The sequence below is a fragment of the Solanum lycopersicum genome, chromosome 3, assembly GCF_036512215.1.
Source record: "Solanum lycopersicum chromosome 3, SLM_r2.1".
Taxonomy (NCBI): Eukaryota; Viridiplantae; Streptophyta; class Magnoliopsida; order Solanales; family Solanaceae; genus Solanum; species Solanum lycopersicum.
In genome coordinates, this window is record NC_090802.1 from 9,048,220 (window position 1) to 9,120,308 (window position 72,089).

The window sequence follows — 72,089 nt, forward strand, 5'->3', positions numbered from 1 at the left end:
GATTGTTATCTCTCTCTTTTGGGACTCTGTGTCACTATAATATTGTAACATTTTTAAACTAAAAGTTTTAAAAAATTATAGCCATACAAATGTTATTTCCAAAATTATGCAACCTAGAATATTGTATTATGTTATATATATTTCAATATAAAATATAACAATACATTATTATATCAGAGGGATTACTAGTTACTCCCTCCATTTTCTTATAAATAATATAGTTAATTTGTTTAAAAAATTACACACAATGTTCTTTTCAGGTCCTAATTTGAAGAGTATTTTTTGTTATCATTCCAAAATCTTATTTATTAAGAAGAATCATATTTTCAAATGTATATTTTTGATTTATTTAAATAATTTACTCTCTTTGTTTAAAAAAGAGTGAACCCTATTTATTTTTTTGTTTATTTAAAAAAGAATGACCCATTTCATTTTTTGGTAACAATTTAACTTTAATTTTCCATATGACATGTTTAAGACAACAAGATTAAAGGACATTTTGGTACTCTCGACATAACTTTAATTTAGAACCACAAGATTAAAAAATCTTCTTTCTTAAACTCCGTTCTAAGTCAAATTAAGTTATCCTTTTTTAAACAAAGGAAGTATATGATTAATGTTATTGAGTTATATTTAATATGTTGAATTTTGTAAAATCGTTTAATGGCTGATTAGACTTATCAATGTACATTAGGTAAGATATAATTATTTTTATTTTTTTCTCCTATAAAATGATATATATATATATATATATATATATATTAATTCATAATTTATACCTATTTAATTTATGTAAAATTGTAAAATAATAATCAAACATCATTTGATATACTAAATTTTATATAAAGTGATTAAATAAACACACATGTTTGAATTTTATATAAAATAACTAAAAAACTATCAAATTTAATATTTAATTATGTTAATGTTTTTAATATATAAACAACAACCTCCATTCTTTACCTCCTTGAAACAGAGGTAATATATCAATACTTCACCAACATTATTTGTGGAAGTACATTATCTTGTTTGTTCTTCTATGTGCCCATTTGACCCTGCAATATAAAATTATAATTTAAAACCATAAAATAAAATTATAATACAAAACTATGAAATAAAAATTAAAATTTTGTTTGGAGAAAAAAATCCCACCTAAACATTATTTAAAAATGGAATGGAGGGAGTATTTTTCTTTTAGTATCCAAGAACTTCGGTACTGCATTTCAAGCACAGATTCCAAACAGAGCTAAAAGACAATTAGCGAAAGGACAAAATACTGTCAAACTTGTACCTCTCAGCAGATACTTCCTCTCACTACTATAAATATTTTTTTTATGACAATAAATATTTATATTAACAAAACTATTAGTAATTTTTTTCGTAATATTAATTAATTGTTATTAAATTTAAAATTTCTACAAATTTATGAAACATTTCAAAGAGTGCTAATTGACTTAAAAAATAATTAAACTATTGTAATTGTTGTTGAGATTTATTTTTATAATTTGAAAAATGAAGATAATTTATTGTTAAACAGACACTACATCATAATTTATCTTTACAAATGATAAAACAAAATCACTATTTTATTTATTGCATTGATGAGGAACCAGTACCTTGCTTTACAACCCCTTCACACCTTTTTTGCCTCTTCAGCTTTTTTACACAAAAATCAAGTAAATGCACTCTCAAAATATCATCTAAATTCTAACACAATAACCTAACCTCATTTCCCTCATCCTCCTCTTCAAAACAAAATGTTCAAACCCTGGTGTTTTTCCCATCTTTTCTTTATTTATTTTGCTCTAAATGGTAAGTTAATCTTGGTTTTTTACATGTTTGTTTCTTTATGGAATTGTTTTGAGTTTTTAAGTTTCTATTAAAAAAATTATAATTTTGCAGCTGCAGTTGGTCATGAATCAGTAGAACTCTCAACTCTTGTGACTTTTCCAAGAACTGACATTACTACTAGAGCAGTTTCTTTGCCTATTCAAGATCTTTATGGAGTGTCCACTAGTGTTGTTGAAGCTGAAAATTGGTTAAGAAGCAATGTTTTAGCTCACTATCCAGCTACAAATATCACTACTATTCTTGTTGGTCATACTCTTTTGTGCAAAAAATATCAAGAAAACAGAATGAGGTTAATCTTGCCATCAGCTAAAAACATTTACTATTCACTTACAAGATGGGGTTTGCATACTGAAATCAAAGTGTCCACTTCTTTTTCTTCCAACTGTTTGGACCAAGATTCTGGTTTGTACAATCTTGATTTAGCTCAAGAGTATATTAAACCTCTTCTTGATTTCTTTCAACATGTCAATGCACCCTATGTAGTGAACTTGGGATATTTGGATGTAAAGATTGAATCTTTGATGAATAGTCATATAGGGTCTATGAAAAAGTTGGGAAATTTTAGCCTAGATAAGATTTTCTTGATTAGTGAGAAACCTAAACAGGGAAGATTCTTAAGTAGAAAGCTCTCAACTTTTGACTCAAAATACAGTAATTTTCCTACAAGACCAACCCCATTAGCCCCAAATCCAAATCTGCCATCACCAGCATTTGCTGCTAACAGTCCACTTCCTCCATTAATTGGAAACATTTCACCTCCTGAAATGGCTCCTCCATTGTTCAATCCTATTAGCCCTTCTTATGGACCTCATTTGCCACCTTGTATGCCATCTCATGGAGGGGGGTGGGGTGAGGGTCCAGTAGGTGCACCCGTAACAGGAGGTCATGGTAGTACTGGACTGTGGTGTGTAGCTAAGCCTAGTGTACCACCAGAGACATTGCAAGAGGCATTAGATTATGCATGTGGTGAAGGAGATGCTGATTGTGAAGCTATAAGTCCTAGTGGAAGTTGTTTTTACCCTGACACTGTTGTGGCTCATGCTTCTTATGCTTTCAATAGTTACTGGCAGAAAACAAAAGGCAACGGTGGTACTTGTGGATTTGGAGGCACAGCTATGCTAATTAACTCTGATCCAAGTAAGCACTTTCTAGAATTTGAAAGTTGCTCCCCCCTCCGTTTCAATTTGTTTGTTTGGTTTTTGAATCTTGATGTCTTCAATTATGGACTCTGATGAAGTGAATAGTAGCATTAAGAAAAATTATATAAGCAGTGTTGTAATGAACTTGAAATGAGCTATAATAACATTTTTGGTATGTTATTGCAGGCTATCTCCATTGCCGATTCATTCTTGCATGATGACAAGCAGAGAATGGAACTTTGGAATGCAAATTGAATGGAATGAAGATGCTGTCATGAAGAGAATTGGAATCAAAATGTTGAAAATTTGTTTTGGTGTTACCTCTAGTATAGATTTGTAGGAATTAGGAGTTTAAATGAGCCAATGGGCACTAGAAACTCTTTGATTAGTGACTTCCATTTTCATGTTGCACAATATTTTGTACTTGTAGTTTACCTCTCTACTTTGCCCTTTCTCATCTCTTTGAATAGTAGCTAAACGCCATGTGCTAATGAAGATGTGAGAATGAATTCTTACAAATGCACTACTTTGGAGGATCTGACACACTTCCGAGTATTGCTAAAGAGTGCAAGCAACATGGTAAAAAACCATGGTCTCAAGACTACCAAGTTCACTTTGATCTATTGATTCCATTCTTTGTGATCATTCAATTCTAGGATGAACTTTTGCAACCTACTTAGGCATGGCAATAGGGCGGTGAGAGTTGAGCTTAACCTCCAAAAATTTTAATCCGCATAGCAACACATTTCATATTCAACCCGCCCCACATAATTTTTTAATATTTTCTTTTTCTAGTTATGTTTGATATTAAATTTAAAATTCATAAAAATAAATTCATTTTTCATTAAGTTATATTAATTTAATAAGATAGTGACTTGACTTTACTTTTTATAGGACATTTTAAAAACATGCAAGAAATTGTATTATTTTTTGTTGAACCATTTTATTTACTATTTTGAATATTTTAGTAGCTTTATGAAATTATCTTAACAAATAATGTTCTATCACTTTATAACATGTAAAAAGTTAAAATTAAATTAGAATCCACGTGAAATAACATCTACTCGCCCGCCCCTCATTAATTTTTAAAAAATCCACTTCAACCCACCCGCCCCACAGAGCCTTAACCCTGCATCCGCCCTACCCCATTGCCATCTCTAAACCTACTGGTTAATTCATAAGTTCTTTGATATATAGTATACAAGGGTTTCACTTCCTTTTTCTAGTTCCTCCAATATCATTCAATTAAACTATAGTCAATCTCATGTGGTGGTCGAGTTGGTTGAGTAGAGAATCTGAGAATGGAAGTCTTGAATTTGATACCACCTCCATGGGTTTCTCGGTTGGACTTACCATACAGAACTTATCTAGTGCAGTTTACATATCCTGATCCCCTTTTAAAAGGAAAGGACACAACTTGTGATGAACCAACAATTTATTGGCTTTGGTTCTCTTCTTTTCAATCCCAAACAGAACAGACCCGCAGTACCTAACTAGGTAAATATGCAAGTGCTTGCAACTTGCACAGGAAGCCACGAGTGTGCATTCACAGGGACTCGGAACAAGTTTTTTGTTTTTACAAATGATCTTTTTAAACAAAGGCCTTACAACCTTCACTTCTAATGCATGGATAGATTTGTAAACACAGAAGGAGCCAAATTCCAGAAAAAATCTAAGCAAGTTCTCACTTATTTTTTTGGAGGGTCGGAGGTTTGACGTCTGAAAATCCTTCAGCTTAACAGTTCAAATTTCATCCTGTCACAAACACACCAACCCTCAACCACAAAAGTTCGTGGAGTGAAGGGTTGCCCAAACATCCCTTGTGTCAGATGCAGGACTGGATGTTGCAAAATATAGCTCTGTTGATTAAATTACTAAGCAAGAATAAATCTGGACAGACATGAGAAACAGCTTGCATCATCTATACTATCAAGACATATGTATCACTTTCTACGTAGCTGAGAGATCTATGTGAGAAGCAATCTAAAAGCATCGGCAATGTGAGACCAAAAATGGCATACTTAAAGTGTAAGGCTAACAATGGATACAGATAGCCTAGGGATCGGATATCTATCTCACTTATACATTAGTGATCACCTTTAGTCATGTCAATGGCAGCTCCTTCCAGGTCATTCTGCCTTTCATCAGCACCATTAGTCATGTCGACCGGTGCTCCTTCCTGGTCATTCTGCCTTTTCTCAGCATTATCATTTAAGCCTTTCTGCAAAAGATGAGGGTAAGTTGGTGTGTTAGAACCTCAGACTAAAGCGATGAGAGAAAAGAGCAGCTGGATATTAAGGTAAAAACTAATCTGTGAATCGCAGAACAGCTGCAAGGTTTCAAATGCATAGTTCTCTTTTCAGCTATTACTCTTTTATCAAGAATATCCATCTATAATCTTCTCAGCACAGATTGTCTTAACTACAGGTTCTTCAATGTTTTGACATAGTGTTAGAGATCTCTATGCCCGTCGGTAGAACATTTTTGCAAATAACTTTTTGGTTTCCAATTTTTAGCTTGGTTTGAAATCAGCACAGTAATGAACGTTTGGTAGCCGGTTGGAGTTGTGCAAGTATTAGTAATGTAGGGATTGGTTACGAGTAAATTTCTGTATTATTTTGTGCAGGAATAGCTATTTCACCTTTCTATCCTGCATAAAATAATACACAGATTCCTCATAACTTATGCGGGGTTCCTAAATTGTCAACCAAACATCGTATTAATTTTATACATGAATTAATTATCTCCTATTTACCTACCAAACATCGTATAAGTTATACAGAAATTAATACATAGATAATTTATTTCTTATTCCAGCTACCAAATGGCTCCACTCAATTTTCCACCATGCCTCTTTCCTTTTGGGTTCTAAATGAAAACTACCAAATACCATTTCGATATACACTAAATATTTAACTCACGCGTCTAAAATTTTCCAAAGCATTGAACCAGGATTCGAGTAACAGATAATGTGTGACAAAGGAGAAGGGGAAAAAAAGGATAGGAGGCTCTGTCCATTGTAAGTCAAAGTTGTACTACCCAATAACTGCACTGAGTTTCAGAAAATAATCTTACCAGTTGTGTCATTCCTTCAGATGGCGTGTTCCGTAAAGAAGACACAAAAGGAAGAGAACAGCAGAATTTTGAACACAATGGAAAGGAAGAGCCAGGAATACAAAATATAAAAGTATTTCATTTATTGAAAAAGCTCAAAGACCCAAATACTTGGGGTTGAGACGGTCCTCACATTGAAACAACTTTAGCAAGTCCGCATGAGCAGTTATAGGAACTAAGATAACAAGTACTTGATCACAAAGCTATATTCTAAAAGTGTGAATATACCTTTTTACTTAGATTGTGAGCTGAAATAAGTTCATGTAACTTGCGCATCATCATTTCTTCCTCAACCTACAAGTAGAAAATACAGAACTGATTTTTTACATTGAAAGGCAAATGGAAGAAATCAAAACTAAGAAAAATTTACAAGCAGCTAATAATAATGAGTTCGTCTCAAAGTAGTCACAATATCAGCAGCCATAATGTCAGTTTGAATGCTGATGCAACATTGGTCTACCCTGATGTTCTACTACATACACGATAGTCATCTTGCAGGACCTCCAATATCAGTGGCATTCTAGATAAAGCTTTGTTTTCTACTTAATTAAGTACATCTAAATACAAAGAGTAAATGGCTAAAAACATCCCTCAACTATACCTCAAACTCAAACTACATCCTTGTGCCATTACATTGGACAAAAAACATCCTTCAACTATCCAAAAAGTTGCAAGTTACATCCTTCCGTTAACTTTCTGTCAAGAAACTAACCACTTTAACTAGAAGCACATGACTTCCTGATAAATACAACAATTTTGCCCACTCACTGATCTCCTCTACCAAGTAGTAAACTAGTTATTACATTAAAGGGTATTCCATGGCTAGAATTATTGTAGGGATACTAATTAAGGCCTAAAGATTTATAACTTGGGACTTGTTCAGCTTTATTTTGTCCCCCCCCCCCCCTTTTTATTTTTTTTTTACTGAGATTGTTAATTATGTTGTTAGCTTTCCTATCAAGAATCATATTGATCCAATGCTACTCCCAGATTACTTTATTTTCTCATTTTCTAATTGGTAGGTTACTTCTCCAACATCTTTCACCAAATTTCCTTTACTCCCAGCTATTTAAATGGGAATTTTGAACACAAAATTCAGATGCAAGCCTTGCACATATGTCTTTTGGACATAAAAAAAATTATGTGATACTTAAAAGATATGAACTCCTAGTGTATTTGCCAAAATTTTTGAAAGATATTTTATCTAAGAAAACAAGTTCTTAAAATATGAAGAAAATGACTTCTCTAATAGACGTAGGAAAAAAAAAGCTCCACAAATGACATTTCAAATTCATTCACAAATCCTTCTAGCAAAGAAAATGTTTCCTCTATGTTTACGAAGACGGTGAGAGGACAAAATCTCTTATCAGCGATGTTTTTTGTTCACAATAATAATATAAGGATGTAATTTAAGTTAAAGGTATAGTTAAAGGATGTTTTTGGCCATTTACTACTCAAATACAAACCAAATTCACCGTAAACAAAACAATCTGTTGTTTGCTTTTCATTTGAAAATCAAAATATCTCATCACACAAATGCCATCTCAAGAGCAAGTTAAACAATTATTCGATGACTAATGGATCGGTCTCCCAATGGCCTAGTCAAAATGTTGTTATCCTAATCTCCACAAGCTGGTTTCCCGAACTATGATTCATGTAAATGCAAGAGTATCTTAAAGATCGAGCCTAAACCACAATTTTGTTAGACATAAACCAGCCTTTATATGGCCCACTTTCACTCGTCTTGATGAAAAGATCAAATGGGCTTCACAACATGCATAGAGTGAATCTAAGATTCAGAACTAGAAGGTTATGTATTAGTTTTCAATATCATTCTTATATAGGTACAAACTTATCTAAAAAGTACTAATTATTATTCTTTATTTTGTTTGGATGACCATGCTCGACTAGTTCCACGGGATACCTTCCACCTCCCACAAGCAAGGCACTAGGTAACCCTGTTAACCAAGGCTAGGACAGATGGAAAGAATCACCTAGTGTTTTTGTCTTCGCTGGGATTCCAACATGAGACCTCATAGCTCTCACCCACTTTATTGACCACTAGGCTACACCCTTGGATGCCAAAAGTAATCTATCCCATTTTATGTGGGGTAGTTTGACTCGGCACAAACTTTAAGAAAGAAATGAAGACTTTTACAACTAGTGGTCCAAAATGAGTGATAGAAATTTGTGTGGCGGTAAATCATTTCATTAAGAGTAAAATAGACATTTTATAGTTAAATTGTAACTTAAAGTAGAAGCTCTAATACTTGCTTACTTGCTCCTGCTGTAATTCCCATCCAGAAGATACCACATTTTTCTACCATTGTAGAGTTAATAGGGCCTCTGAAACCAGCTAACATAAGCTGCCCTGACCGTAGTGTAGAGTGAACAGAAAAAATAACCATTTCTATAGCAAAAAGAACCCTATGGTCTTTAAGAGCATCTTCCTATGGGCAGCGGAATTCTTCAACTTAACTAAACCCACAGTATCACCAATAACACCACTATAGTAACAACCATTCTACAGCGAATAACATGGTGCACATGAATCACACAAACCACTTTTATCTCCATTCTATACATCTAAATGCAACCTAGGATATGTAACTATAGTCTCATATCTCGATGTCTTAACAATTTTACTTGGAAATACCTAAGAGATTCTATTGTCTTGCAACCTAGGTGATACTCTTTCTTGCAAGATTGTACAGTAATTGCTTATGGGCTGTGCAAATTTGTTGCCAAGTCAGCAGATTGAAGCGTGAACTGAATGTTGTCTATCACCAGTATATTTCCGTTCAATTACATACCAACTAATGAAACTTAATGATTCAGGGAGCAAGTCCCATCTGTCTGATAAACAAGCGTAAAGAGCTAAATACCTGAAGCCTGTGCAATTCATCTGACATTGCTTTATGGGCATTCAAGAGTAGTTCACTTTCTTTCTCTAGATGCCTACACCAGAAATATAAAAAGAAAAATTAAAACTCACATACAAAACTTTTAAAAAAAAACATACTGCACAGAAACAGAACAATACAAAGAAGTTGAAAAAAACTCAAAAGAGCAATTACTTCAAAGTTTCTCCTGCATATTTGGGATCCATTGAAAAGAAAAATTGATCTTCTTCCACAAACCCTTCCGTGGGTCATAAAACTTCACTTCAGTTCCAACAGGAGAATCAAAACTTCAAACTGATTAAGAAAATTGCAAGGAATCCTAACAATGGAGAAACAATAAAATTATTTTTAGGAGGAGGAAGAAGAAAATTGCTATTCGGATATGTTGGTCCTTTGTTGCTTGACCTACTATGAGATCCCCAAATAAGGATCGGTTTGGACCAAATTGGGCTATCCCAAAACTACAATTTGCACAAATACCCTATTTTGACATCATCTTTCTTAATCTTTATCTTTAGCACTTTAAGTAATAAATATAAGAGAAACTATTAAATTACTTGCTAATTCTCCCTATAGTTTCACATAATTACATTTAATCTCACTATTTAATATTTCATATCAGATTGCAAGTCAAATACATGCAAATTACAATAGATACACACTTTATACATGTAATCCGCATATAACTGAAAATCCAGATATACGAGCAAGATATGAATAGCGAGCGAGATAGGAGAAAGGCGGGGGAGGAGAGTGAAATTTGTGTATGTATCCCGGATACATTCGAGCCCACTTGAACACACTGTATCTAGAACAAATTACAAGTAATTTTGACTCATGTATCTCGAGATACACGTATCTGGATGTTTTTGGATGCACCAAAATCTAGTAAGATTCTCAATATTGCAAACTAGCATGATCTAAGTAAATAGTTCCTTACCTAACGATTTTTCTCTAAGTAACCCTAAAACCAAAAATATCCTTGGCAAAAGAAAAAGAAAATTTGCAAGATATAAATTATGCTTTATGGAACAAAAAATTGACAAGGCAAATTCGCAAGACACAAATTATGCCTTGTAAGACATAGATTTAATTTCAGAACATTATGCCTTAAAGTTCATTATCCACAAATTATGCTTTAGTTAGTTCCTAGACAACTTATATTTTGTAAGGCATAAGTTCAATTTCAGAATATTATAATTTAAGAAGTTCATAGCCCACGAGACATAACTTAGTTCCTGTATAACTTATGTCTTATAAAGCACAAGTTTAGTTTTAGAACTCACAAAATTAAGCCTTAAGGAGCATAACTTATTCCTACAAAATGTTTGTTGGACAAAACAAATGTTATCTAAACTTATGCCTTGCGAATTGGATGTTATACAACGTATGTTAGAAAAGGCTATTCTCTGAACTTATATTTTGCAAATTAAATACTACACAATTTATGTTGAACAAGGCAAAAGTTCTCTAAGCCTTTATCTTGTGAAGAAACTAGGTCATAATTATGAATACTTTAATCCATAAATTTTCATTAAATAAAAAATGAAATAAAAATTAAACACCATTAAAATTTAAAGACCGGTGGAGTACTGTACTAGTATTCATCATATTTAGCTAATAAATTCTTTGCATCGATTGGCAAGGCAAATCTTTGGTTGTACTTCTTTAAAGGACTTCTTCAGATTGTGTCTTAGTTCACCAGAAAGTTTGTAACAATCCCTGTTATTATTTTTTGCAGAAAGGAAGTCGAAATAGAGATTCGACTTGATTCATAAATATTTTGAAACCTTTTTTTTCTACGAAGCTAAAAGGTAATTCATCCACAATTATCATCTTAAGTTCCCAACTAAAACCCTATTAACTATTTCTTGATAAAATTTCCAACATTGAGCTCCTTAAATGGGAAATTTATCTTATGTTGAGAAGCACTTCCAATGATAGGTTTATACATGTGGCACCTTGTTAAATGTTAATTCAATCATGTTGTTCCATTAGAGGAAGTATAAGCGAAAGATTGAAGACAATACTTGCACTTCGCCTTACCAATTTTCAACGAGCTTATCAAAATAATTTCAAATTTTACATATTGATGGTATTTCTTTTCAAAATAATACTAAGTAGAGTGTATTAGTAGTGTTTGCATTAGTCATATATACATTATTTTTTGAAAAAATTACGCAACAAAGCAAACTTATACTATTTAATACTCATCATAACTATAGTTTGTCTAATTACCACTCGCGACTAATATTATACATTAATTACGTGGATTGACTTCAAGAGCTTGTATAATTAGTCACGTTTCTATATGTATAATTTACCAAAATATACAAATACATATGGATAAATATGCAATTATTTATCCTATACATATAAAATCCATCTCTCTCACACTCTCTGCCCTCTCTCGCTCGCTTCTCTCCTCCCTCTCTCAATCTTTCTCGCCTCTCTCCTCCCTCTCCTAATCTCGCTTGCCATTTATACAAATGCATATGTATAAACACAATTATATAAAATTCACCTCTCTCCCACTCTCTGCCCTCTCTCGCCCGCCTCTCTCCTCCCTCTCTCAATCTTGCTTGCCTCTTCTCCTCCCTCTCCCAGTCTCACTCGCCTCTCTTCTCTCTCTCCTAGTCTCGCTCGCCTCTCTCCTTCCTCTCCCAATCTCTCTTGACATATGTACGGATATATATGTATAATATACAATTACCTCTGTCAGTCTCACTCGCCTCTCTCCTCTCTCTTTCAGTCTCGCTCGCCTCTCTCCTCCCTCTCCCAATCTCTCTTGTCATATATACAAATATATATGTATAATATACAATTATCTAACCAATATATATATATATATAATATAATTCACCTTTCTCCCACTCTTTCCCCCTCTCTCCCAGTCTCGTTCGCCTCTCTCCTCCCTCTCCCAACCTCTCTTGCCACATATACAAATACATATGTATAATATACTTTTCCCCCTCTCTCCTCTCTCTCCCAGTCTCGCTCACGTCTCTCCTCCCTCTCCCAATCTCTCTTGCCATACATACAAATACATATGTATAATATAGAATTATCTAACCAATATACATATACAATTCATCTTTCTCCCCTCTTTTCCCTTCTCTCCTCTCTCTCCCAGTCTCGCTCGCCTCTCTCCTCCATATAACATGTAGCTACAAATTGAAATTATCAAACTATAGTTATGGAGAGTAATTAATTATTTTTAAGTGACTCTATGTGAAATTTCCCCCTTTTTTATACATTATTTGGTTCGATGTATTAAAAAAGCATGGATTGCATAAAAATATTTATTTATAAAAATATACTCCATAATTATGGTGGAAAAGATGTAAAAGGAATTTTGAGGGGTAATTGGATCCTTAACCATATATTAAATCTCTTTGCATTATTAATACCTAGAAATTCTTAGTAACACACAATAGGCTGTATATATGGCATGAAAAAGTATACCAAAAAAGACACGACTAATTCACAAACTTAATGCATGCATTATTTTTTATAATACATTCTACGAAACGACTCTAAATGAATATTTTACATAGGAGGGAGAAACACACACCAAAAGAAAGGACAACCTTACCATGTTTAATTCGAGCATATAAGGACAAATGATAGTTGGAACTTGCTAATTTTCACATAATTTATCCTTTATGCAGATGTTTAGAAATTTATAGCAGTCTATGAAATCACAAACGGAAGGAAAACAGAGACAGTAAAGAGTGCTTGCTGGTTTGGTATCGGTAGAGAAGAGAGAGCGAGAGACTGAAAAATACATGCTAAAAATCAATAATCGAAGCAAAAGCATGAACACCTTATCATAGGGAAATTAGAATCAAGTTTTTTAAAACCAAAAATATAAAACAAAGAATGCTTACAGTCTTCCCGCTGAGAGACTGAGAAACGTCGGACGAGAGTCTTGCTGCTCCGTTCGCACTGCGCCACTGTCGCTGAGACGCTGTTAGTGAACAGAGAAGAGAGGGGCTGGAGGTTGTGGCCGGTGAGGGCTTTAATTTTTGAGTGTTGATTTGGGAATTGCTTCCAATGCAAATAAGGTTAACAGGGTCAAAATTTAAAATGGATTGGGTCAAACAAACAAAAAAAATTAAAATCTTAGTTTAATAAGGTTTGTAGCATCAAAATATTATGATTTTTATTTGAATATCAAATATCAAATTAAATTTCAAAATTTAAGTAATTATAATTTTATTATTTAATTGTCAAAAAAATTTAAAAAATAATTATAAAAATTTTAGTTGTGCAATTTAAATCATTATATATTATTATACAATTTCCTTTGTTGTAACATAAAAAAAAAATTAGCTATACTATTCTACGTTTTTAATTTTACGATACATTTTGTTGAAATTTTACTAAGGAAAATGTTTATTTTTTATTATTATACCTTTGATAAAATTCGAATAGACTATTTTTTTCAACTTAGTTGTTCTACTTACTTTTTAGTTCATCTCTTTTAGAAAAATATTATAATTCATTTTTAACATCTTAATTCCATTTTTTTTACATAGAATGTATAAGACACAAAATTAAAAGAAATACATAATATTTGAAATATGTCTGTTCAAAAGTCTTCTTTATTATAACTCTGTGCAAAACAAATAAGATCAATCAATTAAAATGAAAAATTAATTTTAAAAAATTATATATACTCATATAAACAATTTTCATTTTTTTGAAAGTATAAATTTTTTTTTTGCATAAGTCATAGCCACTTAAAGTTGTTCTCATATTTCACTTAAATATCTCAACTAAGGAATGTACTTATTGAATATTCAAACCTTAAAAAATTTATACCTATTTGACACAAACTGACAATCAATTGAAAAATAAAAATGCGTGTATCTCAAACGCGAATTCATATTAATTTTACCAATAATATGATGTCATGTGGCATTACATTTAATTTTTTTTTAAAACCTCTATATAATTAATTCATAAAGTATTTTTAAAAATTAAAAAAATATATATTTTTAATCAAAGCCTCCACCCTCCCCACTTTTTTCCTCCTTCTTCACAAATACCCATTTCTGATTTCCCATGGAGTTGATGTCGCTCCATCTCTTTCTTCTCTTCCATGGAGCTACAATGACACACCATTGTTGTCTATTCAAGCTAAATATGCATTCTCTTTCATTTCGATAACATTAAAATTTTTCATTCATTATCTTCATCTTTTATACATTAGAAATTATTTATTAGAATTGAAAAAAATTAACAGACTTTTGCCCAAAAAAATCTATTCATATTTTTTTTATCATTGTAAATGAAACTCTTTCGAGATATTTCAGATGAAAATCGATATAAGAAAATAGAGGAAAACAGGAAAGAACAATGAGGGTGAGAGAAAGTTGTGTAAAAAAAAGAGATAAAAATGGTGAAAGAATAATATGATAGAAAGAGGGAAGAAGACAACTATCCTTCTTCTTTTTTGTTAATTAACTTTTTTAAAAATTAACTTAGGGGATAAATTAAGAAAAAAAAAGGAAAAATATTATTTTTAATAAATTAACGCGCTCAAGGAAATTGAATTACACGTTTTTTTTCGTATCAACATTTTGTGTCTAATAGGAATGACTTTTGAACAAATAAAGTGTTCAATTGGCACAAGGATTAGTTGAGGTGTCTAAATGAATTGTGCGGACAACTTTGAGTGGCTGCAGATGACTTAATCCTTTTTTTTTTAATTCCAAAGGCCAACAGGCCACTTTATTAAAAAAAAAAGAATAGCCTTAAGTCATGTCCAGCCACTCAAAGTTGTCCGCGTAATTCATTTAGACTCCTGAACTAATCTTTGTGCCAAGTGAAGACTTTATTTGTTCAAAAGTCAATCCTATTACACACAAAATGTTGACATGGCAAAAAACGTGTAATTCACTTTCCTTGAGCGTGTTAATTTATTAAAAATAATATTTTCCTTTTTTTTTCTTAATTTATACCCCTAAGTTAATTTTAAAAAAAATAATTAACAAAAAAGAAGAAGAAAGTTGTCTTCTTCTTCCCTATTTCTATCAACCCCACCCCACCCACCCCAACCTCAATACCCATGCACTAGTGGTTATCTTCTTCCCCCACTATTCTAATGATTTCAAAATTCTTAGCATCAGTAGTTATCTTCTTCCACCACTATTCTAATGGTTCCAAAATTCTTAGCATTTTGTTTCATTCTTTTTTTTTTTCATTTTTTGTAAAAAAAATCTGCTAATTTAATATGTGAGAAGAAGAAAAATTCGAACATTAGAGTTAAAAATTGATCGATATTCGTCTATCTCTATTTTGATCACTCCGATTGAACAAACATCACCACTCATTAATTTATTAAAGATGATAAAAAATTCAACATACTTTCAATTTTTCTTGGTCATGAATCTTAAAAATAATTTATTGACGTTTATTTATTTTCACAAAAATCTCAAAACGAATGGAGAATAACAGATGATAGGAAAATAAATTTGAATGGGAGATTTTTATTTTTGTTATCTCCGTTATCAATGGTGGCTGCCGGGATTCACTGGGTAGAGGAAGAAGAAAGGTCAAAGGGTTAGGTGGGGGTGGGGGAGATTTTCTATTTAAATATTTTTGTGATTAATAAATAAAGGGAAACTATTTTTCATTTTTTCAAATTAAAAAATTATATTTTATTGCTAGATTGGCCCATGTGCCAAGTCTCATAATTTTATTCGTCATTTTTTTAAGTTAATGCGCGTGAATTACGCGCAAAATATTTTTAAAAAAAGTTTTCGTTTTATGTTCAATAGATACATATTCTTTAATATTAAAATGTCTAATAGGTAATAGTCCTAGTTGAGATGTCTAAGTGAATTATGCAAACAACTTTAAGGACCGCATATGACTTAAGCCAAAAGATTATGTTATGGTTCGCATAATCAAGCATGTATATGTATGTGGAAAGCCACAACCCAATTTAAGTCAAAAGAAAGAAAAGAACTAAAAAAAAAATTGATACTATAATTTTTTAAACTAAACCTCCGACCAAATAACATCTTAAAAATATTCAATCATAATATAAAAAAATTTAATTTTAATGAAAACTCCTATTAATGAGAAAAAAAAGGTACTTCTGTATCTCAAATTAATTTTTTGGAAAAGGGCCTAAAATACCCTTGAAGTATTGAAAATGGTACACAATTACCCCCATCCACCTATTAGCCCCCAAATACCCTTCACATCCACCTTTGGGTCCAAATTTACCCCTTCATTAACGGACCAAAATTAAAAAAAAAATTATAATTTTTAATTACGTGACACTCAACCATTCGTTGTAATTTAATTATTTAAAATAATTAAAACCCACCCATTACCCACCCAAACCCGCCTAAACCCGCCCCACTTACCCAATTTTAAAAAACCCATCTAACTAAAAAACCCTAAAACTTTATTCATCCAATTTTCACAAACCCAAGCTCAAGGTTGTCTTCTTCTTCATTTTGCAACTTGAAGAAAATTCGTTCACAATCTCGACTTGAACTCAAGTAAGAACTTTTGTGCACTTCGAAATTTCAGTTAGGATTTAGGTTTTAATCGATGCTACTTGTTTTGAGAATCAATTTCTATTTATGTTAATTTTTCGCGTATTCTATGCTTTTTTGACAATTACTTATGGTGATACTACAATGTTGTTTAGTGTTGTCTATTTATGTTAGTGTTGTGTGTTATTATGTTGATTTTGAGTAGGATTTTTTTATTGTTGTCTCAAGTTTGTTCTTTTCTGCCTTTACTCATCGTTTCTCCCTGTATTTCATAATAATTTTCAATTTGTGTTAGTCAGATATGTCTTTACTATTGTTAGGTATGAATTATTTTATTATTAAATGGTCCATTTTTTTAGATTTTAGGTATTATATTATATATTTTTGCGTATGTAAAGTTTTACTTTGAAGCATGTGGTCCCTATTCTTTTACTCTTGGTAGATTCCTCTGTTTTTTAAAATATTTTGTTGTTGTCTAATATGGCCCTTTTCTCTTTTTTTTTTGTTGTCTATAATGTCCTTTTCTTGAATAATGGTTGACAAGGTGGACCTATTATTCTATTATGGGGGCAAGTGGGTACTGACACCTAATGTTATTTACATTAAAAAATTCACTCATGTTTGGAAGGAGTATGATCCAGATTTATTGTCATATATAGACATATGTGAAAAGTTCCATGAAAAGTTAGGTTTTAGTAAGGTCCAACAACTTCTACTCAAAGGACCTTCTGGGAGGTATTATTTGATTGAGGGGGATTCTGGCATAAGAACAATACAGACAGCAATGTCTATTAAGTCTGGTGTACTTGAATTATTTGTTGTAGATGAGGGGGATGATGTTGTTCCAGCTATTGACATCAGCCACAATGATGAACCATACCTAGTCACAGTAGATGTTGCTACTGAAGGTGAATCAAGTCAGGAAGAAGATGATGAAAATGAACCTAATCTAGTCACATTGAATGAACCTAATCTAGTCACAGTAAATGATGGAATAGATGTTGCAACTGAAGGTGAATCAAGTGAGGAAGAAAATGATGAAAATGAACCTTATCCAAGTGACTACAATAGTGAAGAATTGGAATCCTTTAGGTTGGAAAAGAAAAGAGAAATTAATGATCAACTTGACAACTTTAAAGTGTTGGAAAAAGGTATGAGTTTTAAGAACCTTGATGAAGCTAAGAGGGTTGTAAGTTACTACTCAATTGCTAGGAAGGTTGCCCTTAGAGTTGACAAGAGTGACTCTGTTAGAGTTAGATATAAATGTATTGTTGGTTGTCCTTTTGTGTGTCTTATTTCTGAAGTTAAGAAAGGGCAAGGATTTGAAATTAAGACTTTGCAAACAAAACATACATGTCCAGAAGCATTCAAGAATAGAAGAGCTACTCAACAAGCTCTAGCACACTACTTTAAGAATAGGGTCCAAAATGATCCTAACTGCAAAGTGACTGAAATGAGAAAGATTGTAGATGATAACTTTAACCTTAATATTAGTTATTCAAAAATGAAGAGGGTTAAAAGACTTGTACTGGAAAAACTAGATGGTAGCTATGTTGATGATTTCAATAAATTGGAGGGTTATGCTCAAGAGTTAAGGGACAGTAATCCTGGTACTGATGTAATTATAAACATATCCAAAGAGGCTTTGTTGGAACATGGACAAAGAAAATTTTTGAGAATGTATATTTGTATTCAGGCTTTGAAAAGTGGTTGGAGAGCTGGTTTGAGACCATTTATAGGGTTAGATGACACCTTTTTAAGAGGCAAGTTCAAGGGAATTTTATTGGTCGCACTTGGTCAAGATTCAATGAAGCATTTATATCCACGTGCTTGGGCAGTAGTTGATAGAGAAACTATTAGAACATGGAAATGGTTCATTGAGTTGCTGAGGAACTCATTGAAGTTGGCAGATGGTGAAGGATTGATACTAATGTCTGATATGCAAAAGGTAATTTTGCAAGTGTTTGACAGTTTTTTATTTATAGTTATTGTATACACTTGAATTTTTTTAAGCTATTCTATTCTATTTTTTTCTTATTGTTACAGGGCTTGATTGGTGTTGTTAGTGCTTTGCTTCCAAAAGCACAACATAGATGGTGTGCAAAACACATAGAAGCCAATTGGTCTAAGTCTTGGAGTGGTGTACAGATGAAGAAGATGTTTTGGTGGTCTACTTGGAGTACATATGGAGAGGAATTTCAAGACCAATTAAAGTCCATGAGTTCTGTGTCTAAAAAAGCAGTCGAAGGTCTTTTATAGTATCCACCACAACATTGGTGCAGGGCCTTTTTTGACACTGTCTTCAAAAACTACTCTTGTGATAATAATTTTCGGAATCGAATCTCTTTAGAAAGAAGATCTTTTGTCTCATGGTAGCCTGCTCCAGTCCCCTTACGAAACTTTCGTTATTGGGTTAGCCATACACTTCACTGAGTCTTTCAACAAATGGATTTTGGAAGCAAGGGCAAAACCAATAATCAAGATGCTGGAAGACATTAGAATTAAGGTATTGCCGCTATTTTATATAACTATATGATAACATCTATTAATGTTTAATATGATAGTAATATGAAGGTATACATGTATAAATTATATATGTCATGTACATGTTATGTATTTCATTGTTATCTATAGGTTATGAAAAGGTTGAAAAAACTTGAAGAAGAGGGTAAGAAGTGGACGGAAGAGTATAGTCCATATTCTGTGGATCTGTATCATGATTTCAGAATGATTGCTCAAGGTTGTCAAGTTGTTGCTAATGGAGACTTAGGATATGAGGTGGTTGAGGGTGTAGATAGACATGTTGTGAATCTTGCTAGAAAGAAGTGTACTTGTAGGACATGGGATTTGACAGGAATACCATATCCTCATGCTATTAAAGCATTAGAACATTGATAAAATAGAGCCACTGAATGAGATGCATTGGTGGTATTCTAAAGAAGCTTACTTGCTTGTATACCAGCCTAAAATTCAACCTGTTAGAGGTGAGAAATTCTGGAAAATTGATCTTTCTCAAGCTATGCAACCACCACAAATTCATAAATTGGTTGGTAGACCAAAATTAAAGAGAGTAAGGGAAAGATGAGGCAAGAAAAAGGGAAGGATTATGGTCGAAAAGTAGAAAAGGATTGCAAATGACATGTGGAAATTGCAGTGCTGTAGGTCATAATCGAAGAAGATGTCCCCTAGTAAGTCATGTTTTATCAATTTTTAATTACTTTCAATGTATAATTATTTATCTTGCACTTTGACAAATTTTACAGCTTCAAGAAGAAAGACAAGTTCTCCTAGATGAACCAATCTTGATGTCAACTCTTGAATTTGTTGCATCTTCTAGTCGACAAACTAGCCATCAATCAAGTGAAGAATTCAATGAAGTTGCTGGTCCTTCAAAATCAAAGAGAAAAAATATTTCAAAGGACAAAGTTGATGCACTACCAACGAGGTCTAAAAACGATGGAAAAGAAAAAGTTATTGCACCTTTGATTGCAATTGTTGATCAGGATGAAGTTGAAGACAATATTGAATTTGAGGATGAGGATACAATCCTTGCACCTAGAGTGATATATGAAGAAAAAACTAGACTTCAAATGAAGAAGATGCTACAACAACCAATTGATTCAAGAATGATTAGTTTTAAGGGTGATGAAAATGGTGTTGTTGTCCCTACTAATTTACCATATTCACCAAAAAAGCTAACTTGGAAAGACAAAGCATGTGTGACCTCAAGTCAGTTGAAAAAAGACAAGGAAAAAAAAGATTGGCAAGCTTAAGGCAAAGAGGGGCAAACATTAGAAAGTAGTTGCTAAGTATTGGTTTAAAGAGTTTTTATTTAGTATGTAATGGCACAATGGAACTTCTTAAACTGCTATTTTTGGAGGGGCAAGCATTACAAATTAGATTGATAATGTTTTGTGGGCTGAAAATATTTTGTGACTTGAAAATTTTATGAATGCATTCTATTATTTGGTGGCTTTGTGGAACTGTTGAAACTTTGTGGTTGTGGAACTGTTGCAGTTTCGTGGTCTGTGGAACTGATGAGCAGACCATAGTATTTTTTTTGAGATGCTTCACTCGATTGATTTATTTTCAGGTCCAACATTTGAGCTGGAAAATGTATTGAAATAATGAGTTAGTTGTATGATTAAATGGCAGAGTTGTTTAGTGTACATTAAAATATGATTAAATGCAAAGGACAGTGGCTGAAAAGGAAGCACCATTACTCTTTTTTTGGCTTCTTCAATACTTGAGTTGTTAGTGTTCCTAACATCCATAACTATTTAGAGGAAGGCAAAACAATTTAGCCTCTGATTACCACAACCCTAAGTCACAAGTTTATAGTGAAATTCATATCTTTCACCTTTGAACAGAGGAAGCAACAATCACTAAATTACTGCCAAATTGATGAGAAATTAACAATGAAGTAGTAGACATAACAATCAAAACAAATGTAGCTTTGCCAGAAAATGCACACACCAATATATCATTAGTAATAACAATATTGCATAATTCTTCATTAGTAGACACAACAACAACCAACATCATCTTCACAAATAATCAAAATAAAATGCAGCTCACTAACTTAACACAAACAATTGCACTACACTAAATCATCTTGGCAGCTGCAAAACCAAGAATAATAGCCCAAGAAACTGCAAGCAAACTTATCAATTTATGAACTTTCAACTCTAACTTCGAAACTTTTTCATCCAAGCTAGATACTTTCTTCATCTTTGAACTCTCAATTTTATACATCAACTCCAAATTTGACATTTCTCCCTTCAAGGCAGAAACTTTCGTCAAATCAGAAATTTCATTTTCATTCATATCATTCAACTCAGACATTTCATCGGCAGTCATATCCTTCAAATATAATCTCCAATGCCACCCATATCCTCCACAATCTTCTTCAAATGATTTTTTTCTTTCCGAATTGAATCCAATTCAACTTTTTGATTATGAATCATGGTTGACACATGACGTGGAAGTTTGTCATCGATCCAATTCCAATAACCACAAGAATTTGACCCAACACGACCACATCTGTAGAATCGACGCCCGCCATTTTCAAGAGTTGTAGCAGTATAATATCTTGCCAAAAATCCACACTTACATGTACGAGATTGAAGTTCTTCAGGGGAAGAAATCGAAGAAGGAGCTGACATTTTCTTCAAGTTGCAAGATGAAGAAGAAGAAGAAGACAACCTTGAAATCGATTCTCAAAACAAGTAACATCGATTAAAACCTAAATCCTAACTGAAATTTCGAAGTGCACAAAAGTTCTTACTTGAGTTCAAGTCGAGATTGTGAACGAATTTTCTTCAAGTTGCAAGATGATGAAGAAGAAGAAGACAACCTTGAGCGTGGGTTTGTGAAAATTGGATGAATAAAGTTTTAGGGTTTTTTAGTTAGATGGGTTTTTTAAAATTGGGTAAGTGGGGCTGGTTTGGGCGGGTAATGGGTGGGTTTTAAATTTTGGTCCGTTAATGAAGGGGTAAATTTGGACCCAAAGGTGGATGTGAAGGGTATTTGGGAGCTAATAGGTGGATGAGGGTAATTATGTACCATTTTCAATACTTCGAGGGTATTTTAGGTCCTTTTCCGTTAATTTTTTAAACTAAACCTCCAACCAAAATAACATCTTAAAAATACTCAATCATAATATAAAAAAATTAAATTTAATAAAAACTCCTATTAATAAGAAAAAAAAGATACTTCTGAATCTCAAATCTTACCTTTGAATGATTGTTCTTTCATGTAAATCACTCCTTTCATTAGAAGAAATAAATAAAACAGGCCATAAAAAAAAATCATACTTGTATAATTAAAATTGTGAAAAATATGGAGTAAGATTAAAACCAAACAAAGAAAGAGTGACCATAATTTTATTTTGCAGCCATACCATTTTGAATACAACACAAACATTGAATCCAATTATGTAGAAATTAGAATTCTTAAAGAAAATCATATATAACTACATTGTTAATTCTAAAGATATATTCATAGAGAAAGTATGATAATTTTTTTAAACCTTTCTTTGGTGGCAGTTAACTGAGATTTGAATTACTCAAGATTTCGATTAAAAATAATGATATTTTCCACGAAGGAACGACATGAATTTCAAGTTTAATTTCTGAAGTTAACACAATACGTTTAAAGATGTAATTTACTTTACGATGCAGTTTAAATTTCCTTGAAAAGTGAACAGTTGTTGAGGAGTTATAAAATTGCTCTATTTTTTATCTATAAAAATATATTTGTTATAAATTTTAAATAAAATACAATCCTAAAATATATATTTGTGTGTATATTTATTAAATACTAAGACTCAATCTATTTTTTCTTCTCCAATTTTGAGGAAACCGTTGTCTTAATAATGTTGGTGTGTACATTCTAAAAGTTAAAGAATAGATATTATTATGTTTCGAGTTAAAATAATATATATATATATATATATATATATATATTATTATTTAAGATATATGTTATTTTCCCAATAACGTGGGTAGTTCTCTTTTTGATTTTTTTTATTATTAATGTTAATATTATTTGAATTAAAAATGAGTTAACTTCCAAAAAAAAAAAAAAGGAATCACACACGCGTTACATCACCATATATAAAATTATTTTTAAAAAACATAACAATAATTTATTATTAATTATTTTTCATTTAATATATTTTAATTATTTTAAAAGTCTTTTTTTGTGGTGCTGACATGTGACGCTTTTCACCTCTCCTATTATATATACCAGTATTTTCATGTAGCTATCAACGGTGAGTTTTGTAAAAATTCTATTTCTGTCGCAACACAAATTTTTACTATTGAAATAAATTGGATTTAAATAGAATATGATGGACACAGAGGGATCATATAACTGACTCCACTATTTTGTATTGAAGATAGATTAATTGATTGACACTACTATAACCCCTCCGAGACACTAAGACAATTTTAAGTGCAACTTTAGAGACCTTGATATGCAGGGTTGTATATAGTTTCTGTGCATTTGTATTAAAAATCACTTAATATATATGAATATTTTATTTAAAAAAATCACTTAATATATATGAATATTTTATTAAGAACCTAGTGAACTGTCTTTTCTGTTGGGTTATGGGCCTTTTTTTCTTTCTATGTGGATAAATAAAAGCTCAATTTGGACCAACCCATTTTATTCCCATAGGACCATTCTTATGAGGCAAATATAAGCCTATTTAGGATTTATTTTCATATACACAAAGAGTTTTTTCAGCAGCCAAAAAAAGAGAGAAAGAGAGAAGTTTTCGCAGTCAAAATTCAGCCCTAACACCCAACTTCAAATTGAGATTCCCACTTCGTTTCTTGTCCGATTGAGCTGATTTTTGGACAGCATATTATCTTCATCTCAAACTTTGATTAGGAACTGACAGAGTTGGATTTGGTCGCCTGCAGCTTCAATTTTGCTGTCATGAGTAGTAGCTGCGAAATTGGTGATTTTGCTCTTTTAATTCTCTAGATTTGGTGCAATCTTATTTTGTTGTTGCTCGTTGTTTGACACTTGTTTTGTGGCCAATTTTGGAGAACAATTTTGTAACTCTTGGTGATTATAGTGGAGCTTTTGGTCCCGTGGTTTTTTACTCTTCACATAGAAGGGTTTTCCACGTAAATCTTGGTGTCTTGTGTGATTGGTTTATTATTGCTTTGTTATATTTGTTTGATTGAATTACTTGCTGTCTTACTATCATATTGCTTGTGGTTGTTTGTCTTCTCTTGGTTCAAATCGAGAAGGCAAAATATAGACTTGGGTATTCTTCTGCTGTTATCCTGTCAGACATTCTTTGTTAATGTCTTGTCTTTCCCAACAAAGTGGTATCAGAGCATTGATTATTGTTGATTGTCGTTTTGAATGATGGAGGCGAATATGAGCAAAATGAGTGTTTAAATGGTAGTAACTATCATATTTGGAAAGGCAAGATGAAAGATCTTCTATTTGTCAAGAAGATGCATTTACCTGTGCTTGCTTCTAATAAGCCTCAGTCTTTGAATGATGAAGAATGGGAATTTGAGCATCTGCAGGTTTGTGGCTATATTAGACAATGGGTTGAAGATAATGTTAGAAATCATATTGTGAATGAGACACATGCCAAAGTTTGTGGGACAAGCTCGAGACATTTTATGCTTCGAAGACTGGCAACAACAAGTTGTTCCTATTGAAACAATTAATGAATATCAGGTATAAAGAGGGCACTCCTATTTCTGATCATATTAATGATTTTCAGTGTGTTCTTGACCAGCTGTCCGGAATGGGTGTAAAGTTTGATGATGAGATACAAGGACTTTGGCTTCTTAATACTCTACCAGACTCTTGGAAAACTCTTCGAGTTTGTTTGACTAATTCTGCTCCCAGTGGTGTTGTAACCATGGAATATACTAAGAGTGGTGTCTTGAATGAAGAAATGAGAAGAAGATCTCAAGCCTCATCTTCTTCAGCTTCACACTCCGATGTTTTGGTTACTGAAGATAGGGGGAGAAACAAGTCCAGAGCTCAGAATGATAGAGGTAAAAGTAGAAGCAAGTCAAAGTCTAAATACAAGAATATTACATGTGACTATTGCCACAAGAATGAGCATATCATGAAATATTGTTACAAGCACAAGAGAGATATGAGACAACAAAAGAGAGAAGGCGATAATGAAAATCGTGTTGCTGTTGTTGCTAATGATGATCTTCTTGTTTCTTGTGATGCAAATGCCATTAATCTTGTTCGTGATGAGTCTAGCTAATTTGTGGATTCTCGTGCTACTTCTCATGTCACGCCAAAGAAGGAATTATTTTCTTCTTATACTCCAGGTAATTTTGGAACGTTGAAAATGGGCAATAATCATGAAGTTGAAGTTATTGGCATTGGGACAGTTTGTTTGGAAAGTAACAATGGTTCCAAACTAGTTCTCAATAATGTCAAGCATGCTCCAGATGTTTGCTTGAATTTGATTTCTGTGGGATATCTTGATGATGAGGGTTATGTTAATACACTTGGTGTTGGCCAGTGGAAGCTTACTAGAGGTTTGATGGTTGTGGCCCGTGGTGACAAGTTTTCTAACTTGTATGTATTTCAGGACTCCATGTCCAGAGACTCAGTAAATTTGGTGGAGAATGATACTTCATCAGAGTTATGGCATAGAAGGCTGAGTCATATGAGCGTGAAGGAGATTGATAGTTTGGCTAAGAAAAATTTGCTTTCTGGAGTGAAACAAGCAAAGTTGAAGAAATGTGTTCATTGCTTAGCCGGTAAACAGAAAAGAGTTTCTTTTCAAAGTCATCCGCCTTCAAGAAAGCTTGATTTGCTGGAGTTGGTACATTCTGATCTGTGTGGTCCTTTTAAGGTAAGATCTCATGGTGGTGCACTTTACTTTGTGACTTTTATTGATGATCATTCTCGCAAACTCTGGGTATTTCCTTTGAAGTCCAAGGATCAAGTACTTGATGTGTTCAAGAGTTTTTAGGCCTTGGTTGAAAGACAAACAGAGAAGACATTGAAATGCATCCGCTCAGATAATAGTGGTGAGTATATTGGTCCTTTTGATAGATATTGCAGAGAGCAGGGTATTAGGCATCAGAAAACTCCTCCAAAGACTCCTTAGTTAAATGGTTTAGCAGAGAGGATGAACAGAACTCTAGTTGAGAGGGTTAGATGTATGCTTTCAGATGCTAAGCTATCAGATTCCTTTTGGGCAGAAGCACTTAATACTGCTGCTTATATTATCAATTTATCTCCTGCTGTTGCTTTAGATGGTGATGTCCCTGACAGAGTTTGGACTGGTAAGAATGTTTCTTATGATCATCTTAGAGTCTTTGGGTGTAAAGCCTTTGTACATATTCCTAAGGATAAAAGGTCAAAGTTGGATGTTAAAACTAGGCAGTGTATCTTCATTGGTTATGGTCAAGATAAATTTGGCTATCGTTTCTATGATCCTATTGAGAAGAAACTTTTTAGAAGCTGTGATGTTGTGTTCTTTGAAGACCAAACAATTGAAGATTTTAACAAAGCTGACTAGGCTGATTTTCAGAGTAGTGATAGCTTAGTTGATGTTGATCCAGTTTCTTTGACTATTGCACCGAAAGAAAATCTTCATAGTGATGAAAATCAAGTTGATAATGAAGATGGTGATCATGTTCAGAATGACCGGCATGATGTTGTTGATGCTCCAGTGCAAGATTATGTGGTTGTCCAACAACCAATTATAGATGCTCCAGAGAGTTCTCTCAGACAATCTAGTAGAGAAAGAATTCCTTCATCTCGTTATTCTCCCAATGAGTATGTACTCTTGACTGACGGGGGAGAACCTGAGAGTCTTGATGAGGCCATGAAAAGTGAAGAGAAAAGAAAGGTGGTTTGATGCTATGGAAGATGAGATTAAATCCTTGCATGATAATCATACCTTTAAATTGGTTAAGTTACTTAAAGACAAAAGCTTTGAAAAACAGGTGGGTTTTTGGGGTGAAACATGAAGATGGTAATCCAGTTCCACGGTACAAAGCTAGATTAGTTGTCAAGGGATTTAATCAGCAAAGGGGAGTTGATTTTAATGAGATATTCTCTCCAGTTGTGAAGATGTCATCCATTCGTGTGGTTCTAGGCTTTGCTGCAAGTCTAGATTTAGAGGTTGAGCAAATGGATGTTAAAACTGCTTTCCTCCATGGTGACTTAGATGAAGAAATTTATATGGAGCAACCAGAAGGTTTTGAAGTCAAGGGTAAAGAGAATTATGTTTGCAAATTGAAGAAGAGCTTGTATGGTTTGAAACAAGCTCCCAGGCAGTGGTACAGGAAGTTTGGTTCTTTTATGAGTCAGCAGGGCTTCAAGAAGACTTCTTCAGACCATTGTGTTTTTGTGCAAAAGTTCTCTAATGGTGACTTTATTATTGTGTTGCTTTATGTTGATGACATGCTTGTTGTTGGTCATAATACTTGCAGGATTCAGAAGTTGAAGCAAGAGTTGAGTAAGTCTTTTGCTATGAAAGACTTAGGACCAGCAAGGCAGATTCTTGGCATGCAGATTGTCCGTGATAGGAAGGCCAAGAAATTGGTATTATCACAAGAGAAGTACATTCAGAAAGTACTTCGCAGATTCAGCATGGACAAAGCTAAGGTTGTTAGTACACCTTTAGCTATGCACTTCAAATTGAGCACGAAACAATGTCCTTCTAGTGATGATGAGAAGGAAGATATGAAGAAAGTTCTTTATGCTTCAGCTGTTGGTAGTTTGATGTATGCGATGGTTTGTACAAGACCGGATATTGCTCACGCTGTTGGAGTTGTTAGCCGTTTTCTTTCTAATCCGGGAAGAGAACATTGGAATGCTGTGAAGTGGGTTATGAGATATCTCTGTGGCACTTCTAGTCTGAGTTTGTGTTTTGGTACAGGGAAGCCTATTCTTTGTGGTTATAATAATTCAGACATGGCTGGTGATGTTGATACTCGCAAGTCTACTTTAGGGTACTTGGTTACTTTTGCAGGGGGAGCTGTGTCTTGGCAATCTAGGTTGCAAAAATGTGTTGCTCTATCTATTACAGAAGCTGAGCTTATTGCTGTCGTTGAATCTTGTAAAGAATTGCTTTGGATGAAGAGATTCTTGGGGGAACTTGGTTGTGCTCAAGAGAGGTATGTGCTTTATTGTGACAGTCAAAGTGCTATACATCTTGGCAAGAATTCTACGTTCCATGGTCGGTCTAAACGCATTGATGTGAGATACCATTGGATTCGAGATGTATTGGATTCTAAGTTGCTTGAGCTTGAAAATATTCATAGAAATGACAATGTTTCCGATATGATGACTAAAGCTTTGCCAAGAGGGAAGTTTGAAGATTGTTGCAAGGTCGCTGGGATGGCGGTCTCCTCCACATAGTCGTGAGGGGGAGAATTGTTGGGTTATGGGCCTTTTTCCCTTTCTATGTGGATAAATAAAAGCCCAATTTGGACCAACCCATTTTTTGCCTATAGGACCATTCTTATAAGGCAAATATAAGCCTATTTAGGTCTTATTTTCATATACACAGATAGTTTTTTCAGCAGCCAAAAAAAGAGAGAAAGAGAGAAGTTTTCGCAGTCAAAATTCAGCCGTAATAGCCAACTTCAAATTACGATTGCCGCTTCGTTTCTTGTCCGATTGAACTGATTTTTGGACAGCATATTATCTTCATCTCAATATTTGATTAGGAACTGACAGAGTTGGATTTGGTGGCCTGCAGCTTCAGTTTTGCTGTCATGAATAGTAGCTGCGAAATTGGTGATTTTGCTCTTTTACTTCTCTAGATTTGGTGCAATCTTATTTTGTTGTTGCTCGTTTTTTGGCACTTGTTTTGTGGCCAATTTTGGAGAACAATATTGTAACTCTTGGTGATTATAGTGGAGATTTTGGTCCCGTGGTTTTTTACTCTTCACATCGAAGGGTTTTCCACGTAAATCTTGGTGTCTTGTGTGATTGGTTTATTATTGCCTTGTTATATTTGTTTGGTTGAATTACTTGCTGCCTTACTATCATATTGCTTGTGGTTGTTTGTCTTTTCTTCGTTCAAATCGAGAAGGAAAAGTATAGACTTGGGTATTGTTCCGCTGTTATCCTGTTAGGCATTCTTTGTTAGTGCCTTGTCTTTCCCAACATTTTCTAGAATCATTAACCCACAAACTCAATGTAATATACTGGCTTTGCCTCTATTGAAGGCTAAATACGCCTAAAATAAATTTCAATGTAATATAAGTTCTCTAAATATTTTGTGGTAGTATTGACGTGAAATGAGAAGGCTATATATATGTGTGTGAAAAGGTAAAGGAAACTATTACCAGATAAAACAACAAAACCTGAAAGGAACAATGAAACAAAGAAATTAGGCAAACACCAGTGAATAATACAGATGAAACACAGAACACTATTTTTTGTATTAATTAGCCAGCCATATTAGGCAAACACCAGCAAGTAATGAGTCCTTCGTCTTCTTCAGCAGCTTGTCATGATTATTAGCATACTAACATTAACTTTGATTTTGCTTGTTTTACGAAAATATATAAAAATTGACCAAGTTTAAAAAAAAAATCAATTAATCCTATAATTTAAGAAAAATTGACTTTTCAAATTAACAGAGTCGCTACTTGATTTTTCAGTAAAATAAAAAAAAAACTTAAAAAAAATTTCAAAAGATTTAAACAGAGAAAAGTCAGTTGAAAAGATTCGAAGTTCAAATGTACATTCCGAAAATTTGTTAGGTCCTCAGAATGCCCGATAACTTGCAGTTGACCGTCGATTTGACTGAAATGACTTTGACTTGAATTACCAACCTTTTCAACTAAAGCTTATTTCTAATCATTTTTATTTACTTAAAATTATTTTAAAAAGAGTGAGTAAAGGTGGTTGATTAGTTATAATAATAGAATAAAGACTATTTCCCACATATATATGTAATATTTTATTTTAGACTTATTTATCATTATAATTTAAATTAATTATCTCTTTTTAGGGGAAATAGTTAAGGGAATGACCTAAAGGAATGAACTTTAAGGGTTGATGAACATCAAAAAATAGAGTAAAAACTTAGTAGAATTATATGTATATAAATAAATTTTGAATATATATATAAATATATGTATATATATATATGTATATATATATATATATATATATATATGTATATATATATATATATATGTATATATATATATATATATATATGTATATATATACATATATAAATGACTATCACTGGAGATTAATTAAATTATGATCAAAAGTGTTAGTCAATATAAGGACAAGTAAATAAAAAAGATAGAGAAAGGAAAAATTTGAACTTTGGCCAACTTCCCAAATTCTATTAAGTTGGACTCTAGCCGACCTGTTCTAATACTAGAATGGCCCATGAAATGGGTAATGCCCCACTTTAACTCCTGCTGGGCCTGCTGGAAAATTTGTTGGGCCTTTGGCCCTACTTTCCTTCAAATGACCCGTGTATACACTTTGTGTATATTATGGTATATAGACCGTATGCGACCCGTTTTTGGGATTGCCAATTCTATATTTTCGCTGAACCCTACATCTTGTATTTCTTGCCTGTGTTTTTGTATTTCTGGCACCTATATATTGTACATTCTGACTGTATATTAGTGTATAAAGCTGATATATCGATCTGTTTTTTTTTGACTTTTCAGGGGCTGGAAAATTAATTTCCAGCAACATATCGTTGCCTTCAACCTGTTCACCATTTTAGAGGGCTGACCAATTTGAGCAGGAGGGTCTGAGCCATTGTGGCTCAACCAAGAAGTGCGGAGGGAGACATAAAGTCCGCGAGGACTCGAAAGGAATTTCACATTTTTCCGGACAACTGAACTGTGACAAAGATGAGCTAAGGGCGATTTCAGTACCACAAGTAAACTCCAACGACCTCCGATAGGACTCCGAAAGAAAGTTTCTGAAGAGACGATGAAAATTTGTTGGCTATTGGAATGCTATTATTTGCTTTTATGACGAGATTAATCAACTATTTTTCTCAATCGCTTTTCTAATATTTTTCTCACAAGGTAATTTGTCTCCGAAAATTCAACTCCTTAATGTCGACCCTTCTCAAAAAAAATTCCTCTTTTTTTTCTCGCCCCCTCTCCTTTCTCAAGGTAATAGTAAAGCATATATATAGAGGGGAATTAGGGCAAGACTTGGGGGGGGGGGGGACCAAATCGAATTCAGGTCCAAGCCCACTCCCAAAATTCAAAATTTGAATTCCTTCATCATTAGAGGCAGACCTTTTTTTTTCTGAATCTCTGAATCTATTCCCAAAATGGGAAGGGGAATGGACGAATTTGATTAACTTCCCATCCTTGCACCTTGACGTGGCGTAATCTATGGCTACGAGGACGATTCACATGCTGCCATTGCTAAGAAAAATCGTACATCAGGAAAGGGATGTCCAAGGAAGAGGACAAAGAATGAAGGGTGTCGCCTCCTCGCTCACTGTTCACGCGGAGGAGAAAAGTTACAGTGATCGTTTGGTGAGATATTATTTGGGTCGGTATGCATTTCTATTGGGAATGGGCCTGAGAATGGGTCATTTAGGTGTGGGTTGGCTGAACAAAAGGGGAATGAGTTTTGGGCTAGATGATTGTTAAGAGAAAATGGCCTCGTATGGACTTTGCAAAGAGTTGAAATTAAGACTAAAAGATAGCGATATATTTGTAAAAAAGACTAGCCAAGTGTATTAATAATTTAGCTTAAAATTGATTTTTTTTTGGAAAATTAGGTTAAAATCAAATAAGATGAATTACTATGAATTAATTAACGAACTTCTTAATCTTAACGAAATAAAATAATTAATTGAATCTCAAACTAGTGATCCAAACATATGACCATAATTTGAGCTAAACTAATTTATAAAACATACTAATTATATAAAATTATATAAAACAATATAGTATCTAAAAATTATAAAAAGGTGACAAAATTATCAAAATAACTTCCAAACTTTTAATTTTTTTTGAAATTTTATAAAACTAATTATTTTAAATTGTTTGGGAATTTAGGAAGCTCAATATGATTAATTTATATTGGGGAGGGTCAAAATTAGGTGTCAACAATTGTCCCTCGTTATACTCAGATTGATGCAAGAAATCCGAGGAAAATAAAATTGATCAATCTAATTTTGATGGACCACACATTTAACTCTGGGAAAGGAATTATGGTCGAACCCCGAAAATGAGTCTCGTACATATCTCAGGCTATATGAGAGTTCAGACCATTTATAGTTCAATACGCTTGATTTAACGCATAATTTTAAAATAATTCAGAGGTCATCGTGATACCGAATTATGAAGGGATTGAGATGCTAGGAAATAAGATTTAAGAGCGAATGTTGGAATACAACCAATTTTCAGCCTTGATCTCGCCTACATATCCTTGTATCGTCAGGAATCAAGTTGTCTATAGTTCGACTCGATCGGTTGAGAAGGAAATCTATTATGCTAGATAACCTTCGATTCTGGATGAGTTACATATTAAATCGAGTACGAAAAAAAGGCTTGTAACCTCTTAACCATGAATGTGACATGCTTCACACCCATGATTAAGAACTTGCACGGACATAATTTCCAAAAATCTTGATACATTGTCACTCAAATTGAAAACTTTCTTCCGACATATACCAAAATTTTTGAATGCGAGACTGAAACTGACAGACCTAAAGAAATACCCACATGTCTTCTGATATTGGTGTGGTTTTATTGTGGTGGAAGTCGCTCCTCTGGTCGTGTCCTAAGAGTTTGACACTCCTCTTTGGACTATGTCCCAGTTCGCTGCAAAAAAAATCCACGTTGTGCTGCATCCTTGTTGATATCGTCTGCACCTGTGGTTTGATTTGAGAATTAATCCTCTTGGATGCTCTCGAAAGACTCAAACAACTTGTTAGTAGAAAATGTAATTGAAAAAATGATAGTATCTCTTACTATGCTTTTCAGTTACTCTTGATGTGAAAGATGTCTCATAAGTATGTTTAGTATATATCTTTTTTGAACGCAGTATGTCCGTTACAACTCATGATTTGCTGAGAATTTAGATATGTCATTGCTTGTTTTCTGCACGGCAAACTCTGGTGATCTCTACAGCGAGCTAGCCAGCTCAATAATTATCCAACTCTAACGAGGTGGATGACTCGATGATTATGGCTCGATAATAGTCCAACTGTAACGAGGTGGATGACTCGATGATTATGGCTCGATAATATTCCAACTGTAACGAGGTGGATGCTCGATAATATTCCATCTGTAACGAGGTGGATGACTCAATAATATTCCATATGTAATGAGGTGGATGACTCAATAATAGTTCAACTGTAACGAGGTGGATGACTCGATAATATTTCAACTGTAACAAGGTGGATAGCTCCATAATAATCCAACTGTAACGAGGTGGATAACTTGATAATAGTCCAACTGTAATGAAGTGGATGACTCAATAATAGTCCAACTGTAACAAGGTGAATAGCTCGATAATATTCCAACTGTAACGAGGTGGATGCTCGATAATTATGGCTCAATAATAGTCCAACTGTAACAAGGTGGATGCTCGATAATATTCCATCTGTAACGAGGTGGATAGCTTGATAATATTCCAACTGTAACGAGGCGGATAACTCAAAATAGTCCAACTATAACGAGGCGGATGACTTGATAATATTCCAACTGTAATGAGGTGGATAGCTCGATAACATTCCAACTGTAACGAGGTGGATGCTCGATAATATTTTAATATAATTCAAAAATAGGAACTTGAAAATGGATAAATAAATATACGAACCACTTATGGGGTGGATCACCCAACAAACTATATGCTAAAGTCTTTGATTGGACAATCATAACACATAATCCACTTATTGGGTGGATACCCAATAAATTAGAATTCTGACTCTGACATTGTCAAGAAACATGTACGCCTAAATTGCTACGCTCAAACATACTAAAAAAATTAAATTGACATTTATGCACGTCGCAACTATGATTTTGTTCTCTAAAAGAAAGAATTATCAAGGTGAATGACTTAATTCATTCACATGAAAATTAAAGACATTCTTGTCTTCCTTGAAAAAATCAACAAAATTTGAGTTTGTTGCAGTCATTTTTAATCGTTATCAAAAACTTATAACAATTCAATAATTTTGACTGTCAAGGAGATATTGCGGTCACCGTTATCTTTTTGATGTGATGGACTCGGTAAATTTCCCTTGAAATACTCCTAAGTTAGTATCACTTTTGATCATCTTCAGATTTGATGTCGATTTTATATATAATTTTGACTTTATTAATAATATCACCTGCAAAGCTCGACACCAAACATTAGTATCGATGATGAAGTAAAGAATAAAAGTAAAGTTTAAGAGCTGGATTAAGTCGTTCGGCTTGTCCAGATTAGGCTATGATGAGTCCAACTGAAACTTTGATCATGGCTCGCCACTAGCGATCCTCATACATATTATTTCTTAAAACTTTAAAATAATTGGTCATTGTGTCTTCAATATTCCTGCAAAATAAGATAAATAAAAAAATTGCTTAACATCTTTTCTTTTTTTCTTCAACAAACCCGATGATCCGGGTGATGCAGCAACACAGGCAATCTTTCCGGTTTTCAGCCCATCCTTGAAAGTCTCTCCAGCTTTGACTATATCAGCAAATTTTGCTCCAATGAGCAGCATGATTTTGTCGTAGTATTTGGGCACTTGAACCCGCACGAATACTTCGACTATCTCTTTCTCGGACATAGGAGGCCTTACTCTAGCCACTTCTTTTCTCCACCTGTATGCAAACTCTCTGTAGCTTTCAGTAGACTTTAGATTCATCATTTCCAAGGAGTAGCAACCGGGAACAATTTCCACGTTATAAGAAATCAGTCGATAAAATCCTTGGCCAAGGCATTCCAACTGGGCCATTGTCTAGTCTCATGGGAAGTGAACCATTCTAGAGCCTCCCCACATAGGCTTAGGCTAAAGAGCCACATCAACAAAGTTTCATCTCTACCAACCCCGACAAGTTGGTCGCAGTAGGCTCTCAGATGGTCCATATGATTCTCTAGTCATTCAAAAGTATCAAAGTTTTGTATCTTGAACCCTTCTAGGAGGTCCAGATTCGGATGAATTCAAAATACTCATAGTTCAGACCAGTAACGTCGGGGATGCATTGGAACTCCTTCACTACTTTCATAATATCCTCTTTTATATCCACTTTCGCCTCTTCCTTTGCCCTCCACTCTCTTTCATGCTCCTCGTAATGGTCTAGCTCAAAACCGTGCACATCGTGCTCAGTTGGGACGGGGATCTGGAAAGTTGTTATTTTAGGTAGGGGTGGAGCTACGGAAGGACTTTGGGTATTCTGGGTAGTTTGGTAGTTTTACAGATAGGTTTGGGGATAGTGTTTTGGTTTTGGTGATGGTAGGATGTTTGGGGATTGAAAGTACCTTGGTTTGGATTTTGGTTTTCGTTTTGTGGGGATTGAACGTATGAATTGTTACTGGGAAATCTATAGAATCAATATTTTATTTTTTTAAAAAAAATACAAATGGCAACGAGCTTAACCAATACTTAAACAACCAAGTGAAGATTAATAACCAAACTATACTTTATGCACCATGTATTAAAGAAAGGAAGTCATAACAAGTAACTGAAAAAATGCCCATTTGTGCTAACCATGAAAGAAACAAAATATTGCCTACTGGAAGTTATGCAAACTAAAAGAAACTAACGGGATTGCTATGCTTAGCTAGAAAAACAACATGCTAAAAAAATTCTAGGTGCCTAAAAACTTAATAATTAATTGATACTTCATAGGATAAATGAAAATCAAGATGCCGCGGAAACTCTAATGGCAGACGGATACTCTATCCAACAGACAAAAATTAGGCTATTTTAAATCGAGAAACAAGACACAAAACTGAGACAGACGAAGAGGATGGATTAGTGACCATCCAAACAGATGCAGAAACCAAATAGTACTCTAAGCTACATAACAACATGCCGATACTGACTGGAATAAACAACTTCAGAAAAGCTAAAGCATAAATAATAATCAAGCTACACTAGAATAGATAAAAACTATGTTGTTACTTCGACAACCATGAGATTCTAACATGTTGAGTGAAACAGATGAAAACATTGATCCAAAACATGACTGAAAAGAGAAGAAGCAGGGCAAACAAAAGTCAAAGTTGAATTGAGACCAAAAGAATAATAGACTATTCAAAAGGAACCAAATCAAGATTCAACTGACCTTATAGAACCAAATCAAGCTATACCAAAACTAAGAAATGAATTTTGAATAACAATTCGATGCTTTATTTTTCAAAACTAATTACACTTTCACTTTTAGAATGAACAAAAAACAAGTAAAGCGTAAAAGATTTTACCTCTTTTGGTGCAGCGATACCGAGGCAGCAACGAGCAGAAGAGCAGCGACTTCACCACCATTGAAATGCAACTACGCAACTGTTGACGAACAAAGAAACAAGGCAAAAGATCCGAACAAAACTTAAAATCCCGCTACCTCTGCCTCTCATAGCGTGTTTAGTATATACTTAGCTATTTCCCTTAAGCTTTATGTATGTTCCTTTCCTCTTTTGCTAACCCCAACTTCCTCCAATATTTTCACTAAAAAAAGATTTTCAGCCCCTTTTAACAGAGAAGAGAGGATGTTTATATAGAGGGGGGGGGGGGGAGATTCCGTTAAAGAAGCGGATAAGGATTAAGATCTAACCCTAAAGTTCAAAATTCAAAATTCAAAAAAAAACTTTTCCAAATTGAGGGAGACCAACTTTCGGAGCTTTGAACTCGTTCTCATAGAGGAAAGGGGAGTGAATGGTCTAGATCAATTTCGTGTCCTTAACGGAGCTATGTGGCTCAACCTCGAGCTAAAAGGACAAAACACATGCTTGCTCAAGCTTTTGCTGCTTTGTACTGTTGTAGTGAGGAAGACGACGAAACTAACGCAACCATGCGCTCTCTCTCCCACCGTGAACTCTTTGTCCATCTGTCATGAATGTTAAGGCGTTGTTTGCTGCTGCTTTGGGTTGTTATTTCGTCGCTGCTCACGCCGTTAGTTGAGAAACGTTGGAACATTGTTTTGCTGCTGCTAAAAGCGTCGTTCCTGATTTTTCTAATCACCAGAAATGGGGCGAGTCGGGTCAACAGTAAAAGGTGGACTGAGAATATTGGGATGGATCGACATGGATTTAACTAATATATTGGGGGGGGGCTTGAGGATTTGTAAAAGTTGAAAGAATATAGGTACTGGGCCTGCGTGGATTGGGCTTAGAATTGCATATGTGGGGGAATTAAAATTGAAGAAGTGGACTGCTGGGTCTAAGGAGGATTAGAAAATGATCAAGTCAATTGCAACTTAGCCGATTTAAGTTAAAGACTTGATTAAAGTGAATCTAAAATCGGCCCACTAAATAGGACGAATGGATATAATCAACTAAGGAACTTCTTAATTTTAACGAAATAAAATAATTGGCTCGAGTATAAACTAAATAATTTGAATAATTCAAAACTAAACTAGATTAGAATTAACATCTCTCAAGACGATTTTCATTATTTATAAAATATTATAACTATACTTCTATTTATGTTAAATAACTATATTACCTAAAAATTAGATAAAACGACGAAGCTAGCTAAAATAACTTGCAAAAATATTCTTTTTATATTATTATTATTATAAATTTTATGACACTAACCATTTTAAATCATTTAGAATTAAGAAGTTCGTTAATTAAATTCTATCGGGGAGCGTCAAAAATTTGGTGTCAACAAGACAAAAATATCCCTAAAATATTTTAAATTATTTTTTTCATTTTCTTGATCTTATGTTTTATATTTGTACTAGTAACTTTTTTAAATAAATTAGCTTCCAAATTACTTAGATAGAGTTATTTTTTTACTAAATACATGTAATTCAATTTGAAATTTGAGTTATTTAACATTTACTATTGAAAAGACAATTATATCACTAATTATTCATATTTTGAACAATTTAAAAGATTATATACATATTAAAACTATAACTTACAATTTTTATGTGTAAATGTAGATGGTTTATTCAATTTTATCATTGTTCACTGTCTTTATAATTTTAAAAGTAGTTGGTTATCTTTTTTAAATTGAAAATTGGCATTCTATGAGTGATCAATTTATTAAGATGAAAATTATTTATCCTCAAATAATTCAAGTAGAAAATTGGAAACATGACAACAAAATTATTCTTCTCATAGCTAGTTAGAATGCCATAAAAAAATATTTTTCGACAATTATCTACCTGGACCCAATTACATAATAATTTAACGGTATAATCGAAAAGGAGATTTTTAAAGAATTTGAATACAAACACAAGTTGGGATTGAAAACAATGAATTAAACACTTGATAAAAAAATCATGCATTACTAATCCATGCACTACTAATATCTGCATTATTAATCCTTGCATTACTAATCCATGCGTTATTATTTTTTACCAAACGACCTCTTAGGATTAAATATACCCTTTATCTGTTATTCGATCACAGATATTTCACCATAATTATTTCTTTATTCGTTATATGATTCAATTTCCTTTATACTGCTCCTGTGCAAATTCCTTGATATTAGCTGTAAAGTTTTTAGGCCCCTTTTATAATATATATATATATATATAGCTTTTAGTTGAATCACTTTATGCAAAATTTCAGTGTATCAAAAGATAAAACAAAATTGTAGAGAGCCACTGCCCGCTTGGACCCAAATGATGGCTTTGGAGTTTGGGCCACCAAAAAAAGTTAAACTTCTTCCTTCTATAACGTTGTTACGAAGAAGTGCTAAATAGACAGAAAAATGTGATTAGAATTTGGCCAGAATAAAGAAAAAGACTATTATAGCCTTTTCCTCTAAAATAAAATTAACTTTTTTTTTATATTTTCAAAATAGTATGAGCATTAATTATTTTGATAAGATTAATTTTCTGGGTCCCATTCTTTATTACTTCTTTGTTATAAAACCTAAGCTGAGAATATTATAAATATAAAGGAAGAAGACAAGAGAAGCAGATGTAGGAGAAGACTTTCTTCTTATTTAAGTGTATTATTAAATGATGAGTAATATCTCTATTTATAGTGTTGAGATATCACTCCCAAAGGTCACCACATTAATAGATACATAGTTATCTCTAGAGGTTCTTATCACCTTTGAAGCTTATCACCTTGGAAACACTTATACATGAATCCAATTAATTGTTGGATAACTCTGATTGATCATCCACATAAAACAATTGATTTATAACACTCCCCCTTGGATGTCCATAGATAATGTGCCTCATTAAAACCTTACTAGAAAGAACCCAGTGGGAAAAAATTCTAGTGAAGGAAAAGAATACACATCTTTTAATACGCATTATTTGTTGCCTCATTAAAAACCTTGTCAAGAAAACCCAGTGGGACAAAACCTCAGTCAAGGAAAAAAGAGTGCAACACGTATTATGCTCCCCTAATTAAAACATCACTTAATTTCTTGCGATGATATCTCAAATCTTCGTACATTGTGGTTGGTATATTCTTTTTCAATGAAAAACCACACATCTCTTGAATATGGTGTGTCATTTATCTCAACCAGACGCACTTTCGACTTGCTTCATGGAGGGCTTTTATTTCTGCATAGCAACATTTGCTTCATTGATCGCCATGTTATTATTGTGCCTCCATATGAAAACAAATAGCATGTTTGAGATTGTGCTTTATGCGGATTAGATAAATTTCTGCATCTGGCGTAACCAATCAGCTCTGACTTGAATTCGTCGAAATAGAATGAACTCATGTCAAAATGAATCATCATTTATTTCAAGTAATCTCATTATCAGTGGGGTACTAAATGAATACGTTTTATCCATGTAAAAATTGCATCAAAACTTTTCTGTGTATGTTGATTGATGGATAAATATTTCATTTGTCAATTTATCAATCTGTAGGTCAAGACAGCATTCTGTCTTTCGAACACCTTTTCACCCTTTCAACTTTTGAAAGCTCTTTAAGAGTGCTAATGACGTTCAAGTCATCAAAATACACAACTATAATAACAAATTCAGATCCTGACCTTTTCATAATTTATAGTCTCAATTTTTCTTTTCAATTCATTTGAAACTTAAAAAGTTTCTTTTGAGACTTTTTACAACCGTACCCCAATATTATTTCTCTGGAAATATCACAACTTGTTAGAGAATGCAATTAATTTATGTGTACTATCACATATTTCATGACGAAATCCACATGATGAGCATCTCCTTCAAGGAGAAAACTATATTGTTATTGTCATGGTCAAAATTATTACAATCAAGACATGTTCCTTGCTTTACTTTTGTTGTACCATAGGTACACAACCAATGACAAATTTGTATTGTCACACAGTATATTTGATCATGACTACAACCTTTATAGGCAAGAATTACTTCTTTCTTTTTGCCCTTTCGATAGTTCATAACAAACATACTATAATATCCATAACGTATAAATACACACGATCATTGACCGTTCATGGCAAATAAAATTTATTTAGTTCTCTCAAACCTCCTGTAGAGATGAGATGTGCCATATATCATTTTTTTTCAAACCTTCCATAGAGGTGAGTTGTGACATATATCCAACCCATAATGATTTTATTACATCTTGACTCATTCTCTTATAGAATGGTCGAGCATTCACGATACTCATTACAAGTCACATTCTCTTCAAGGAATGTACTAATCATTTATATGTACTTCATAAATTTTCGTTATAAGAACATTATCATGGCTTTAAAATTCATCATATTTCCATAACACACCTCAGCATCACTTTGAAAGATCAAGTGTATCATCACTTTATCTGCTTGTCTTTTGATGGAGGATTTATAAACTTGTCAAATTATTGGGTCGACAACATTCACAAGTCCAATGACCTTTCATATCATTTTAATAATAAAAATTGCCTTCACATTTTGAAGGACTATTTGGAGAACCCATAGTGTTCTTCCTTTAATAATTACCACAATGATGACTATTATAATTCTGTCCCTCCACTCCCTTATTCATATCATTAATTATTTGTCATCTTTCAAACTAATTATTCACTGCTATTACATTCATATGATTGAATGGATCAAGTTAACAAGCGGATTTCAAAGTTATCACATGTTGCTACCACATTCTTTTAAAGGAATGGAGCAAATTTAATATGATGAATTTCAAGACTTTTCATCAAAAACATATTACTTTTCCTCAATCATCATTTTATCACCACTATAGTGGATTGAGACTCAAACTCAATGTCTTATCCATATAAGGCATGTTAGGCCAAATTCTATGGGAGTTGAACTCAATCCTTATCATTATGGTGCATCAAAACTCAAATTGATGTCTTACCCCCTTGCTGTGATAGAACTTGAATCTATCGTCTTATCTTCAAATATTTTTCATTATGTGCATCCGGACTTTAACCAGATATCTTACCCTTTTGGTGCGATGAGACTTGTCTTACCCTTCAATCAATGTCATATAAGTTAATACCAATAGAACTCAACTATGAGCCTTTAAATGAAATCAAGAATTATTGAAGCAAATTTAGTCAAAATAAGATTGAGAGTTTTCTCACCTCTAGCAATTATAAAGTTAATAAGTTCCTCATAATTAACACTTAAAAAATCAACATGAAAATTTACTTTTCTATCCTTCAATTCTTTTCTAAAACGAAGAACTATTAGTATAATTATAAATTAATGTATAAAATTGTTAAAGTAAAACAAACCAATATGTTTTACCTTTTCATATATCACATATATACTAAAATAAATTATTAGTATAAGAGAAGTTTTTGAAAATATAAATATGTAATAAGAAAAAATAAATAAAACTTTTACCTGCTCACAAGTTTTTCAACTATAACACTATTGCGAAGTGCTACAACTTTCAGAGCATACTCGTGCTGATAACGTGTTATAAAATCTAAACTAAGAATAATATAAATACAAAGGGAAGAAGACAAGAGAAGTAGATGTAGGAGAAGACTTTCTTCTTACTTAAGTGTATTATCAAATGATGATTGATATCTCTATTTATAGTATTGAGATATCACTCACAAAGGTCACCACATTAATAGGTACATAGTTATCTCTTAAGGTTCTTATGTCACGACCCAAACCGGGTTGCGACTGGCACCCACACTTACCCTCCTATGTGAGCGAACCAACCAATCTAAACCTTAACATTTCTATGTAATAACAACAGAAAGTAATGCGGAAGACTTAACTCATTAATGAAAACCAATTCAATAACTATCAATATTCAACATCTATTATTCCCAAAACGTGGAAGTCATCATCACAAGAACATCTACGATCAAATGACTAAACTAAGAGTATTCTAAAAGCTAAAAATACATAAGAAGCTAGTCCATGCCGGAAGTTCAAGGCATCAAGACTTGAAGAAGGAGATCCAGTCCAAGCTAGAAGCATTAGCTCACCCTGAATTTCCGATGTAGTAAGACTGGCTTGAATTACTGTTGAGTTGAAGACGATGGCACGTTTGCTGCACTCCACAAATAAACAAGAAGAAAACATAAAAGTAGGGATCAGTACAAAACACGGGTACTGAGTAGATATTATCGGCCAACTCAAAATAGGGGACAATATATATCAATATTATCGTAAATCAACTATAAAACTCAACATGTAGCCACAACAAGTATTATAATCATCAATAAGTACCATCAAGTTCATCCATGAGGGCTCAAGCCTCAACACCATACTCATTTGGGAATTATGTTTGTTAGATTGAGTATATTAACATCTTTCAAGATTCATTATCTTTAATTCTCTTGTGTCGGTACGTGACACTCCGATCCCTCATATTCATTATTCCTCTTGTGTCGGTACGTGACACTCCGATTCCCTATATCTACGTGTCGGTTTGTGACACCCGATCCCCTAATTCTACGTGTCGGTTCGTGACACCCGATCCCCTAATTCTACGTGTCGGTTCGTGACACCCGATCCCCTAATTCTACGTGTCGGTTCGTGACACCCGATCCCCTAATTCTACGTGTCGGTTCGTGACACCCGATCCCCTAATTCTACGTGTCGGTTCGTGACACTCGATCCCCTACATCATTCTGTAAATCATTAAGCCTTCTCTATACCAAGGCATCATCAATCCCATTACTTTAATTCATCAAGCCTTCTTCTATACCAAGGCATCATCATTAATAATGTATATTAAAGTTTCCTTTCAAGATTTGGGATTCAATATTTTCATCATGCTTATCTTATCACAATCACATAATCATATTCACGCAAACATACAATTAAGCATATAGTAGGGTTTACAATACTACCAATACATATCATTCTCTATTAAGAGTTTACTATGAAAGCATGAAAACCATAACCTACCTCCACCGAAGATTAGTGATCAAGCAAGCAAATTTTTCTCCAAGCTTTGTTTCTCCCTTCTCGTTCGATTCTCCCTCTCTCTCTTGTTCTTTCTATTTTCTTTATTCCAACCCTCTTTCTTTTACCCTAATTAGTATATGATTAAGAATAAAAGATGGCAATAATACCCCACTAATTAACTTAGGGTTACCTCTTTTAACCCCTCAAGAATTTGAGTTATTAATATAAACCCACGAACTTTATAATTAAGGCAAGAATAGTCAAAAACGTCCCTTAAAACTTAACCAGAAATCCGACTCTGCTTGGGATTTGCGCAACCTGTGACGGGCCGTCGTGCCTGCGACGGTCCGTCCTGCAGGTCGTCGTAGAGTTCAGAGACCCACATTTCCACCAAGGGTCTGTGATGGTCCGTCACACCTGTGACGGTCCGTCCTGCCATTCCGTCACAAAGTTCAGAGAGTCGATTTTTAGTACCCAATTTCAGATTTTCTAAGAGTTTTGAAACGAGACCCTGCGACGGTCCGTCGTGCCCATGACGGTCCGTCGTGGGGTCCGTCGCTTCTGCCAATTTTTCCAGAAATAAAGTCTGCTGCTCAAAACGACTAAACGGGTCATTACATTAGATACCAATTTACCCATCGTTCGTCCCCGAACGATCAAGAGAAGGAAAATAAGGGCGAAAAGGAGTACCTGAATCTTTAAACAGATGTGGGTATCTTTCTCGCATATCCGCCTCCTTCTCCCAAGTGGCTTCTTCAACCGGTCGATTCTTCCATTGCACCTTGATGGATGCAATCTCTCTTGACCTCAACTTGCGAACTTCTCTATCTAAAATAGCAACTGGCTCCTCCTCATAAGACAAGTTCTCATCAAGCAAAACTGAATCCCAACGGATAATGTAGTTTCCATCCCCATGGTATCTTTTCAACATCGACACATGGAATACCGGATGTACTCCGGACAGCCCTGGAGGCAAGGCTAACTCATAAGCCACCTCCCCCACTCGCTTAAGTACTTCAAATGGTCCAATGTACCTTGGACTTAGTTTACCCCTTTTACCAAACCGCATCACCCCTTTCATGGGTGAAACTTTCAACAAGACTTGTTCACCTTCCATGAACTCTAAGTCTCTAACCTTTCGATCTGCATATTTTTTTTGTCTACTTTGCGCCTTGAATAGACCTCACTTTTTCCATCGAATCCCTCAAGAGATCAGTACCCCAAGGTCTGACCTCGAACGCATCAAACCAACCAATGGGAGACCTACATCTCCTACCATACAATGCTTCAAATGGGGCCATATCAATGCTTGAGTGATAGCTATTATTGTATGAAAACTCCGCTAAGGGTAAGAAGCTATCCCAATGACTACCAAACTCTATCACACACGCACGAAGCATATCCTCCAACACTTGAATCATTCGCTCAGACTGACCATCGGTCTGGGGATGGAACGCAGTACTAAGGTCCAACCTAGTACCCAATTCTGCATGCAATGTTTTCCAAAACTTAGAAGTAAACTGCGTACCTCTATCTGATATGATGGATAGTGGAACCCCATGCAATCGCACCACTTCCGAGATGTAAAGTTTGGGTAACTTTTCTGCATTGTAAGTCACCTTGACCGGAATGAAATGAGCAGATTTAGTTAACCTATCAACAATCATCCAAATGGAGTCATACTTACCCATTGTCTTCGGAAGACCAACCACAAAATCCATTGCAATTCTTTCCCACTTCCATTCCGGAATGGGCATTCTCTGAAGTGTTCCTCCGGGCCTTTGGTGTTCATACTTTACTTGTTGACAGTTTGGACATTTGGCAATAAAATCCACAATGTCACGCTTCATTCTACTCCACCAAAAGTGTTGCTTTAGGTCACGATACATCTTGATTGCGCCCGGATGTATAGAATTCCTTGAACTATGAGCCACTGTCAGAATAGTATTGATCAAATCATCGACGCGGGGTACACATACCCTTCCCTTGATTCTCAAAACACCTTCCTCATTGATTTGTGCTTCCTTAGCCTCTCCTCGCAATACCTTATCTTGGATTCTGCGCAGTTTCTCATCATCGAACTGTCTTCCCTTAATTTTGTCAAGAAAGGAAGATCTTGCCTCCACAGAAGCCAACAATCCTCCCCTCTCATTTACTTCTAATCTCATCAAGTCATTAGCTAGAGTCTGAACCTCTCTAGCCAATGGGCGTCTAGAAGCTTGCAAGTGAGCTAGACTTCCCATGCTTCCCGCCTTCCTACTTAAAGCATCCGCTACAACATTCGCCTTCCCCGGATGATACAAGATAGAGATATCGTAGTCCTTTAGTAACTCCATCCATCTCCTCTGTCTTAAGTTCAAATCTTTCTGAGTAAAGACATACTGAAGGCTACGATGATCCGTATAGATCTCACACTTAACCCCATATAAATAGTGTCTCCATTGTTTTAATGCAAACACTACCGCGGCCAATTCCAAATCATGAGTGGGATAGTTACGTTCATGCACTTTTAATTGTCTTGAAGCATAAGCAATCACACTCTTCTCTTGCATTAGTACTGCACCCAAACCAGAATAGGATGCATCACAATAAACAATGAAATTCTTACCCTCTACTGGCAAGGTAAGGATAGGTGCGGTAGTCAACAAAGTCTTGAGCTTCTGAAAGCTTTCCTCACATTCATCCGACCATACAAATGGGACATTCTGCTTAGTCAAGTTCGTCAATTGGGAAGCAATAGAAGAGAATCCCTTGACAAATCGACGGTAGTAGCTATCTAACCCAACAAAGCTCCTTATTTCTGACACACATTAGTAGGTCTTACCCAATTCTTCACTGTCTCAATCTTAGAAGGATCCACCAGCATTTCCTCCTTAGAAACCACGTGCCCCAAGAAGGACACTGCATCTAGCCAAAACTCACACTTAGAGAACTTGGCATAAAGCTTTTTCTCCCTCAACATTTCCAATACCATTCTCAAATGATCTTCATGTTCCTTCTTGCTCTTTGAGTATACCAATATATCATCAATAAATACAATCACGAAAAGGTCCAAATATGGCTTTAAAATCCCGTTCATCAAGCTCATGAACGCAGCAGGGGCATTCGTAAGACCAAAGGACATCACTACAAATTCGTAATGCCCATACCTCGTTCGAAAAGCAGTCTTTGGCACATCCGTTGCCCGTATTTTCAATTGATGATAACCGGATCTCAAGTCAATCTTAGAGAAGACACAAGCACCTTGTAACTGATCGAACAAATCATCAATGCGGGGAAGAGGATACTTGTTCTTTATGGTTACCTTGTTTAGTTGTCTGTAGTCTATACACATTCGAAAACTCCCATCCTTCTTCTTTACAAACAAAACCGGAGCACCCCAAACTCCACACCAAACCGTTCTACTATACCCATCTTGTGCAGTAGCTCGTGACAGTCAACCAGAAAATCATAAGCATCCTCAGATTCCACACCCTTGAAGACTGGAGGTTTCAATTTCAAGAACTTACTAAAAAGTTCATGCTGATCATTTGTCATTATAGGCCCAGTAGTCAGACGTGGAAACGTGCCTATTTCCAATGGAACATCCATGCGGGGAGCCATAGTAGCCGCATGTTGTACTTCTGAAACCGGAGGTGTTGGCGCAGAAAACACTGGAGGTGCCTGACCTTGATCAGATAACCCGCTAAGATAAGCCAGAACCTGATTGATCATCTCTGGGGTAGGTTGGGGTGGCATTTCCTCATTTTGCACTTGTTCAGTTTCCCCATCCTCCCCTTCTCTTATTACTTCCTCAGTCGGTGGAGGAGTCACTGCCCTAGTATCAGATGGGCTAGGTGCTCGTCCTCTTCCCCTAGAGGACGTCCTCCCACGACCTCTACCACGGCCCCTTGCCGCTGTTCTTCCTCGAGCCACAGCCCCAGTGATTGGTTCAGTTGTTTCTTGTCTGTTCGGTGTTGGTGTCGGCGTAGTCGTTGCTCTAGTTCTAACCATTTGCGAAAGAGAGTGAAGATGGTCAGATACCAATTCGTATCGCCTAGATACCAATTGGACTCAAGTAGTAGCACGAAAGAAAGAATGAAAGAGTGAAATTTTTCCTAAAGTCTTATAGTCTCTCAAAGAAAAGTAAAGGCGTCCCCCTACCGTTCCTTAAGACTCTACTAGACCTGTTCTTGTGTGATGAGACAAACGAACCTAATTCTTTGATACCAAGTTTGTCACGACCCAAACCGGGTTGCGACTGGCACCCACACTTACTCTCCTATGTGAGCGAACCAACCAATCTAAACCTTAACATTTCTATGTAATAACAACAGAAAGTAATGCGGAAGACTTAACTCATTAATAAAAACCAATTCAATAACTATCAATATTCAACATCTATTATTCCCAAAACCTGGAAGTCATCATCACAAGAACATCTACGATCAAATGACTAAACTAAGAGTATTCTAAAAGCTAAAAATACATAAGAAGCTAGTCCATGCCGGAAGTTCAAGGCATCAAGACTTGAAGAAGGAGATCCAGTCCAAGCTAGAAGCATTAGCTCACCCTGAATTTCCGATGTAGTAAGACTGACTTGAATTACTGTTGAGTTGAAGACGATGGCACGTTTGCTGCACTCCACAAATAAACAAGAAGAAAACATAAAAGTAGGGGTCAGTACAAAACACGGGTACTGAGTAGATATCATCGGCCAACTCAAAATAGGGGACAGTATATATCAATATTATCGTAAATCAACTATAAAACTCAACATGTAGCCACAACAAGTATTATAATCATCAATAAGTACCATCAAGTTCATCCATGAGGGCTCAAGCCTCAACACCATACTCATTTGGGAATTATGTTTGTTAGATTAAGTATATTAACATCTTTCAAGATTCATTATCTTTAATTCTCTTGTGTCGGTACGTGACACTCCGATCCCTCATATTCATTATTCCTCTTGTGTCGGTACGTGACACTCCATCCCCTATATCTACGTGTCGGTTCGTGACACCCGATCCCCTAATTCTATGTGTCGGTTCGTGACACCCGATCCCCTAATTCTACGTGTCGGTTCGTGACACCCGATCCCCTAATTCTACGTGTCGGTTCGTGACACCCGATCCCCTAATTCTATGTGTCGGTTCGTAACACCCGATCCCCTAATTCTACGTGTCGGTTCGTGACACCCGATCCCCTAATTCTACGTGTCGGTTCGTGACACCCGATCCCCTACATCATTCTGTAAATCATCAGGCCTTCTCTATACCAAGGCATCATCAATCCCATTACTTTAATTCATCAAGCCTTCTTCTATACCAAGGCATCATCATTAATGATGTATATTAAAGTTTCCTTTCAAGATTTGGGATTCAATATTTTCATCATGCTTATCTTATCACAATCACATAATCATATTCACGCAAACATACAATTAAGCATATAGTAGGGTTTACAATACTACCAATACATATCATTCTCTATTAAGAGTTTACTATGAAAGCATGAAAACCATAACCTACCTCCACCGAAGATTAGTGATCAAGCAAGCAAATTTTTCTCCAAGCTTTGTTTCTCCCTTCTCGTTCGATTCTCCCTCTCTCTCTTGTTCTTTCTATTTTCTTTATTCCAACCCTCTTTCTTTTACCCTAATTAGTATATGATTAAGAATAAAAGATGACAATAATACCTCACTAATTAACTTAGGGTTACCTCTTTTAACCCCTCAAGAATTTGAGTTATTAATATAAACCCACGAACTTTATAATTAAGGCAAGAATAGTCAAAAACGTCCCTTAAAACTTAACCAGAAATCCGACTCTGCCTGGGATTTGCGCAACCTGTGACGGGCCGTTGTGCCTGCGACGGTCCGTCCTGCAGGTCGTCGTAGAGTTCAGAGACCCAAATTTCCACCAAGGGTCTGTGACGGTCCGTCACACCTGTGACGGTCCGTCCTGCCATTCCGTCACAAAGTTCAGAGAGTCGATTTTTAGTACCCAATTTCAGATTTTCTAAGTGTTTTGAAACGAGACCCTGCGACGGTCCGTCGTGCCCATGACGGTCCGTCGTGGGGTCCGTCGCTTCTGCCAGTTTTTCCAGAAATAAAGTCTGCTGCTCAAAACGACTAAACGGGTCGTTACATCTTATCACCTTGAAAACACTTATACACGAATCCAATTAACTGTGGATAACTCTAATGGATCATCCACATAAAACAATGGATTTATGACACAATTATTTTTCTTTTCGTCATTTCACTTCTCCTTCTTGATTTTTTTTTACTTTTCTTATAAAAAATTAGAATATGGTGAAAATAAATAAATATATTCAAACACTTAAATTGGTTAAATTCATCCCATGAATGAAATAATAAAAGTATTTATTTTATGTATCTATTGGAACTTCATCAAAATTCTGTATGTTTTGATGTTTATCATATATAAAGTGTTTTGAGTTTTGCCTGACTTTTATTGAAATATTTTCAAATTATACTTACAAAATTATTTAAATATGTATTTTAAATTTATTTGAACGCAACTTCATAAACTTATTTAGTTAGAACTAATATTAATAATACTAAATAAGTAATAGTTCACATATTATCAAGTCAACATAATATAAGGGTGCTATCACATATTCAATATGATTGTTGTTAAATAGGATCAACACTAATGAATATATGATTTTCATAATATTGTGATATTTGCATCTCTAAAGTGTTTCGAGTTTTAATTGTCGTTATTTATATAGTTTTAGATTATATGTTAAAAATATTCAAATAAATAGCCTAAATTTATTTAAACATAATAATTTATAAAATTATATACTTTTCATATTAAGAACAAATATTAGTAATGATCTATAAGTTATCAAATTGACATAATATACTGCAGATACAAGACTATAATTAACACTAACACGTTATCCTCAGGGATTCTCAACAATATGCAATATAAGTAAAATAAATATGGATTCTGAATTTACAATTGAATGATAATGATTAATATGATTTTTCACTAATTAATTAACTGTTTATACATCGTGTGTGTTTTTCTTTTAGAAAAATAATAATATCATCTTGGGACTTACATATTTTAAATAACTATTAATAATAATGCAATTTTCATAGTGATGTCTTGAATTAAGAAAGTTATTTTTTATTATATAATTATCTTAATATAAAGGTTGACTACTCTCTTTTTAATATAGTAGTAACATTGATATATATAGAATAATCAAATAAGATATATAATATTTTTTGCATTTCATTACTATACCATATTGTTTGTTTGATCTTCATAATAATAATATTATGCAGAATATGTTGAATTATTATTAGGAGAAAAAGATTTGAAATACTCCTTAATTTTGTGATATAGAGATGATATATTCCGTAAAGAAAAGGTCATATATACATTTATTGTTACATGAGAAAATTAAATAACTTTTACGTCCTCTTTTGACTAACGAGAGTTATACTTTTGATTTTAATTTATTTATTTTTGCTATTTAACCAAACAATATTCACATAGAGAAAAATCAAATAGTTTTTTCACGTGATTTTATTTTTGAGTTTTTTATTCAATGGTTAATTAGGGTCTTAATTATCTCCCTTACAAATATTTTGTTTATCATTATTTTGAGTTTGTTGTTCATGTTTAATTTTTCGCTTTCATTCTTTAGTGTAGAAAATATGAGAATTAAAAAGAAATAGTGAACGAAATAAAAATATTTTTTGTAAAAAAAAGCAAACTAAAATTAATCATTTTTTTGCGGTTATATTGAATTTTATTTTGTAGTTGTAAAAATGTTGACGCATCTATAATAGATTTTGCAAAAAGATAAGTGAAAAATTAATTTGATCATCAACATCAAAATTAGTCATGGAATTAAAGAAGATAAAAATAAATAAAAAAGACAAAAATTTATGTATGAAGAAGATCAAATATAACTTGAAATATTTCGAGAAGGATCAAATACACCTTTAATATTTTTATTTTGCTAAAAAAATTTAATAAGTTTTTCACTTTCATCAGCGAAAAATGATCTTGGCTCTTCAAACATACCTCAAAATACTACGAGAAGGGTCAAACATACCTTTTATAATTTTTATTTTATCAAAAAATAATTTTGAATCAATTTTTCGACTTCCTTCAGCTAGTAGTAGTAGTAGTTTTTATGTTGTCATTTAAATTTTAAATTTTATTTTTTAATTGTAAATTTTAAATTTGTGTTCTTTAAAATTTATACTGAAAAGTAGAGGGAAGAAAAGAAATTATTAAGGCTATCATTTTGTAGTCTTTTTAAAAGAAATTGAAATTAACATGTAATTATGATTGTCACGTCCCTTTTTTTCTCAAAATATTATATTTTTTGATTTTTATTTTGAAAGAAAAAGAGTTTTTCCAATTAAAGTGACATTTTGAAAAGGGTTAATTATTATTCAGAGTCGCCACTTGGAATTGAGTTTTGGTGTTCCAAGTCACCTTATTTAAATCCCTAATCAAAAGGAAATTTGACTCTATTTTTTATTGATCTGCAAACTAAAAATCCGAGTAAGAAATTCTGTTTACCGAGGGGAAGGTGTTAGGCACCCCTCAAGTCCCGTGGTTCTAGCACGGTCGCTTCATTGACTTTGATATGACTAGACTTAATTTTGAATATTATATTATTTAACTTAATAATAAAAATATTTTTTTTTACTTTATTCTCTCATTTATTTTAAACCTTTTAAAAATCGTCTTATTTATTTTAAATCTATTGAAAATTATTTTATTATTTTTGGTGTGTGTCCATTAATTCAAAATTTGAAACATTCATATTTATTTATATATTTATTATTTATTATTTATTTATTTATTTATTTTGCTTTTACATTTTTTTATATTTTTTTTATGTTATTATGGAGATGAATTTATATAGGTATTTTATAGTTAAAAAAAAAATTTAGAGTTCAAGTTAATTTAGGATTTCTATTTATTTTTTTTTTAATATAAAAATAGAAAGATGAAATTTTATGAGATTTGAAATTAGTTTTAAAATCACAAAAATTCTAAATAGATTAGGACTATATTTATTTTTTAAGAAAGGTTTTAACCCTTTTTTTAATGCATGTAACAATTTTTAACATTCTATCTCTTTTTTAAAAAAAAATTAATTATTATTTTTAGATCAATTCTTTTTGTTTACATTTGTTATCTTTTTTTAAAAAATATATATAAAAGAAATTTTACGTTCCTTACTAAAAAAATAAATTTTGTGCTACATCCTCTTTTTTTTATCTTTTATTTTTTTATTTTTTACTTTTTGTTCTTTTTATGTTTCAACTTTTTTTTTTTTTACGTTTTTTCTGTTTTTTTTTCTTCATTTTCTCACGTTGTTTTTTTTTCTTTTTTTTTTTCTGCACGTTTTTGTTTGATTTTAAATTTTATAATTTTTTTTTGTTTTCTGTAAAATTTGTTTCTCCTTTTTTTTTTTTAATTTTATTTTATCATTATTTTTGTTTTATTATTATTTTATAGATTTTGTCTTCTTCTCCTTTTTTTAAAAAAAGTAATTTTTTGTTACTTTTTTTTACGTTCTTTTTCATTTTTTTATATCTACTTTTTGTTTTATAGTTTTATATTTTTATTTTTTATTTTCATTCTACTTTTTTTTTAAAAGATTTTTCACTTTTTTTTAATTTTCTGTTTCTGTTTATTTTTTTTATAAAAAATTCTGATTTTTTTTATGCCTTTTTTTTAAATCTTATGGTTTTTTTTTGTTTTTTTAATTACTCTTTCTCATTATTTTTAATTTTAGTTATGACTCTGAATAATATTTATATATTCTCTCAATGATAAACTTTAATAATTCGAATTAGATAACTATCTTTACACTTATTTTAATGATAATTTTTTAATTCAAATAACGTGTTAAAAAATTGAAATATATTACACATAAATTTTTTAAATTACTTAATCAATTAAAAGTTTTAGTTTACATCCTAATCTAACAAGTTTATAAATTTTATTTATTTATTTTTTAGTGAAAAATTAGGCTCCAGAAAAACATTAACTATTAAATATCACAAAATAAATTCTAATATAAATTGCATCTAAAAAAAATTAACAGACACTAATAATAATGCAAAAAAAATGTATGATACATCTTTTATTTTATATTATTTTTGTTAGCAAGAAACATTTTTTTTGTTTCGTTTTTCAGATCAAGAAAAAAATAATTAAAAAAAATCTTAACATGCATCACATATTGATATTGCATAATAATAACATACGATTCAAAGAACTTCATATTATTAGATTCAAATTTCCACACAACATTACATTTAAATAATGCGAGAGTTTAGAATTACCTTGCTGCGAAGATGGATATCACGAAAAATAACTTCTATGATCTACTGATTTGAGCCACGAATTTGGAACCACGACAAAAAAAAAACTCTAACTCTGACCTCATTCTCAAAAGAATGACTCCCTTTTCTTCTCTTTGTGTTTGCTCTATATATTTATCTCTGTATCTGTCCCCTCTCGTATTTTTACATCTCTCTCTATTTTTTCTTCTTCTCAACTGAACGTGTTTTTTTATAATATTTTTGGTTGAGAGTAAGGTGCTAATTAAAAGGAACGTAATAGAGTGGGACTAGGATTTAATTTAAAATATTGTTGAGGAAATTATGGTTGAGAAATAATTAAATAATTATCCTACAAAATAACAATAATAGGAAAAATAGTTTTTGGGAGTTTGAAGTTAATTAAGATAAGGGGAAGATATTTTGAATATTTAGGACTCTTCTTTTTTTTTTCTACCATTATTTTTTTAAACTAATTAAAAGTTGAAGATTTAAAACAAATATCATAAATTCATAATTTTTTATTATTAAAGTAATTTACACAATTTATTTATTTTTATTTATTTTAAATATACTTTTTTAAAAATTGGTGTTAATTTTTTATATTTTGATAAAAAAAATTAGGTATTCACAGTATGCCCCTCTTTGCTTGAAAACATCAAGAGTTTTCTTGCAAAGACGTGAACAATGTGACTAATTTTTTACTGAAATATTTATTGCAAAATGTTTATAATAGAGAAGAGGTTTGACTGTGTCCTAACTTTTTTTAAAAACTACCTATCCTAAGTTGATGATAAGGAGTCAGGCGTAGTTCCAATGAGTTAGGTAGTCGAGTGAGGTTTTGTCGAGATTCCGTTTCGTAGCTTCAGCTATTACATAAAAAAAAATGCAGAAGGAAAGATATGAAATCATATCTACTCCGATAGTGCAAAGTCTTCATTTTGGATTCTCAGATATTTCTTCACCCTCTTCGGTAGGTTCATCGATTCCCGCCCTTTGCTCTGGACATCTGAGTTTAAGACTTGAAACTTCGTGAATTGACTTCAGCTACTGACATTCTTCCGCATGATATTTTTGAAAACTTATTTTCTTGAAAGGATGAATTCTTTTATTTGTGAACTGCAAATTTGTGTACTGTGTAGAAACCTGCACACAAAACAAAATTTTCTGTCTAGTTTGCACTAGAAAATTTTGTGAGTTATTGATGAAAGCTATAAAAGTCTATATTAATAATAAAAATAATATTTTTGTAGCCTATTACAAATTGTAACAAAAAAATAAGACAAAAGGGAGTTTTGTACCCAAATTACAATCAGTGGTTATTATGCCCTGTGACGACATGAAAAATAAAATAGGGGTTATTGTGCCCTATATGCAACCCAGGAGTTATTGTGCCATCTGAAGACATGAAAAATAAAATAGGGGTTATTGTGCCCTATATGCAACCAGGGGTTATTGTGCCCGGTGAAGAAAACTGAAAGAAATTATTGTGCCCTATATGCAATCAAGGGGTTATTGTGCCCTCTGAAGACATGAAAAATAAAATAGGGGTTACTGTGCCCTATATGCAACCACGGGTTATTGTACCCTGTGAAAACATAAAAAAAATGATAGGGGTTATTGTGCTCTATATGCAATCCAGGGGTTATTTTTCCTTGTGAAGACATGAAAAATAGGATAGGGGTTATTGTGCCTTGTGAAGACATAAAAAATGATAGGGGTTATTGTGCCCTATATGCAATCCAGGGGTTATTGTGCCCTGTGAAGACATGAAAAAAAATGGTAGGGGTTATTGTGCCCTATATGCAATCCAGGGGTTATTGTGCCCTGTGAAGACATGAAAAAAAATGATAGGGATTATTATGCCCTATATGCAATCCAGGGGTTATTGTGCCCTGTGAAGACATGAAAAATGGAATAGGGGTTATTGTGTCCTATATGCAATCCAGGGGTTATTGTACCCTGTGAAGACATGAAAAATAGGATAGGGGTTATTGTGCCCTATATGCAATCCAGGGGTTATTGTGCCCTGTGAAGACATGAAAAATAGGATACGGTTATTGTGCCCTATATGAAATCAGGAGTTATTGTGCCCTGTGAAGACATGAAAAATAGAATAGGGGTTACTGTTCACTATATGCAACTAGGGGTTATTGTGCCCTATAAAGAGATAAAAAAAAATGATAGGGATTATTATGCCCTATATGCAATCCAGGGGTTATTGTGACCTCTGAAGACATGAAAAATAAATAGGGGTTATTGTGCCCTATGAAGACAAAAAAAATTATAGGGGTTATTGTGCCCTATATGCAATCCTGGGGTTATTGTGCCCTGTGAAGACATGAAAAATAGAATAGGGGTTATTTTTTTTACTTATATTATTATTATTTAATATTACTTTATTTTATTTTATTTTTATTATTAGATTGACCAATTTAAAAATAAAATAAAATGCCCCAGATTTTATTAAGAAAAAAATAATTCTTTTTTTTTGCATATTATATGAGAGACAAGGATTCAAAAACTTACCATCGCGGCGTTTGTCTCTAGCAAATTATTTGCATGATTTGTCTTTATAGCTCTTTCAGCCTATTACTTTATTTCTATCTTTATTGTGCTCATGCCAACACGGAATGTCATCATTTGATAAATGGTGTCATTCGTGATTTTTTACCAAGTAGACATTCTTATTTTTTTACTGTCATCTTATGTTTCTCTCGAGAGTTTTCACTCATAAGACCCTCTTATATTTTTAATTTTTTTCTGTAACATACCATAGGCTATAATGTCATGTTTCAACCCTTGTACATTTTAAATAGCATGATCATTATTTTATTGAGTGATTAGACTGAACCTCAATGAAGGATTGCCTACGTATCCTCTTAGGAATCACGTCGAACGTAGTTCAATAAAAAATACCTTTCTTTTTTTGATTTATTTTTAGAAAAATAATGAAAAAATTAGAAAAAGAATTAGTTCATGTTTGATAATGCCTTGACTTTAGTTGATACCAACAATTAGTATTATGCATATGAACTACATTCAACTAATTTCAAATAAATTTGAAGTCAACTTTGAGTAATTTATATAGTTTCAAATTGTATCTCAAATATGCTTAAGTAATCGTTGACACCCAATTTTGACCCGCGTCGGTATAAATTAATTATCGAGCTTCCTAAATTTTCCAAATAATTTAATTTGATTAGTTTTATAAATTTTACGAATATAATATAATACATGAATTTTATGTTACTTCGAATACGTTTTAACATAATTTTTGATAATATATTTTTTACATAATTATGTATATAATTAGTATGTCTTGTGATTATTCAAAAACCATCAAAAATATACATTTAAATGTTTTATTAAACTAGTTTAATTTAAATTATAATTATACTTTTAAATCACTTTTTATTATTTTAATAATTATTTTGCTAAATTAAAAAAGGCTCGTTGATTAATTAATACGAATTCATTTTTTATTTAAGATTTAGCCAAATTTATCATTTTAATTCAATTGGTTATCTTTTAAATTAAACCAATTCCCTTCCCCATTTTATATCAATTCTGAGGCCCACTCATCCAGGCCCAATTTCCTTTCAACCCAATACTAAAATCCGGCCCAATACATTCCACCCAAACCACCCACTCTCTCTCCCACGCTCTCTCCCTCTCTCTCCTCCTCTCTCACTCTAGCTGTGCAACGGCTCTTTGGAATCATTCTCTTCTGCAACTCGTACGCTTGTGCAGGTCTGGAAGCAACTGGGACTAGAAATTTTGTCGTTTGGTAGCAAGATTGAGCCACACAAGGGCAAAGGACGGTCGATTAATCTCGACCCTCCACATATGCCCTCAATCCGTTGAAGATTTTGGCATCAAAATGGGATATTCCTTCAGATGCGGATAGGGTTTAAGGATTCGAATTCGGAATGGGCCTGGGAGCTTCTGCAAGACCTCCCTCCTCGAAAACCCTAGTCGTTTTTCTATTTAAACCTCCTCCCTCTTCAGATTTTGGGTTGGACGATTCTTCTTGGAGAATGGGAGAGTTTATCACGGAGGATACAAAAATTTATTATCGAAAAATATTCTGGTCTTTTCTGTTCGTTGTAGGAAAACAGTGAGTTTGGTTTAGGTTGGGGATTCAGGAGGGAGATTTTCCATATATATTCGTTGGTCCCGAGTTCAAAACGAAAATTGTTGAGTTTTCGTTCGTTGCTTTTGAAAGGTAGCACTCCGTTCGTGAGGTCGTCGTTTCTCTGCTCCGCTCATTCCCGTCCCAGTGTTGCTGCTCATAAGAAGTTCCGTCATGGACTCATGCTCCCTCGCGCTAGCGGAGAGTCGTAAAGACTCACCGCTCCCTTTTTGAGTCAACCCATCAAGCGTTGTGAGGATTGAAGAAATTTGAAGAAGAGGATTAGAAGACATATTTTATTTTTTGCGTTTTGTATTGTATTTATTTTCGGGCATAAGCCCTGGCGTCTTTTATTTTATCGTATGCATTTTTGTGTAATTATTTTCTTAGTTTAGGACAAGTGAATGGGTCAAAAACCCAAAAACAGGTGGGTCCAAGATTCGGTCAAGGCGAACAGAACCCGAATTCGGACCCAAAATCTCTCTCTCTGTCTCTTTATTACTTGTTTGTGCGTTTGTTTAAAGTATAGTTAGTCTAGGGTTAGAAACTCCAAACCTCCATCGACGTCTTTTATTTTATCAAATTAAAAAATTAAAATGAATCTCGAAACAATAAAGTTTCAAACTCACGAGTTGGCTTAGAATTAAAAAGTTTAAAAAGTTAACTCTAAACGGAATTTTAAAGCAATAATATCTTATTAAGTTCGTTTAAGATTTGAGAAATCTAACTTAAAAAATTCGCAAATCGTTAAAATAAATAGTCAAATAGTTAATCGCCGAAAAACCGTATTTAACGGAGTGTCTTAGGTGCTTTCAACACCTTCCTAAGACACTAATAAGAATTCCGAACCCTTAAAATAATTTTCAAACAATTTTCCTGTTTTAAGTTGTTTAGAAAATAAGTTTTCTTGATTTTTCTTAAAAAATTAAGTGGCGACTCCTAAAAGTCAAAAATACCTTTAAAATAAAACAAACTCTTTTCGAAATCAATTTTTTGATAAAACAGAAATGGCGACTCTGTTGGGGACTATTTGGAGGATTCTAACCTTAAGACTAACTTGTTTGACTAATTACGATAACTGTTTACTTGCTTAAATACTTTAGTTTTTCGAAGAATTGCATTTCATGGCATAACTTCCACCAAACGGCAAATAGTCTGCATTAGGATACGAAAGTTACGCGGCTTACCGCGACTTCTCTCAGATATACCCAAGAAATCATTTGGGAGTATCGAACAAATAGTCAAAATGCGGTCATCCGGCGTTGTTCGATAGCTCCACCCCGATGTTTGTCCGACTTGGGTAACTGTCAATTTGAAAATAATTCTACTAAACCTAGGATAGAGCTAAACCAAATCCCGGAAATAGCACATATGCCTAAGATGACCTAATACCCATGGCGTGTTGGGCCCATTAGAAGACCGCCTTGAGTCCAAAATGGCCCACAACCTAAATGGACGTTCATGCTTTATATGTTTAAATTTGAAGGATGTATACGGTGTTCGAGAAGTATTTCAAAATGACGTATACGTCCCTCAAATCGCTAGGCCCACCCTTGGCAGAAAAGGGTCACATATCTGTTTAGAACGCGCAATATTTGTTTATGTGTTACAACTGCTTATATGAATATGTTGTTTTATCTGGAGATATTCTAGCTCACTCTTTTTCAAATATTTTTAGAACCCATAAGCACAAATATCAAGTCACTATCAAAGGTGCGTCCAAATACTCTTCGAGTCTTTAGTTTCCTAAAAAAAATTAAAATATTTTACTACTCTCATATCAGAAAAGATTCATCATTTCAAATCAAAAGGATTTTGAGAAATTTTATATTTTTCGACTCTTACAAGGAAATTAGAGTCACATCTCAATCAAAAATCCAAGTACGGTAATGAAAGATACTGTTAACTTTGTCTCGACTCAAGTCGATGTTTTTTATTCACTAATCCCAAAGTCAAGTAGACAAATTCCTGTCTATTTAAAACATTTCTCTATATTGGTTTCTCTATATTTGTGAGCCAGTTTATCTCCGAATAAAGTAACTCTTATGTGTTTACACCTATATGTGATATCTTGCATTATTCACCACCTCCAGGCACTAACACATTGGTCTTTTGAGTTTTTTCATTTGTCAGGTATTTAAAACTGATTTGTGTTGATAAGTTGGTTGATAATCCATATTTCACAAGGTCTAAGGCCCCTAAAGATTCCTTACCCGATCAAATTCGCGAAAAGAAAAGACAACAATGGGGGATAACAATGATGAGATTGACATGAATGATGTTGTCGTGGCTCAACCCGCTGCCGCTGATAAAAATGAATTGATTATGCAGTTGATGCAACAGATTGCCGAAATGAGGGTCGAAATTCAAAGAATGCAAGATGGGTCTAATCCAGTTTCATCCTTCAACCCTCCAAGAGATGGAAGACCTCCACTCTACTTTCCCCCCCAAGCACGGAACAAGTTCAAAACCTTCTCCCTAACCCCACCCAAAATCCTCCAACCATTGACTCAACCACCCCCAATCCCCGTCACGCCATCACGTCGTGTCAAGCACCAGAACATCCTCAAAATACTAACCTTCAAATCCTCCATACCCCTCAAAACCAAAATACAAACAAGGCTCAAACCTTCCCCCATCTTCAAAACCAAAATACCGATCCTCAAAATTTCCCCACAAAATTATCAATCCACTCAAAATACCCAGAATGCTTCCATTGTTCCACCCATACCTCAAAAGACTACTTTCCAAATCCCAATTCCGAATGAGCCTCATGTCGGTTGTTCCGAGCTTGATCACTATAAAGAACAGGAGAGAGAGAGTGGAGGTCAAAAGAAAAGGTAGTTAAGGTGAATATGAAAGAAGAGATCAGGAAAGCCATGAAGGAGTTGCACTATATTTCCAAAGTCGATGGATTAAGCTATAAGGATTTATGCATCCATCCGAATCTCGACCTCCCAGAAGGGTTCAAAGTGCCAAAGTTTGTCACTTTTGACGGAACAGGAAACCCTCTAGCACATCTGAAAGTTTATTGTGATCAACTCGTGGGAGTTGGCAAAAATGAAGCATTATTGATGCGTCTCTTTGGTCGAAGTCTAAGTGGAGAAGCTCTAGAGTGGCTTACATCACAAGAGCTGAAACAATGGAAAAGTTGGAGTGCACTCGCAAAGGATTTCACAGAAAGATTTGGACATAACATAGAAGATGCCCTAGATCGCTACTACTTGGAGAAGATCAAACAGAAGTCTACAGAAAATTATCGAGAGTATGTTTTTCGTTGGAGAAAAGAGGCCGCAAGAGTTCAACCTCCAATGTCCGAACGTGAGATCACTGAAATGTTCATTCATACTCAAGAGCCCGAGTACTATGAAAGAATGTTGTGTATGATGGGACAAAAGTTTGTCGAGATTGTCAAAGTGGGAGAAGCTTTGGAAGATGGTTTCAAGACTGGAAAGCTCACCAGATTTACCGTATTGCGATCTAATGGAAAATCTACTAGAATTAGCGATATGGATAAATTAAAAGGAAAAGTGGAGGAGGTAAGTATGGTCACGGCTACTCATATGAGGTCAGCTTCTCAAAGGAAATATCAAAACCATAATGTCAATCAGGTAAAATTTCCTCGCCCAAAATTCAGAAAGGCTCCTAAAGTATTTACACCATTAAGGGAATCTCAAACTCAACTTATGAAAGGTTGAAAGCAATGGGTATGCTCCATCCTATAGAAGGAAGACCAGCCAATCCGTTGGGAAAATTTTACAGAGCTGACCATAGATGTGCTTATCATTCAGGAGCTGTTGCACACGACACAGAGAATTGTTCAACTCTGAAGCACAAGATACAAAACATGATCAACAACAACTTGATCAATATTGAGGAAAGCACCTGAATGGATGACATATTGGATGCTCAAGAGTATTCTAAACTGAGTCATTAGAAGATATTCATTCGAGAAGAAGAATGCCCAACATTGGCCAAAATTTTGCATGTGAAGTTTTGTTTCCTTTCTTTTGAAAATGTATCGCACTTTTCTTGTTGGAACTACGTTCGACCTAAATTATCAAGAATGAGATACGTAGGCGGCTTATGTCGGCCTCGGTCGTTTCTTTATCAAAACTTCCTATTTGGTTAATCCTTGAGGGGGGAGGGGGAACTACGTTTGACCTGATTCCTGCTCCAATGGGATACGTGATATACCGTGGTTTAACGGTATAATTAATACTTTTTCCTTAAGTTTAGTGTGTCCGAAAGCCCTTTTTGTGCTAATTTTGATATAAGTTTCTCTTTGTTTTGCAGGAAATCTGTCCAAAGCTGAATGCAGAGATTTTGAGCGAAAAATACAGAAGAGACCACCTATGGAGCTTATGACGGTCCGTCGTACCTGTGACGGTCCGTAGGTGGCAGCGTAGAGAAGCTGCTGAAGGAAGATGGGGAAGTCTGACCAAGTGTGGGATTACGGAGCTTGTGACGGTCCGTCATGGCTATGACGGTCCGTCCTGCAGGTTCGTCGTGAAGATCAGAGAAGTGATCCCAGTACCCAGATTCCAAGAGTTGAAGTATTTTGAAATGAGACCCTCGATGGACCGTTGTGCTTATGACGGTCCGTCACACTTGCCGTCGAGGGGAATGAAGAAAGCAGCAGAAGAATTGCACCAAGTATGGGACGACGGAGTCCACGACGGTCTGTCATGACCACGACGGTCCGTCGCGTGGTCCGTCGACCCAGCCGCGTTTTGGCAGATTTCCAGTAATTAGAATCCTTGTTTAATTAGGTTTTTATTTATTTTTATAAATAGTTCAAAAAACCTCGTTTTTGAGGTTAGACTCTGTGAGATTAAACATCATATTGTGAGACTTTGTGTCTTGAGAGTTTGATTGTGAGAGATTCTTATAAGTGATTTTTTGGTGATTAATCAAGCAAATTTTCGGACTTTATTCTTTCTCATTGAAGTAAGTACATGAATTCTTGTTTAACATATTTGAATATTGTGTTTATGGCTATGAGGAACTAAACTCCATAAGTAGGGTTGTGGGAACCATAGGCAAATAATGAGATAAACCCTAGCTAAAATAACAATTCTAGAATCGTGTCTTGCATGTATTAATAATTCTTTCGCTTAAAAGTCTTTTTAACGGCTGATCAACGTTAGAACTCGCCTTAATGCTACTTGCCGGACCAAGGAGGTAGATAATAGGAAAAGAATTATTAACGTAGATTTAGTGTATACTATCTAATAGGCTAGTATTGATTGGTACGAGGTAATAACTTAGTCAAATATCGAATACTATGCTTAATATGAGGTAAAGATAAGGGTTAGGAAAGCAACACATGTAGCCGGACCAAGGTGCGGAGTGAGATTTTCTAGATGCCGGACCAAGGATTTAGAAATACATAACTTATCACTTTGCATGCAAGATACTAGGAAAGAATTGTTATAGTTAGAATTATCAAGTTATGAACCTGTGGGGAACACATAAACCCCTAGTTACTTTTATTACTTGATTAAAACCCAATATTAAAAGCTGTTAAGTGTCTCTTTCAAGTTCGTTAGTTATTTTTGCTCGTTAGGAAATACAAACCCCCCTTTTATGCTTTTACTTTCTAAGGAAGTCATCAACCGAACAATAGTAATAACAAGTTGAAGTTAAGTCTAGACTATTTTCCTCGTGGGAACGATCCCAACCTCACTAGTTGGGTTATTTACTTGACGCGACCGCTTTACTTCTCATTTGAGAAGTAAGTTTGAGCGTATCAAATTTTGGCGCCATTGCCGGGGAATTTAGCTTTTAGATTAACTTGGACTTCTTACAATAGTTTAGTTGATATTTTCTTGATTGTACTTTGTTTTATTGTTTTTGATTTCTTTTCAGCACTATCCTCCTTGTATGCCAAATACACGGAGAGGAAGAGAACCGTTGTTTCCCTACGATCACGAGCTAGATCATACATTGCGAAACATGAATCGTAATTTGGGAATCAATGATGAGGATACAAACCAGAACATCCCAGCTCTGGCTGATGTTCATGGTCAGATGTTACCCGATGCTCCGGGTGAACATCAACAGAGGGGACAGAATCCCGCTCCACGGCCCCAAGCATACTACAGAGGCTATGATAACATAGCAGATTCGGATGGGCCACTGGTTTTGCCTCCTCTACCCACAGGCCACACTTTTGTGGTAACTAGTAGTCTGATGCAAATGCTCACTGCCAGAGGTTTGTTTTCAAGGCTACCTTCTGAGGATCCACATGCCCATATAGCTAAGGTACGGGCAGTGTGTAAAAGTTGTGTGGGGAGGCCTGATTTGGATCTAGATGTAATAGGTCTCAGAGTGTTTCCTCTCTCACTGATGGGAGAGGCTGCTATGTGGTTTACTGAGCTCCCATACAACTCCATGTTCACTTGGAACCAACTACGGGATGTCTTCTTAGCACGCTACTATCCGGTCTCCAAGAAATTAAACCACAAAGACAGGGTGAATAACTTTGTGGCACTACCAGGAGAGTCAGTTAGTAGTTCTTGGGATAGATTCACCTCATTCTTGAGAAGTGTCCCAAATCACCGTATTGATGATGAGTCACTGAAGGAATACTTCTATCGGGGACAGGATGATAACAATAAAGCGGTGTTGGACATTATAGCAGGTGGATCTTATGGAGAATGCCCTTATGCTGAGATCGCTGAGAAATTAGAGAAAATCTCCCGTAACGACAAAGCTTGGAGTACTAGGAAGTCTGATACAGGGAGAAACACCTTCGCAGTGCAGTCCACTCACAACCCAGCCACTGATGATATTCGTGAAGAAATGGCTCAGATGAGAACTGAGCTCGGGTTGGTACTAAAACATGTCACTAGGGGTGCAGAAAAGATTAATGCAGTCAACTACTTGGCTAAACCACCACCCCCTAATGGTGAATGTTACTATGAGGAGGATTCCTATGCAGTCAATGAACAAAGGGGGGGTTTTCGACCAAGCGCCCAAGGCTCAAATCAGGATAATTGGCGCCAAGGTCAAGGGAACCAAGGTCGGAACTATGGTAACTACAACCGTGAGGGTCATTATGTCTGAGATGGTAACTACAACCGCGACAACAACTTCAACAGGAGTAACTATGGTAATAGAAACGACAGGAGTGGACCCTATGTTCCTCCTCAAAATCGTGAAGTTACTCCTAGGGATGGTGGAGATAGTATGGCGCGAGTTGAGGATATGTTGCATAAAATGATGAGGAGGTTCGATGCTAGTGATGAGCAAAATAAAGAGTTGAGGAATGATCTAGCGGGTATTGGGCAAAAAGTTGATACCCATGCAATATCAATTAAGCAACTTGAGTTACAATTGGCCCAATTATCTGCAACTGTGAACACACGACAACCGGGCACTCTTCCTAGCAACACTGTCCAAAATCTGAAAAATGATGGACATTGTATGGCAATTACTACTCGCGGTGGTAAGCAAACCATTGATCCACCTATGTCATCTGATGAGAATAAGGTGACAACAGAATCTGATAAAGTGGTAGAAGTTGATGCTGAATTAGAGGATAACACTGCAAAAGATGCTGAAGTGCCTAAAAAGGTAACTCCTATGCCTAGGCCACCACCCCCATTTCCTCAGAGATTAGTGAAAAAGACCGAGGATGGTAAATACCGGCGTTTTATAACAATGTTGAAGCAACTTTCTATCAATGTCCCTTTGGTAGAAGCTTTCGAACAAATGCCTGGTTACGCCAAATTTATGAAAGATCTGGTTACAAAGAAAAGATAGGTCACTTTTGAGGATGATGATAGAATGCAGCATTGTAGTGCTATTGCTACAAGATCTCTGGTCCAAAAGAAATAAGATTCGGGCGCGTTTACTATTCCTTGTACAATCGGGCTATTACATTTTGCGAAAGCATTATGTGATCTGGGGGAAAGCATAAATCTCATGCCCCTTTCGATTTACAAGAAGTTGGGTTTGGGTGATCCAAAGCCCACTGTGATGCGGCTACTGATGGCTGATCGAACAGTAAAACGACCTATAGGGATACTCCACGATGTGCTAGTAAAAGTGGAGTCATTCATCTTTCCAGCCGATTTTGTTATTCTTGATTGTGAGGTTGATTTTGAAGTGCCTATTATCCTTGGGAGGCCACTCCTAGCTACGGGAAGAGCCTTAGTAGACATGGAAAAGGGGTAGATTAAATTTCGGTTGAACAGTGAGGAAGTGACCTTTAATATTTGTAGGTCCATGAGGTAGAGTAGTGATCTCCAATCGGCATCTGTTATATCCTACAACATGGGTGAGACCTTTGAGACATAAATAGAAGAACGTCTAGGTGTCGAAGCATTAGCGGCAGTGATAATGAACTTTGATAGCGATTGCATTGAAGAGTATGAGTCATTAGTCGCGGCTCTTGACCGAGGTGATGTTCGGTTTAAACCGAAGAAATTTGAGCTTGATATGAAGAATCGCGAGTCCCCACCCGCTAAACCATCTATAGAGGAAGCTCCAAAAGTTGAATTAAAAGCTCTCCCACCTCATCTTAGGTATGAATTCTTAGGAAATGGTGACACTTTGCCGGTAATCATTGCATCAGACCTAGATGAACAACAGGTTCAGAGTTTGGTGAAGGTACTAAAAAGGTTCAAAAGAGCTATTGGGTGGACCATTGCGGACATTATTGGGATCCCTCCTGGTATTTGCTCCCATAAAATCCAACTCATACCTGATCATAAGCCGAGTATTGAGCACCAGAGACGCTTGAATCCTCCTATGCAAGAGGTTGTGAAGAAGGAAATTATCAAGTGGTTGGATGCTGGAGTAATCTATCCAATCGCCGATAGTAGTTGGGTATGCCCGATTCAGTGTGTACCTAAGAAAGGGGGAATGACTGTGGTCCCCAACGAAAAGAATGAACTTGTTCCAATGAGACCGGTTACTGGATGGAGGGTGTGTATGGATTACCGTAAACTGAACTCATGGACTAAAAAAGACCATTTTCCTATGCCCTTCATGGATCAGATGTTGGATAGACTTGCCGGAAAAGGGTGGTATTGTTTTCTTGATGGGTATTCGGGGTATAATCAGATTTCTATCGCACTAGAAGATCAAGAGAAAACCACTTTCACTTGTCCATATGGGACTTTTGCGTTCAGAAGAATGCTGTTTGGGTTGTGCAATGCACCCGCAACCTTTCAGAGATGTATGATGTCAATATTTTCTGACATGATGGAGGATACGATAGAGGTTTTTATGGATGATTTTTCTGTGGTTGGTGATTCATTTGAGCGATGCTTGACCAATTTATCTGAGGTTCTTAAGAGATGTGAAGACTGCAATCTGGTACTAAACTGGGAAAAGTGTCATTTCATGGTGAAAGAGGGTATTGTGTTGGGTCATCGCATTTCAGAAAAGGGCATAGAGGTTGATCGAGCTAAAGTTGAGGTAATAGAGAGACTTCCCCCGTCGATCTCTGTGAAAGGTGTGAGAAGCTTTCTTGGGCATGCAAGTTTTTATCGGAGATTCATCAAAGACTTTTCAAAGATTGCACACCCATTGTGCAAATTACTGGAGAAAGAATGTAAATTTTATTTTGATGAATCCTGTGTTAAAGCATTCGGTGAGCTAAAAGAGAAGTTAGTGTTTGCACCTACCATTATTTCTCCGGATTGGAACAGTCCATTTGAGGTAATGTGCGATGCTAGTGGGGTGACTCTTGGTGTAGTATTGGGACAGAGAAGAAACAAAATCCTTCACCCAATTTACTATGCTAGTAAAGCCCTAAATAAAGCCCAGAAGAACTACACAGTGACTGAGCAAGAACTCCTCGCAGTAGTCTTTGCTTTTGAGAAATTTCGCTCATATTTACTAGGTACTAGATTTATAGTGCATACTGACCATTCAGCACTGAGATATTTGATGGAGAAAAAGGATGCGAAACCAAGGCTGATTCGTTAGGTATTACTGCTGCAAGAATTTGACTTTGAAGTGCTGGATAGAAAAGGGACTGAAAATCAAGTTGCTGATCATTTGTCCCGTCTAGAGGATGAAGCTATGAGAGAGTTAGGGGATAAGACTGACATTGATGATACTTTCCCCGATGAACATGTATTGGCTGCTTCACAAGACTTGATTCCATGGTTCGCAGATTTTGCAAACTATCTGGCTAGTGATATTGTTCCATCAGAATTGTCCTTTCATCAAAGGAAAAAGTTCATGTACGATGTGAAGAAGTTCTTTTGGGATGAACCATACTTGTATAGGAGTTGTGCCGACGGGCTTATTCGGCGTTGTGTGCCAGAATGTGAAATGTTGAGTGTATTGGAGGCATTCCATTCTTCACCTGTTGGCGGACATCACAGTGGTATTCGAACCGCTCACAAGATATTGCAATGCGGTTACTATTGGCCAACTCTTCATCAAGATGCTCATGGGTTTGCTAAATCATGTGACAAATGTCAACGAGATGGTGGTATTTCAAGAAAGCAAGAGCTCCCTCTAAACCCCATTCTTGTGATTGAGTTATTTGATGTGTGGGGTATTGACTTTATGGGCCCTTTCGTGAGTTCTCATGGGATGAAGTGCATTCTTGTAGCAGTTGATTATGTATCTAAATGGGTTGAAGCCATAGCTCTCGCAAACAATGAAGGGAAGAGTGTCACTGCATTCTTGAAAAAGAATATATTCTCCCGTTTTGGCACTCCAAGGGCCATTATTAGTGATGGGGGTTCCCACTTCTGCAACAGATTGTTCAAGGGGTTATTGGAGAAATACGGTGTTCGCCATAATTTGGCCACTCCTTACCACCCTCAAACTAGTGGGCAAGTTGACGTATCGAATTGGGAGATCAAACAGATATTGTCCAAAACAGTGAATGCTAGTAGAACAGATTGGTCAAGGAGGCTTGATGATGCTCTTTGGGCCTACCGGACAGCTTATAAGACTCCCATAGGTATGTCTCCATACCAACTTGTATATGGGAAAGCTTGTCATCTTCCGGTTGAGTTAGAGCATAAAGCCATGTGGGCTATGAAGAAGTTAAAATTGGATTGGAGCGAAGCTGCAGAGCAATGATTAAATGGGTTGAATGAACTTGATAAATTTCGCTTGAAAGCTTATGAAAGCTCAGCCCTATATAAAGAAAAGATGAAGAAGTATCATGACAAAAAAATTGAAAAATGAGAGTTTATGGTCGGGGATTTAGTGCTTCTATTCAATTCCAGATTGCGCTTGTTTCCAGGCAAACTCAAGTCCAAATGGACTGGTCCTTACACGGTTACCCAACTATTCCCTCATGGAGCAGTTGAGTTGGAAACGAAGGAGGGTGTGCGGTTCAAGGTGAATGGACAGCGCATAAAAATCTATCTTGGGCATGCTGAATCGGAGAATGAAGTGATCGAGGCATACCATCTTGAAGAAGTCTGAGTAATCAAGTGGCCCCAGTCGTGCCGCGATATTAAATCAGGCGCTTGTTGGGAGGCAACCCAATACTTATCATTTTTTTAATAATGGTAGCATTTTTTTCTTTCTTTCTATAAATGGGTTTCAAATTTGCAGGCACATCACCAGGAAATTCTACCGAAAACTACTCCGCAGTAGCCACTGACGGATACAACGACGGACCGTCGTATTCATCCGTCACACCAGGTATGTATTTCTATCATTTTTGAAATTAGGGCACACACGACGGAACCTACGACGGGGCGTTGCAAGTGCGACGGACCGTCGTCAAGGAACCGTCGCGCGATTAATGAAATCTACCCGACCCGACCCGGCTGGACCCTTTTCAAAATCTGACCGTTTATACTTCCCCCCTCCATATTTCACCCCATTACTTCCAACTTCCTCTCATCTCCCCTCTCTTTTCCACTTCCACACTTCCCCCACTGATCATTACTCCCACAATCTCCCCAAACCTTATCATTATTATCTACTAGTGGGTGCTGCTGCTATTGGTATCTACCTTGCCACCTGAATCATTCTCCACTTGTGTTTTCTCCATTTCCAAGGTATGTGTCTTTAAATTTATACTCATTTCTCTTGCATTTTGGTTTTGTAGTTGGTATTAGCTTAGTTCTCAGTCGTATACTGTTTCCTTTATATGCTTATGTCTAAACCTAGGTTCAAAATGTTCGTATGTGCCATGTTGATACCCCTAGGCATAGGTGATTTTGCTTTGGTAGTTTCTTAGGTCGTTGGGATAGACACATATAGGTCCACAACACTACACAACCATGTAGGTTCATCGGGGATGCGTAGGGTAACCCCAGTTCTAACACTGCTACTCAGAACGAGACCCTGATAACGGCCCGTCGCACACACGACGGACCGTCGTAGGGTTCGTTGCACAAGCCCTAACACCCTGCCCAACGATGCCTGTGACAGACCGTTGTCTTCACGACGGTCCGTCCTGCACGACCGTCATGATGGTCAGAGACCCCTCTGATAAGGGTTTCCAAAAATTTTCTAAGTGTCCTACGATGGACAGCTACGACGGACCGTCACACCCACGACGGTCCGTCCAGCACGACCGTCATGATGGTCAGAGACCCCTCTGATAAGGGTTTACAAAAATTTTCTAAGTGTCCTACGACGGACACTTACGACGGACCGTCACACCCACGACGGTCCGTCCTGCACCACCGTCATGATGGTCAGAGACCCCTCTTCTAAGGGTCTCCCATCATTTTCTAAGTGTCCTACGACGGACTCTTATGACGGACCGTCATACCCACGACGGTCCGTCCTGCTTGACCGTCATGAGGGTCAGAGACCCCACTGATAAGGGTCTCTCAACATTTTCTAAGTGTCCTATGACAGACTCTTACAACGGACCGTCTTACTCACGACGGTCCGTCCTGCTTGACCGTCATGATGGTCAGAGACCCCTCCTTCAGGGTTCCTTATATATACATATACCAAGTATAACACGACGGACCTCATGACGGTCCGTCATAGTAACGACGAGCCGTCATCGGTCCCGTCGTGTGATACAGTTTCAATATTACTAACACACTATTTTCAAAGCTTAATGTCATATGAGCTTGCCTGTCTTGCTTGCCACTACTCATACTAATATTGCCCCTTTACAGGTACTATCGACTATGGCACCCAAGCAAGACCGCACTTATGCACGCGGGCGATCTAAGTTTGTCGCCCCGTCTGCCCACATGATCATCGACTCTAATGATGAGCGGGACCCTGAATACATGCTCCCAGGCACCTCCTCCCCTTCCCGTGCTACACGTGCCCCCAGAGCCACACCCAAGACGGTGGCGTCCGGTGTAGTCACTGCCTCCCAGTCTGATGAGGAGCGCACACTGACCGGCACACCCTCTGGGTCGGCCACAAACGAGGAAGGAGCGTCTGGCTCCTTAGGAGTATCCTGGTCCGAGGAAGCTTCAGGATCTGCTGAGGTTCCCGCACCCGCCACTGCTGCAGCGTCGGCCGCGTCTGATGAGGCTGATAGTTCAGACTCTACATCCGGCGCACCAGCCCAGGTCCCCACCCCAGCCTCTGACCAGCCAAACCGGTGGTGCGTTGAAGGCCAGTTTCAAGTTTACTCCGACGCGAAGTTCTTGACCGATAAAGGAGTAATGACTTGAACACTCACCCTGGAGCGGCGGGTACTTACAGGGAGTCTCCCATCGATCCCGGAGATCCACAACCTATTCACCAGGCATCGCTTAGAGTGGACAGCCCGTCCGTTGGGACGATACAGCGAGGAGATGGTCCGAGAGTTCTACACGTCCTACGTAGCGACTCTCCGATCATAGATCGACAGGCGGGCTGCTCCCGCTAAACAGGCCCCATTGGAGCAGGTTCTAGTCCGAGGCGTGCAGGTTGACATTTCCCTGCCAGCCATCCGCCGATTCCTATACGGCGAGAGTGCAGATGCTACTCAGACCCCCATCACTGCCGAGTTTGACTACCGCTGGCAGATAGCGAAGGATGGACAGTTCCTGCGAGAGCCAGCACTGAGGGAGACCACCAAGCGGTGTATGGCCCTGCACTTATCAGTCGACGGAGAGGGTGTCGATTGGGTCACTGAGCCGAAGGGGGACATCAAGAAGGCCAACCTCACGTTCGTTGCAAAGTTCTTGTGGCTGCTCGTTCGTCACTGCCTTTCCCCCACAGCTGCTGATAACATAGTCACCTGG

At 35.2% G+C, this 72,089-nt stretch overlaps 4 protein-coding genes across 6 annotated transcripts; 3 read left to right on the plus strand and 1 right to left on the minus strand.

Annotated features, from left to right (window-relative positions):
* Positions 1–822: 822 nt before the first annotated feature.
* Positions 823–13,112, minus strand: LOC101268845 (uncharacterized). 3 transcript variants are annotated; one of them, XR_003245909.2, is made up of 7 exons: positions 12,898–13,112; positions 9,182–9,326; positions 8,990–9,062; positions 6,333–6,398; positions 5,088–5,211; positions 4,679–4,745; positions 929–1,055 (listed from the first exon to the last, which is right to left on the minus strand). XR_003245909.2 is itself a non-coding variant. In XM_004234604.5 (6 exons), the coding sequence occupies exons 2-6, from the start codon at positions 9,211–9,213 to the stop codon at positions 1,021–1,023; spliced, it is 330 nt and encodes a 109-aa protein (XP_004234652.1). In that variant the 5' UTR covers positions 9,214–9,326; positions 12,898–13,112; the 3' UTR covers positions 823–1,020. The 3 variants fall into 3 exon arrangements, 2 of the variants coding, with proteins under 2 accessions (XP_004234652.1, XP_069152408.1); XM_004234604.5 differs by lacking the exon at positions 4,679–4,745 and having other exon boundaries at positions 823–1,055; XM_069296307.1 differs by lacking the exons at positions 4,679–4,745; positions 9,182–9,326 and having other exon boundaries at positions 823–1,055.
* On the plus strand, positions 1,575–3,509 carry LOC101268555 (glucan endo-1,3-beta-glucosidase 12). The gene is made up of 3 exons (XM_004234603.5): positions 1,575–1,812; positions 1,903–2,988; positions 3,177–3,509. Exons 1-3 carry the CDS (start codon positions 1,758–1,760, stop codon positions 3,206–3,208), a joined length of 1,173 nt encoding a protein of 390 aa, XP_004234651.1. The 5' UTR covers positions 1,575–1,757; the 3' UTR covers positions 3,209–3,509.
* Positions 13,113–16,435: 3,323 nt separating the features above from the next.
* On the plus strand, positions 16,436–20,431 carry LOC104646812 (uncharacterized). The gene is made up of 4 exons (XM_069296308.1): positions 16,436–18,475; positions 18,574–19,033; positions 19,162–19,715; positions 19,791–20,431. Exons 1-2 carry the CDS (start codon positions 17,060–17,062, stop codon positions 18,784–18,786), a joined length of 1,629 nt encoding a protein of 542 aa, XP_069152409.1. The 5' UTR covers positions 16,436–17,059; the 3' UTR covers positions 18,787–19,033; positions 19,162–19,715; positions 19,791–20,431.
* Positions 20,432–60,797: 40,366 nt separating this feature from the next.
* LOC101266000 (uncharacterized) lies at positions 60,798–61,831 on the plus strand. Its single transcript, XM_004234667.2, has 2 exons — positions 60,798–61,481; positions 61,610–61,831. Exons 1-2 carry the CDS (start codon positions 60,798–60,800, stop codon positions 61,829–61,831), a joined length of 906 nt encoding a protein of 301 aa, XP_004234715.2.
* The last annotated feature ends 10,258 nt before the right edge of the window (positions 61,832–72,089 follow it).

Excerpts from the sequence above, each read along its gene's own strand:
- LOC101268555 (XM_004234603.5), top strand. The coding sequence starts at position 1,758 with ATGTTCAAACCCTGGTGTTTTTCCCATCTTTTCTTTATTTATTTTGCT. Across the intron at positions 1,813-1,902 it reads TATTTATTTTGCTCTAAATG|CTGCAGTTGGTCATGAATCA; the intron begins GTAAGTTAATCT and ends ATAATTTTGCAG. Across the intron at positions 2,989-3,176 it reads GCTAATTAACTCTGATCCAA|GCTATCTCCATTGCCGATTC; the intron begins GTAAGCACTTTC and ends ATGTTATTGCAG.
- LOC101268845 (XM_004234604.5), bottom strand. The coding sequence starts at position 9,213 with ATGGATCCCAAATATGCAGGAGAAACTTTGAA. Across the intron at positions 9,063-9,181 it reads TATGCAGGAGAAACTTTGAA|GCATCTAGAGAAAGAAAGTG; the intron begins GTAATTGCTCTT and ends TTTCTGGTGTAG. Across the intron at positions 6,399-8,989 it reads ATGAATTGCACAGGCTTCAG|GTTGAGGAAGAAATGATGAT; the intron begins GTATTTAGCTCT and ends TTCTACTTGTAG.
- LOC104646812 (XM_069296308.1), top strand. The coding sequence starts at position 17,060 with ATGGTTGACAAGGTGGACCTATTATTCTATTATGGGGGCAAGTGGGTA. Across the intron at positions 18,476-18,573 it reads TAATGTCTGATATGCAAAAG|GGCTTGATTGGTGTTGTTAG; the intron begins GTAATTTTGCAA and ends TTATTGTTACAG.
- LOC101266000 (XM_004234667.2), top strand. The coding sequence starts at position 60,798 with ATGAAAGAAGAGATCAGGAAAGCCATGAAGGAGTTGCACTATATTTCC. Across the intron at positions 61,482-61,609 it reads TAAAAGGAAAAGTGGAGGAG|GGAATCTCAAACTCAACTTA; the intron begins GTAAGTATGGTC and ends TACACCATTAAG.